The sequence below is a fragment of the Numida meleagris genome, chromosome Z (assembly GCF_002078875.1).
Source record: "Numida meleagris isolate 19003 breed g44 Domestic line chromosome Z, NumMel1.0, whole genome shotgun sequence".
NCBI lineage: Eukaryota > Metazoa > Chordata > Aves > Galliformes > Numididae > Numida > Numida meleagris.
Genome location: NC_034438.1, coordinates 13,857,950 through 13,929,107, shown reverse-complemented (window position 1 = coordinate 13,929,107; position 71,158 = coordinate 13,857,950). Strand labels below are relative to the sequence as shown.

The window sequence follows — 71,158 nt, the reverse complement described above, 5'->3', positions numbered from 1 at the left end:
CTAACTACCAGAGGCCTCCTAAGACAAATTCTAAAGGATCTCTGGAGCGCACTCAGCTTTGTACGGAAAGTGTTACACCATTTTAAAATGTGCCTTCCTTCAACAAGAACAGTTGCTGCCCTGTTTCTTCTTTGCACTAGAAACCTCTGCTTACAGAAATTTGTCTGGCTGTACAGTGGGCCTGATCAGCCTTTATTTTACAATTAATAAACATGGTGGGTTTTTTGTTTGTTGATTGATTGTTTGTTTCTTGGAAAGTATGAAAAAGCAGGACCACCCTTAAAGGATTACTGTCACTGTGGAGATCTCTCTTCTACAGCGTGTGAAAGCTTCCCAGAAACAGCGTCAGCAGTGTCTTGCTGTAGAGCTCTCAAAGCAGGAACCGAACATCTGTCCTTTATCCACAAGTGTGGTGGTTTAGTGGAGGAGGAGTACTACACGTTCATTTACTTCTAACCTGCATTTTAAACGACAGGTTGTGAAACAACAATAATGGGCATCTTTTCTGCCAGAAGTGATCACTTCAGTACTGTAGAACATTTTCTGTGTTCTTGATTCCTGGTATCATTTGTATCTTTTTGTGCTTTTTCCATCTTTGCTGCCAAGTGAAATGTATGTAGGAACAAAGCAGAGAATTACGCTCTCTCATTTCTAAATTACAGTTACACCATTTTTGGTAATCATATGTTCTCCAGCATTACCTAACACTGGTACTGTACCTTGAGATGCTTGATTCTCACCTGAAATGATTTATCATTCTTGCTATGCTTAAAGATCTGATGACATGTACATTTTAAGTGTTTTAAAAGTACATATTTTGCTTTTCTGTATTTCTGGCAGATTTTTTTTTACAATTATTTTCAGCTGCATTCCAGAATAGTTTCTCTAATCGTGCTCTTACACCATTTCTACTGCAGCAATACATGAGTGCCACATGGAGAAATGAGTTCAGGACAGTAGTGAGCTGTTGTCACTTGACTTATTTCTCTCTGCTCTCAACAGACAAGTCAGTCTCCTGCTTTTATCTCAGGCCATGGACAGCTTCTTAAGGTGAACTGACTTGTAGTTTGTGGACAGCCAGATTAGACCAGAAAAGAGAAGTTAAAGTATTTGTTTCAGCCCCTGTCACCTAGGAGATGCACCTCCCTATTACAAATGGATTTCCTGCATTTTCTTATAGTATTTTGCATTTCAGCTGCACTGATCCTAGCTCAACACTGATACCTGCCAAGTGTAGCAAAACCACGGCAAAAACAAACCAGCTCTAAAAATGTATCTTAATGAATTTGTGCTTGACTGCAACTGAGTACATATGAAGTACAAAAACTACGTGAATTACACAAAAAAATTCTTAACAAACTTGAGGTAGCAATTTCACATGCAATGTGCAATATGTATTACTAAAATGTTGTTCACTCATTTCTTGCACTAATCAAAACTATTTCCACATGTTGTTAAGTTGTACTTTTGAAGTTGAGTAAAGTGGTGGTGCTGATTTCTCAACTGAGTATCGCAAAAAGTAGGTACAAACAAATGCCAAGTTAAAAATATTTGAATGTTTCTTCTCCCCAGTGCCCTGGAAACAAGATGTCTCTTTATTCCCTAGTGGACTTCTCAGACAAAATGAACATGTTTCTTATCAGGCCATGTTCTAGTTTAAAATCTAATCTTTATTTACACATAACTGCTGATACAGTTTTTCTGCAGTAAAGTACGTTGTATTAATGACCATGTAGCTTCCATCAGTTACTGATAAGTGAATTCTTCATCACAGATGTCATGCTCCAAGGAAATTGTTGTTAAGTTTTAATTAAATCAAAATAATTTTATTTTTATCAGCTATCCCTAATGGGAATTGAGAGTGCAAAATTGAAAATGCTGATGGAAATAGAGTCCCAGAAAGAGACATGGAGGGAAAGGGGCTAAAATTCAGTCTGAAGGAAATCATAGTACCATGGAATCGTTTGAGTTGGAAGGGAGCCTTAACAGTCATCTAGTCCAACTGCAATGAACAGGGACATCTACAGCTACATCAGGGTGCTCAGAGCCCCATCTAGCCTGACCTTGAGTCTCTCCAGTGATGGGGTATCTACCACCTCCCTGGGCAACCTATGCCAGTGCCTCACCAACCTTATTGCAATAAACTTCTTCCTTATATCCAATTTAAATCTCCCCTCTTTTAGTTTGAAACCATTACCTCTTGTCCTGTCACAACAGACCCCACTACAGAGTCTGTCCCCTTCCTTCTTGGACCCCCGCTTTAGATACTGAAAGGCCACTATCAGGTCGCCTTGCAGCCATCTCTTCTCCAGGCTGAACAGCCCCAGCTCTCTCAGCCTGTCCTCATAGGAGAGGTGTTCCATCCCTTGGATCATTTTTGTGGCCCTCCTCTGGCTGCGCTCCAACAGGTCCATGTTTCTCCTGTACTGAGGACTCCACATCAGGACACAACACTCCAAAATGTTTGCATGCTGTTAATTTTGAATGTTTCCGTGCATGTGCTACATCTGCTGCAGTCAAAATGGAACTAGGTGATGAAGTACATTTGAAGAGTACATTTCATCTTAACTAGCTCAACTGATCTAAATTATGTCAATTACATGAATTTATTCACAGCAGAAGAAATCTGGTATTGTGAGTATATGTGATACTGTGACATAGCACAGGCTCTAATCAGCAGTAATTCAAGCTCACAGGTTGAGTTTTGTTTCCTGCTGCAGGCAGACCTTGTTCTGGAACAAAGGAAGTACTGTGAGAGTAGAGAACCATTTGCATTTATTACAGAAGAAAAAACAGGACTAAGATTTTCCTCAAAACACTGAATTTGTACCTTTGGCTCTTTCTTATAATTCCTCAAATTCTGTCTTATCTACACTAAGATGTAAATTGGAATGTTGCACTGTAGAAGTGTTTTATTTTGCTTATACCTTGTAACATAAAAGATAAATAGTGCTTGTATTTGTATGTGATACTACCACTCAGCAAAAAGTTTAACGCAATTGTAAGGATATCTTCAGAATATTGAGAACTAATTAAAAGAAATGACACTATATTCCTTTCAACAAAAGTTTTAAATCAATTTCAGTTTGTAAAAGCAGATATGTTTAACCAAAACCAATTGGCAGAAAACATCTGTAGCAGTAGGTCTCTGTGAGCAACCTGCATCTGTAAGGGTAATTGGGAAGTTGGACTATCTGCTATGCTGCTGTTTACACCACAGACACTGTTCCTTTGCCCAAAAAATGTTGTCAGTGTCCCTGGCGCGTTCCTCATGTTGCCAAGTGAGTTTGATCTTATTTCAGTTTTAGTCATTTTTCCCCTTAGGAATTGCAAAGCATTCAGTAAAGGTTCTTGAACAAGCGTGGGATGGTTTCCTGGATCTCCTCTCTGTTCCATCGCAGCAAATCTCACAGAGAGCCCAAGAGGCAGGTGGCTGTGAGTTCTGGTACAGGAGCCGTGGAAAAGAAACAAAACCAAGAGAGCAGACATAACAGTGCCGTAAGGAATGTACAACATCCACGATGGTCGGGGTCACTCTGTCCTTTATTGTAGCAGACTCTCATGCTGGCTATTCTCAGGCACTGTCAAGAGATGTATGCAGGCTGCGCAGCTGCTGCCACTGCACATGCAGTGCACAGAGAGAGCGGGCAGCGTTAGCAAAGGAGAACCCCCGCATTGGTACGTGCTGTGGGGTTCTGTGCTTCATCGCTTCCTGAGCTCTAAAATCGGCATCTGCTATACAGAAAATCCTGTACTTCAAAAAAAGGGGAAGATTCTTTACAAGGCACGATATCCCTGTGATTTCATCTCAGATAAGAAAACCAGTCTGACTGTGACTCAGTTTGCAGGAAAGGACACTCACTGCCTTATTTCAAGATTAACGTTGGCACACTTCTTTGGTTCCCTGTTGTCTGGGTTGGCAAAAAAATGCAGTGTCTCAGTAGTCATCAAGAATGTGGGCATTCCCCCTCCTTACAATGAACAAATAGCTGCAAAAAAAGGTTGAACAATGTTTTTTGTCTTTAGCAGCTGTTTACAAATGTCCTAGCAGTTGTGCACAACAGGCATTGTGTTGAAGGTGCCTCAAAAGCACCCACTGAGCATCTGATAAGAATCTGCCCAAAGTGATTGTGCAACAGACTGTAGGTGCATCTCCTGTGGAAGATAGGATAGCATATCAAAAAATATAGATAATAATAGACAAAAAAAATAGGATATCAAAGAAAAAAAGAATATATCAAGGACAGAGTCGCCTTGCTGTATTTTTCCTTCGTCTGTTCTACTTCTCTGGCTTGCTGAGGACTACCCTTTAGCAAGTGTTTGCATTGCCACATAGTGTACACACAGTGCTCCCGTGAAGGATGAAAGGTTTAAAGTGCACAGGTGAAGGTGAGTGAGGTGATGATAGCAGAGTGCCCTCTTAGTGACTTGGTGCTGCTGCACAATACAGTGGTACGGGGACACATCTCAGAAGGAGCAGCACAGATTGAGGTAGGGAGTGCTGTTTCTCTGGCACTAATGGTGTTTCCTCGTGCAAGGTCAGCACACCAGTTTCCCTGGCAGAGGTGACCTTATTGATGGAGATGAAAACTTGAGCTTTCAGTTCAGGTTCCAGCTGATCTGGCACACTGACGTAAATACATCTGGAAAGGCAACAAATATAGATTTTCCCTGTGCAATGAGGACAGCTTCCAGTAAAATTTTCCATGTTTGTAGGTGCATACAGGAGAAAATGCATTACCAACCTGTCTGTTTGCAGCCTGACAGCTGCTTCTTTTGAGCCCGTGGTTGACAAAAGGCTCACAGTGTTACTCAGGCCTCCTGCATGAGGTACAGTTTGGTCTCTGAATCCAAACAGCTGAACAGAAGTGTCCTGGGGCATTCATTAAGTGCATTTTAATGCTATCAGAAGTTGCATACCTTCTTAATTTATCACAGTAAAGCTGACAGTAGAACTTCTTGCCCGGTACCTACTCTCTTCTCTGAGTATTCCTGTTTCCAGGAGTCATCTGCATTTAGCTCAGCTGCCCTTATCTCCCAATACTTAACAAGCGTTAGTAATCTCAGTAGGTCCTGAGTTAAACTTTAAATAAATAAATAAATAAATATAAAATTGAAAAACACGTTAAAAGGTATATTATCATTTAAAAAAAAAAAATCAAACAGAGAAACTGGGCCAGGTAAGTGTGTTCAAAGATAAATTCTTCAAAGCTGAAGAAGCAGAGCTGGATGGGGAAACCTGGAGTGAAATGCAGTTTTCCAAGAAAAAATATGGGTCTAGAAAGGAGCTCATTTCAAATTCAGTGGTTCCAAGCAGGGAACCGCATGGTTAAATGGTCTATCAATCACTTCCTGCTAGCTGGCCCAAAATGATGAAACAGTCTGGGTCTCAGAACTACAAAAAGAGAGCTGTTATTGCAAACAGTTTTCCAGTGCCAGGAAACAGGTAATGCCAGGAACAAAGGTAATAAATTCACTTGCCAAAGTAAATCTCCTTCCTGCCCCACGTTAGTAAATACAAATGTGCAATAGCATTGTCCCATCCATGTACCCGATGGACAGGAACCCCTGGATAATGTGAGCACAGGCAATGTCTGTGGGTGTGAGTGATGTCCTTTGGGGAGCAGTTACCTGCACACCCATGGGGGACATGTCAGGGTGCCCATCCCCATCCGGCAACTTGCAGCAGCATGTCTGAGGGAGGACAGAGGGACCACAAACAAGGAATGTGTGGTGACTGCATTCCTTTTAGTGGAATTAAAAAAATAAAAACATTGAAAAAATCAAACCAAACCCAGCAAACAAAACTCTTCCTGGTATCAGTGATTACTGATACTGAACCACAGAACCAGGTGCTTTATCAACAACGTTCTTATTTTAGGCAGTGCAGGAAGATTTCAGTCACATGTGTGGGCTGCTGCATAACAGTTACAAATAACACAGCCCCTTCCCAAGTGGTCTCACCAACTACACAGTTGGTTCTACACGTGGTAGGTAATGGGTAACATTCATTTATAAAAATATAAATGAAAATAGAGGAATTCATTTATTTTATTTATTTATGGCCTTGTTTAAGAAACAGGCCTACAAACTAGACCTATTTTTCCTCCAAAAAATGTTGGTAATTCCCATGCCCCTTGGTCTTGTAAGACTCATGGAACTCATAGAACAGGCTGCCCAGGGAGGTGATGGGGTCACTGTCCCTGGAGGTGTTCAAGGCACTAAAGGACATGGTTAGTGGGCATGGTGGTGATGGACTTACAGTTGGACTACATGATCTTAGTGGCCTTTTCCAACCTTTATGATTCTATGATTCTATGATTTGATCTGATCTTACAGAATGAGAGTTGCCAAGAATTGCCCCGAACAACTGATTTCTTTTATTAAACTCTCTTTAAAAAAATGTCTTAAATAGTTTTCCTCAGATCACGGTGTTGTAGACGAGGATGTCAAGCTCACTACCCAGCTCATGCATCGTTTCACTGTTCAGAATTTTGGTCTGTCTGCCTTCCATCATGTTGATGAAGTATTTCATCTTTGTCCAAAGCTGTGCATGGTCTCCAGAGAGACCTAGACAGGCTGAGCAGTGGGCCCAGGTGACCCTCATGAGGTTCAATAAATCCAAGTGCAATGTCTTGCTCCAGAGTCATGGCAACTCCCGCTATCAGTACAAGCTGGGAGATGTAAGAATCACAGAATCACAGAGGTTGGAAGGCACCTCAAGAGATCATTGAGTCCAATGCCCCTGCTAAAGCAGATACCCTATAATAGTTCACACAGGTAGTTATCCAGCCAGGTCTTGAATATCTCCATAGAAGGAGACTCCACAACCTCTCTGGGCAACCTGTTCCAGTGCTCAGTCACCCTCACTGTAAAGAAGTTATTCATGTTAGTACAAAATTTCCTATGTTCAAGCTTTAGGCCATTACTCCTTGTCCTATCTCTGTGCACCACCGAGAAGAGCCTGACCTCATCTCATCTTTGCCTCCCACCTCCCTTTAGATATTTATAAACATTTATCAGATCAACAAAAATGATCCAAGGGATGGAACACCTCCCCTATAAGGACAGGCTGAGAGAGCTGGGGCTGTTCAGCCAGGAGAAGAGAAGGCTGTGTGAGAGTGGTCTTTCAGCATCTAAAGAAGGGCTATAAGAAGGAAGGGGACAGACTCTGTAGTGGGGTGTGCTGTGACAGGCAAGGGGAAATGGTTTCAAACTAAAAGAGGGGAGATCTAGATTGGACATAAGGAAGAAGCTTTTTTACAGTGAGGCTGATGAGGCACTGGAACAGGTTGCCAGAGATGGTGGATGCCCTGTCCCTGGAAACATTAAAGGTCAGGCTGGATGGGGCTTTGAGAACCCGATCTAGCTGCAGGTGTCCCTGTTCACTGCAGTTAGACTAGATGACCATAAGGCTCCCTTCAAACTCAAACAATTCTATGATTCTTGATGCTACGATTCTGTGATTCTATTCCCAGGGAAGCAGGTAGCTGATGCCACAACTCAAACCCCCATGCGTTCCTGTGTAACACGTAGTTGAGTTTCACACTGAAATTCTTTTGTGTCCTTCTAGAAAAAAGGAATGGAAAGTTGGAAAGGTGTGGGGAGGACATGTTTTGGGTGAGCTCTCTTCAGAGCCACAGGAGCTGGCTACCCTGAGCACGAGCTCACCGAGGCAGCACGACGGTCCTAGTGCCAGCTGTGTGCTGGAGGGGTAACACCCAACAGGTTGGTGTACAAGAGAAGATTTAATTTTCCAGTACAAACAGTGACTGCAAGAGATCACAGTTCAGGGTCAGCAATGACTTCATCAGCCACACCGACAGGCAGGGGGCTTGCTCAGGAAGGAGGGGGATCGTGCTCCTTGGCACGGGCAGGTGCCTGGCACTGACCCTACACCGGAGTGTCAGTGCAGCTCGCAGCCCTGCCGTCCTGCTGTGACAACCTTACCCTGTGGTCGTATTGAGCTTGTCCCTGCATAACTCTCTGGTGACTGTAAACATGTTCTTAGCCAAAGTGCAGGACCAGAGCATTTATACTTGTTTATATTTGCAGAAAAGAGCACCAGCCTCTTTTGTTTAAGCTTGATTTAGTCAGATTCCATTTCACATTTGTCACTAGTTGTTATCCCCCATACATGCAACTTTGGGCTTTAAAAGACAGAAAAATCCAAACAGGCATTCAGAAGGTGTATTCTGAGAGCCAGCCACAGTCTGTTTGGGCTCAGCAGATGTAAGTTAGAAAAAAAGCTTCGCACTGAGCCAACACGGTCTGTTCAGGCAGACACCAGCTCCACAGGCACGTGTTTCATTTTGTATTTGTGAGCAGTCTCCTCACAGATTGCTCTCTGCATTTCAGAACAGACCTACATCCTCATCTGAAAGCCAGCTAGGGCTGGGGATGAAAATGTACCAACAGAGCGAAGTCCGGTAGAGTGCCTAACTCAGTGCCAGTGCCCCAAGTGCCAGCCCGCAGCAGAGGCTGGGACACCTCAGCTCTGCACAGAAAGGAGGGCTGGGGCCAGGACAGCATCACCATCTTGGGGCATTCACCTGGAGCAGGAAACATGGCTGCTAAGTGAGGAAAGGAATTGTCCCAGTCTGCACTGCACTGGTCTGGCCTCACCTTGAGTACTGTGTGCAGGCTAGGGCAACACAGAACAAAAAAAGGTTCTGAAGTTAGAGAGAAGCCCACGAGATCTATGAGTAAGCCAAAAGCAAAGCTCTGAATTACATCTTACTGAACATAGCTGCAGTCCAAAGTTGTTTTAACATGATTTATCCCAGTTTCACAAACTGAGTTACTGGCTTTACTCTTTGTCAGTCATCAGCCCCTCTGCTGGAAGTTCAGGGGTAGACTGAAGGCTGCAGAGTCCTGGTTTTCCCGTGTTGCAGAGTTGGAGTTGGGCTCTATCGGTGGAGCAGGGCACGAGGTGCTGCTTCCTGTACCACACCATCACCGCAGGTGGCTGTGGGCACAAGGAGTGGGCTAGAAAGGCAGACTGCTTGAGTGATTGGAGAAAGGTGTAAGACATTATGCTCCATTCACCTAAAATGTGACCAAACCAAGAATTAGCTTTGTTTCTCAAGGCAGAAGAATGACTGCCCTCTGCCTCCAGGCTAGCACTTTCATTTCGGCTTTGAATTCAATCCATGCCAATATGCCAATAAACCCCTCCACTTTACTTTAGCAATTAATTGCAGCTAATACCACTGTCAACTATGTCATTGCAGTTCCAGGAAATGAATTTCTGGCAAACCTGGTATTTGTGTGCTGGATGGCTGCCTGTGTAAGTGGAGTCATAGCAAAATATTTGCTATTGTTTTCTTGCTTTATTCTTATTTTGAATTTCCCAATGTCATAAAATGGAGTTGTTTCCTCAGTTTACCTTTTGCCTTGTTTTACTAGGTTTAACATTTTAAATTATTGGTACACAAAGCGGAAAGCATGTTTGGGTCTCTATAATCAGTTTCCTTGCTTTACATTCCCAGTGAAGTAAGTAGACATTTACTTTATTTTGGACCTTTATTGTGAGCTCTGCAAGAACAAAAGTTGTAAAACATGAGCTAAAGTTGCATGATGTGACTGCAGAGGTAAGCTTCATTCAGGATCCTAAAGCTGGGCTTGTTCAGCCTGGAGAAGAGAAGGCTCTGGGGAGATCTCACTGCAGGTGACAGGACAAGGAGGAATGACTTTAAACTAAAAGAGGGGAGACTGAGATTAGATATCAGGGAAACTTTTTCACTGAGAGGGTGGTGAGGCACTGGCACAGGCTGCCCAAGAAGCTGTGGATGCCCCAGCCCTAGAGATATTCAAGGCCAGGCTGGATGGGACCCTGGGCAGCCTGAGCTGGTGGGTAGCAGCTCTGTCCAGAGCAGGGACTGGAACCAGATTATCTCTGGAATCCTTTCCAACCCAAGCAAATACATGATTCTAAGATTCTGTCAACCTGCACCAGGCTTTTAAAGCTACATCTGGAGATCCCATGCAGAGCATGTGTCAGAGTGAATACACTGGCTGTCCTCAAGGATATGTGGCCCACTTCTGCAGCACCAAGCAGCTGGAAAACAGGAGCTAATCAGTACTGACTGAGGCTGTTTCTTCAACATATTGCCTCGGTAACACCTGTCTCATTGTGTTTATTTAGCTTGTTCCTCTTTGTGCTACCTTGAAGTGCTTTAATGCTGTTAATAGTTTCATCATTACCTAAGCTCAGGTTTATGAATGAGCTGTAAGCCACTTTAGCTTTTGCAGTGGCAGCTGAGTTTTTTTAACAGATTTTTCACTGTAATTGAATGCTGACAATGAGTCAGCTTGTTGATTTCAACACAAATGACTTCCTTGAAATCATGCTCCAAGTGGCACATGTAATCTTCCCCTCTTAAAGTAGCTGGCTCTCATCTGAATGCATAGTGCTCTGCAGGCGCCTTGCTCTCTTGCCCCAGCAGATAACAGCATTAAGAAGGAACCAAGAGCGATGAAGTTAAACCATGATAGCCCATCAGTTTGATTGCACCATATTAATTTATTATTAGGCTGAATCGTAAAACTGGCGTTGGGAAGTTTCAAGTGCAGATTAAAGTCTCTGAGGTTGGCAGTTCCTTATACTCTGTGATCTGGGATTTCGGAAGCTAAGAACCACTGCAGTAAGCACTGCTGTGGTGAGACAGAGCAAAGGTGAGCCTGGCTGGGGGCCCAGGGCCTCCTGGGCTGGTTTTGCTGTTCAGCCCTAGGAGATCTCAGAAGAACTGCACGGCAGTGGTGCAGTGTAGCTGCAATGGTCACAGCACCCAGTTTAGAGGCTGCCCATAATCTGTGTGGGCCTTGGAAGACTGGAACCTGTGAACTGTGCCAAGTGGAGCAGAAAACCTTCCCTGAGTTTCCCACTGCCTGCATGATCCAGGAAAAGCCTTTCTTGGCATTGTTCACAGAAGCACTATGGATAGTATAGCCCCCAAGTACTGTTTTTATTTTCCCCATGGGAGGCCATGTGTTTGCTCAGACTGAGGCTCGGAAAATTACTGAAATGGGCTGCAGAGATAAGAGTCAGGAAAGAATGGAGGTTGTACACCAGGTGCAGTTCCCTTCTTGCTGTTTTTCCCCAAACCGCTCCAGATCCCCAGTGGGTCAGAAGGGCTGAGGCATGGACAGTGTGGCCCTGGGATCACACACCACTGAGGGCGCAGCTGTCCAACACAAGCCTGGCATAAGGCTCCTCCAGGTTGCACCTCTTTGAATCATAGAATGGCTTGGGTTGGAAGGGACCTTAAAGAACATCCATTTCCACCTCCCTGCCACAGGCAGGGTTGCCAACCACCAGCTCAGGCTGCCCACGTTCCCATCCAACCTGGCCTTGAACGCCTCCGGGGATGGGACATCCACAGCATCTCTGCGCAGCCTGTGCCAGTGCCTCATCGCTCTGAGTAAAACATTTACCCCAGACATCTGAAGTGAATCTCCCTTCTCTTTGTTTAAAACCATTCCCCCTTGTCCTACCACTATCAGACTGTGTAAAATGTTGAATTTCCTCATGTTTATAAGCTCCCTTTAAGTACTGGAAGGCCACAGTTAGGTCTCCCTGGAGCCTTCTCTTCTCCAAGCTAAACAAGCCCAACTCCCTCAACCTTTCTTCACAGGAGAAGTGCTCCTTTGTGGCCTTCTCTGGACTTGATCTAACACCTCCACATCTTTCTTGCTCGGTGTGCCCAAGGCCCGTACACAGTACTGCAGGTGGTGCCTCACAAGGGCAGAGCAGAGGGGCATGATCACCTCCCTCTCCCTGCTGCCACCCCTCTTGTGATGCAGCCCAAGATACAGCTGGCCCTCCAGCTGCAAGCACACAGTGCTGGTTCATGTCCAGCTGTTCATCCACAAGGACTCCCGAGTTTTCTGCAGAGTTGCCCTTGCGGGTTCTTCTCTCAGTCTGTACAGGTATCTGGGATTGCCCTGACCCAGGTGCAGCACCTTGCACTTGGCTGTGTTGAACCTCATTAGGTTCACGTGGGCCCACCTTTCGAACTTGTTTGTGCTGCAGTTAGTTGTCCATGGTGCTGCACACACAGCTGTTACACAGACACAGTATCTAACAGCAAAGTTACTCGCTTTCTTTGTGCTCATTTTTTTCCTCCAGCCTTAACCCTGCAAATGTTTGTTTCTGAGACACTTCCATCTTCTGCTGTTGAGGAGCAACACCAGCAAGGGGAGCGTGGAGGGCCCAAGTCAGGGCCTGGGGCTGCCAAAGAGACAGCAGGGACACAGCTCCATGCCCACAGGTGGCAGGGGCTTGTCAGCCCGCGTGCTGCACAGCAGGGCCAGCGTCGAGCTGCTGCAGGGTGGGGCTCTGGCAGCCACACTCCCTGGCAGACAGGAGCCACATTTCCTGAAACACCTGCACCTGCCTGCAGTGCGCCCGTGGCCCCCGGGAGGAATGGATGTGAGCTTTGTCACTGCCCTGGCTGTGCTGGCGGCTGCAGTAAGCCTGACATCCCAGAGTAAGTAACACCACACTTACCTACTTCTGTGATTTAATTTCCTAAAAGAGAAAAAGGGTATTCCCAAAGAGTGTCTGCCTGGAGCTGTGTCTGCTTCAGTCTTTGCAGCTCTGTCCGGGATCAGAGCTGTTAGCTTACAGGTCTGTGGCGTGAGAAGTTCTAAAAGTGAAACCCGGCTCTCCCACCCTGCAGAGAGTAGCCGGCATTAGTTTCAGTGAGATCAGGGTTTCACCTGAGTGTTTCCTTCATGTTTCCCTAAAGGTGTGGGAACTCTGTGACTCTGTACAATGGCTTAACAAGGAAAATCCATGTGGATGATTTGCCACAGGAAACACAATCAATCAGGAATGCTGCAGCTGAGAGCTTTAATTGCTGAAGGTGTAGTACCTTGGAGCAGTGATTTCCAAGGGAACACTTGTTTTACTGTTTGTTTAAAGGGATCTCTCCAGTTTGGCTGCAATCTTCTCCTCTCCAAACTTCTTGAGAGGGAATATGTTACAAAAAAGATTGATCCTTTCTGTCTAAAGTTTGACTGTCACAGATGACAAAGATTTCAAAATCCTTCTTATGATGAACTTCATGTAACCTACTTCTCATTTTGAGAAAAGGGCTTTCACAAGTTTTCTTTGCTTCCACTGCACGTCTCAAGGATTCATGAGATCTCATAATGCTTGCTTTTGTCTTCTTGTATTTCCATTGAAATACATTTCAAAACAGTTATGCAGTGTTGTGCTTGAATCCTTAGGTTTTGTTTGTAATTTTCCATGGTAAAATAAGCTATATTGCTAGAGAAGATAACTCACATTCTGGAGGACTTCAGTCTTTGCAGTGCACCTTTCTCAGTTCCTACTGTCTGCATTAGGAGCAGGAATTACTGAGTTCCCAATGCATGCACAAAATCTGCCTTAATTTTCTTATGCTTTAAAATGGCCACAGTACCTGCTGGCCTGAGCAGGCTGCGTGAGTTTTTTCCATTCAGTTTATGATCTGGCCACTCAGCCAGGTCTTGCACAATAGCAACAGAGTGCACATACACAGGTCAAAGGAAAGGTTTTCTTGGAGCACATTCCTTCACACTGGGCTATCTACCACAGGGGAAATTCCTTCATCCTCTAGTTTTCCATATGCAAACATGCTCCATGCTTAACAGCAACATACAAACAGCGGAACCCCCAATAAAAGTAGGCAGAGCTGCCGGTGTAAGGGCCCAGGCACGCCCTTCTCACATGGAGCTGGCAGATGGGTCAGGCTGCCAAGGCTGCTTGGTGTGCATCTATTTATTTCAGTGGCGTGCTGCAGATACACAGGCACACTTTGGGTGATCTGTATATAGAACTGGAATAGTTGTCTTTGTTGATGGCTGTGCACTGACAGCTGTTGAACTGAGGCCAGGAAAGCCATCTGGAGGCCAAATCACACCTGCCACAGGCAGGACTGTGGTCCTGCCAGGCAGTGCCAGAATGACTGGAGATCCTGATTGTTTTGTAGAATTGTGGCAGGAAATTTTTTTTAATGTAATTTTATTATTTTTTAAAGATTTTGCTTTCACCCCCCCCCCCAGTATTCTTCTCTCAACCCATTGCTGTCAGCGCCAGTGATTTACAATGCTGACATTCTCACACCTGCAGTGGAGCAGCAGCACTGCATGAGGGGCCGTGCAGCAGAGTGGGCAAGAGACTTATTTCAAAAGTGGTTGGTTTGGATCTTGGTTTGAGAAGACAGTTCCCTTTTTGAGAACCCCTGAGTATATTTCATCTTGAAAGTAGGAAGAGAGAAATTTGGTAATTCTGACATAATAAAAACATCTAAAACAAGTACTAAATGCTACAGAGTTGGAATAGCAACAAGACTGTCCATGTCTCCCCTAAGCAGTCAGCTGGAGCTGTCCCAGTCAAGGTATGGCTATATGAGCCAAGGGTTCTAGCATCCAGCCTCATTCACCTGCCAACCAGGATCAGAGCCTTCTTCATAGCAAAATAGGTACTGATTTGCTTTGGGTTAAGCTGAAAAGACCTTCTCTGAGGTACTGAACGCTTAAAACAGCCTTAAGTTTGTTTTAGATGAGAGGAACGTTTTCTGGTAGTTTCATGAGCAAACACACACTAAAAGATCTGCCTTATAGTGGCTAAAGCAAAGTGTAGGTGTGATAGCACTCTTCTTTTTGAGGACAGAGCCTATCTTTGTAACTCAGCAACACTTGCCAAAGACCAGGTTGAAGTCAACGGCCAAATGGAAGCCGCCATTGTATTCCATGTTCACCTGGATGCCCAGCTGTTTGGGGAATCCTCATGTCAGACCACTGGCCAGATGAGCCTGATGGCTTTGAAGATGGGTATTTGAGTATTGCCCAGATATATATTCCTGAGGCTGAGCTCCTTAAGCACCATCCTGTTATCTTGGTCTGGAGCATCTCCTCAAACTCCATTTTAATCTTATTAATCACCTAGTTCCTGACAAGGGCAATGCCCCTGAGCTCCCTGAAGAGAAAGTGGAAGATGGCATTGAGGAAGTGGCACAGCTCATTGCTGGAGGTGGGATCCAGAGGGGGCTTTGACTGTTGTGGTAGCATAATGCAGGGCTCCAGGCCAACCATGGGAGCTGAGGCAGCCAGCACTGATCGCAGGACCAGCTTTGGTGCCACCTAGCCACCTGCTGGCTTGCTGCCATGGAGGTAGTCCTCCAGGCTGTGGCTGGCCGTGATGTGGGTGTAAAAGAGGCTGCCATCAGCTCTGGCAACCCAGGCGTCTCCAGCATCTTCCTGCAGAAAAGCAGGAGCTGGAGCAGGAGTGTGAGGAAGCAGCTAGCCAGCATAGAGAGCAGGATGGCATATACCAGCAGCATCCTTGCTCTGAGCAGGAGCATCCTTGCTCTGAGTGCACCACCCTCACTGCCTGCCCTCATGGCATAACCTTGAAATGAGCCCCTGCTTGAGGAGACATCCTGTCATGCAGCCCAATGCAATGCAGGAGAGCTCAAGGAGCTCTTGGGCTGTTCCGTAGTTATAGGGTAAGATGACTGACTTACAGTCATACTTTGTTTTTAGGCACATGCTCAACTGGCACTCAGCTGTTGAACCAGGTGTCTTCTATCCCTTCTTTCAGCCCTCCAGTCTGAGGCAGATTTGTGGTTGTTAATCTGTCTTAGAGAGTGTTACCAGTACTGTTGCTCATTGTCTTCCTGTGCAAGGCCCTGTGTACAAGGCCAGGCTGAAGGAGGAGGTTGGGAGAAAGAAAGAAGGGGTAGGGGGAGCACACCATCACAAGAGTACTATCTCTGTGCCAGCGGTAAGGGGTCTGGAGGTGTTCAGGAAACATGTAGATGTGGCACTTAGGGACATGGTTTAGTGGGCATGGGTTGATGGTTGGACTAGATGATCTTAGAGGTCTTTTCCGATCTTAATGATTCTATGAATCTATGAAGTTATCTACGGAAATGTCTTTACAGACACTAGAGCATTTTCATATCTATCATGTTCTGACTAAGCAAGGCATTAATCCAGATAATCGGTGCAAGGTTTTTTTTGTTTTTTTTTGTGGATATACAATACCTACTTTGTAACCACAAAAGAATTCCATTAGGAAATACTAATGACTGCTGCTAATAATTCCAGGAATTGTGCAATCAGTGCAAAGCTACATCAATTCACAATGAGTCTGAGGCACATTAGCAGCAGATCTCATATTTCAGCATATATACAGAAAGTGCCCCAGGTTTATGTATTTCACTGTGCAAGACAAGCTATCTGTCTGACCACATGGTATGCTGGGAGAATCCATGCTGCTTAATACCTATATGCATCTTTGCTGCGCTCCTTTAGTCTGCATAAGTTCAAGAACTACCTTCCCTCTGTTTGGTTACAGAAGAGAATGTCTACACATGGGTTCTCACTCAGCAGCCCATGGGTCACTGCAGCTCACAATCAAGGGCTCTGCCAGCAGCACTGATGGGCTCATCCACGCTGCCAGCAGGATTCAAGACTCACCACCAAAGGCCTGGCCAAAATACTAACTGCTGGCATGAAACCTACTAGGAGGAGAGCTGCAGAAGGTCTAACGTGGCTAGGTTGGACATAGGAGCAAAGACCAGAAGCACTTTTCTTACTGTTCCACCTACATACCATCATTTCCCTATTGTACTTGGTTAAAATAAGCAAAAGTGAGACCGAGCAAATTTGTGACAAAGTACAGTGGTGGGGAATGTAGTGACTCCATCACTCTACTTCCACATGACTTCCTCTTCTTCTTTTTTTTCTTCTCCAGCTGATTCCCCTAAGCTAAAATATGAGATAAAGGCATGTCCTGCTGTTTTCTGCAGGACAAGTCTGTTTGAGACAATGACTGCTGTGTTTCTCCTTCCCAGTGTCTATACACCTTGAAATATTAATCAAACCCTATCTGCCTAAAAAAGCAACAGCCAGGGGCCAGCAGAATAAACATTCACCACCCCTACTGTATTCAGTAAGAGGGCTCTTCATCAGGTATCTTCTGCAAATGGGTAGGAAGGAAGGAAGGAAAGAAAATAATAGGAATATCAGCCCAAAGCTGGAGAAAGAGGCAAATGTTCTTGGTTGCTCTGGAAACTAAGCAGGCAACAATCACAGAATCATAGAATTGCTCAGTTTGGAAAAGACCTTCAAAATCATCAAGTCCAACCACAATAACTCCTTTTAAATTTTTTTGCCTGAACTCTAAATGACATAGCCTTCCTAAACTGTTTAGCATGTTGGCGCTCAAGTTTGAGAATGATGACTGAAAAAATGCAAAGAAAGATGGAAAAAGTTCCTATAGATTGAGGTAGAAGACACAACATGGAAAAACAAAGTTCCAGCAAAGAGACTTGATACTGATGAACAGAAATGTAAAGGCAGATAAAACGGAGGTCTTGTTCCATCAAAGCCACCATATTCTCTGTGGTTCATTCTCTAGCACTTGACAGCAATCACATCAGTTCAAACCCACTGAATATCACAGACTTTGGGAATCTCTTCCATTTTAGGAGAAACACTTTGCTAAAAGAGCAGGTGAAAGCAGTCATCTGTAGTTGCCAACTGCTTTTGATCCTTTCAGCCCTAAGAAAGTGACTATAGCGCTACCAAAATTTGATAGGCTTGAAAGAAAACAGACCACTGTGGGAAGCTGGAATTAAGCTCCTATGCTGCATTCCCTGAAAAGCAAGGACTATTTCAAAGTAATTCAGAATTTCAGACATTTTCTCTCTTATTTTCTTTTATTTTTAAAGGAAAAATCAGATTTTTTTTGTCCTATTCAAAGGTGCTAAACAACTTACTCAAAAGGCAAAGCTTTTGTTTCTCTCCACTTATTCTGAAATTGGAAAAGCTAAACACAGCATGTTAAATATATCCAGTATAATGAAAAAATGAGCAATAATGTATTCCATAAGCCACAGTGGCAAAGCACACATCCAAAAAGGACATCATACCTAGGCATCCTTGAGAGAGAAGTTGGGGTGAGCGAAGGTGTTTTCCAGTTACTTGTGCCTGCCCTCAGCTGGGGTGCTTAACTTGCTCCAGTGGACATTTCTGCAAGATCAAAGATTTAGATACCACCTGAAAATAGGAAACAAAATATTTAAAAAGTCATTTTTTTTTCCTGGTGAGTGTTCCTAAGGAATGAACAACAAAGCTGCTGAATAGCATCAGAGTGATCCCTGCATGGACCTGTCTCAAGATTCACTGCTAATCTTGGCCCTGCCATCCAACAACTCAGAAAGCTCCTTTAGCTGTCTGAAAAAGAAGGCTCGATGCCAGATAGCAGGTCTAAACAGTTCTGGTAAGCAGTTGTGGATTTCCTGTTGTGTTGCTGAGGCATAGAGACAAGTGAAATGGGCAGCACTGGAAAAATCTCTGAAGAGTTGGAAAGTGCAAACAAAAGGCCAGGCCAGGCCAGCTTCCAGGTGGAAAACTGCAGTTTGTTTCTTCTAACCACTGTGAAGACCAGGAATTACAACTTAATAAGCCTGATCTAATTGCTAAAACCCACACGTATTTCTGGTATTGGGTTGGGCTGAATTCATTAGCTTTGCTTATTATCGCCTCGTTCCTTCCCACTTATGGGTTGAGAGCACAGTTACAATAATAATGGACCAGGCCGTGGAGGCAGTGCAGCCAGCACTGCGGGAGAGCAGGTCCCTCCTCCTGGGGTGCAGGGGAATTCCCTGAGCTACTGTCCTGAGCATTCTTCCTGTTCAGCAGAAGCAAAACGTGCCCTTGTTCAAACTGACTCTCATTTTAAAAGGTATCGTGTCTCTGCCAGCACAAGATTGCAGGTGACGTTTCCATGTTGTTTGCTGGAAAAGCACTGATAATGTGTATTTATCTGCAATTCAGATATAGTTTATTTGCCATATTGTAACTGCACTTCATGCACAGAACAACAAATATATCAAATTTTACTTAAAAGTGATAGCTTATTTTTTAGTGAAAAAACAAGTTAGTGCAGATTGGAATTCCTCAAGGCAAACACCCATACAAACCCTAAGCACACACCTCCACAGAAAGTTACTAACGGGTTGTCAGCCTCTGTGAGAGGTGGACATAAGCACTCCCTCCTTCACTTTTTACTACAAAATTTCATTCTGCTTCCTGATGACGTATTCACCAGTTTCACATGCAGTCTGCTGTGTGCTTTCACATTTAAAGGCACAGTTTTTTTGCATAGTTGCATTAATTAGAGAGATTTAATGCTCCAGTTCAAAGATTAACTGAACATGGGGTAATTGAGTTCATTCTAAAATTGCTACTCTGGTTACATAAGTGATTGTTAAAGATTCAATTACAAACACCTTTCTGCAATTCCCAAGCATCTTGCAAAAGGGCAATGTCATGGACTGTGAGATATTCACAAGCCCATCTGAAGACATCAAGAGTTTTGCTTTAATTTTCCTCATGCAAGTTTATACAGATACAAAAATAAGAAAATTAATATAAATTTAAATTGATATAAAAATAATTTCTTAATTTTCAGTTATACAGTGTGCAAAGGACAGTGCAATACAGTCCAGATCTGTGGAACAAAGCAAGTGATACTTCTAAGTACGCAAAGTATATAAAGTGGATGTGGGCAAGAGATGATAGCCACGCAGCAGAGAGCTCAGGAGATGGCTGCCTCACCCTCAGACCTTCTGTAGTACTGGGTGATTCTGCAAGAGGTTGTCAGTGCTGGCCTTGCCAAGGAATTCAATTTACTAGACCCCAAAGAAACAGGAATAGGCCTCAGCAAGTGTTCAAGATACAATGACCCTTTCCTGAGCTTTTTTTCCTGTATAATCCTTCTGCAAGAACTAGTAACAACAAATGTTCATACCTCAATCGCCCAGAAAAAAATTAAATGTAGTGATAGGAACAATTGTTTACGACGGTGGATAGCAATAGGACAAGGGGGAATGGTTTTAAACTGAGAGAGGGGAAGTTTAGGTTAGATATTAGGAGGAATTTTTTCACTCAGAGGGTGGTGATGCACTGGAACAGGTTGCCCAAGGAGGCTGTGGATGCCCCATCCCTGGAGGCATTCAAGGCCAGGCTGGACGTGGCTCTGGGCAGCCTGGTCTAGTGGCTGGCGACCCTGCACTCAGCAATGGGGTTGAGACTAGATGATCTTTGAGGTCCTTTTCAACCCAGGCCATTCAATTCTATGTTCTGTGAAGTGAATTCCCATTTCCAAACACAAATTAATTGGCTTCACAGTCTGCTATTAAAGAGAGAAGTGAAAGGGACGTCAGGGAAATAATACAGATAACATACAAAATTTAATTAATCCTTCTGTACCATGTGATTATTTATAGTCCCCCTCCCTAGGCTGCTGAGAAGGCAACTGCTAGAGCTGGTGTCTTCCACTCTCCTTTGTGACCATGACGTCCCAGGGTTCTGTCATCCACCACATCCATCAGGGTACAGAGACCTCCTGCACGCTGTGGCAGATAGCATGGCTGGCCTTTAGTGATTCCTGCAACACTGCTAGCTGCTCTAGTTCAGTGTTGCACCTCTGCTATCATCTTCTGTTATTCCAGCTCTCATCTGGAGTTCTTGTAAGAACCGGTGCACACTATCTTCTTGCTTACAAGAAATGTTTTAAGCAGATTTTTAATCTCCTGTTTACAGGAACCACTCAAAATAGATTCTCCTACTTATTTTTTTCTTGTTCCATGACTCTTGCATTTCAAAGCTAAATGGTTACTTAAGGAACAGCATGATTTACAGGCCAGGAAAAATATTTCAAACTCCCCACTGCACCCACATTGATTCATTGACTGGGACAGAGAGGTCCTTGTTGTGCTCACCTTGAAGCACGGGTTTGATCACAAGACCATCACAAGCTAGATAAATCCCTCAAACCTTGAACTGATGGAGGGAATCCCTTTCAGAAGATATATTTTTGCACTAGTGCAGAAGAAAATTGAACACCAAAATGTTACTATCTGTCACCAAAAATTCTTGAGTTATGATCTGACTTCAATTTTTTTTTTTTTTTTTAACAGTGGTATTTAGCAAGCAGGAAAAAATCTGCAGATTACTCCCTATCAGAGACACATTCAGTCATGAACCCACAATCCCCTGGGGGGTGGGGGGAAATAAATGAAAAAACAGCAACAGCATTAATAATTTCTAAGACAAAAGATAATGGGGATGATTCAACCTTACAGGGCAGAACTTTTAAGTTACACTCCTGAAAACTTCATGTGTCATTTACGTCAGTGATCTTCCATTCCCAGAAGGTGGGGAGGAGGAGTTGCTCTTTCTGTGAGAGAGCAGCAGACAGAGCTCTGTCTGAGGATGGGTGATGAGCCATCAGAGAGCTTATGGTTAGGATTAGTGGGAGGCCAACAGGGGTGACACTGTAGTGAATGCCTGTTGTAGACCTCCCAGTAAGCAAGAAGTAGACAAGGCCTTCTTCAAACAACTGGAAAAAGCCTCAGCTTCACAGGCCCTTATCCAGATGGAGGACTTTAACCATCCCTGATTCCTGCTGGAAAGACGAGACAGAAGTGCTCAAGCAATCTATGAGACATCAATGTAATCTGAGTGCACTGATGACAATTTCCAAGGAACAAGCAAGGAAATGAACTCAGCTGTATCAGATATTTACAAAGAAGGAAGAACTCATCAAAGACAGAAAAACTGGAGGCAGACCATGAGATGGTAGGGTTCAGAATCCTAGAAGGAGAGGAGGAGACAAAAAGCAGGACCATAACCCTAGATTTCTGGAGAGATATCATCTTCTACAGAGATCTGCTTGAAAGAATCCCACAGAATATGATCTGAGAGAGAGAAATAGTTGAGGTCAGCTGGCTTCCACAGTCACCTCCTCCAAGCTAAAAGAAGGTCTGTCCCAATGAACCAAAAACCAAGCAGAGGCCTATAAGGGTGAGCATGGAGCTCCTAACTGAACTCAGTTGTAAAAAGGAAGTGTACAAGGGGAGGAAGCAGGGGCAGGTGACCAAGAGTAGAGTTGCAGTCTGATCATGCAAGAATAGGGTCCAAAAGCCAGTGCTGGCCTGGATCTGAATCTAACAAGGGTTATAAAGAGCAACAAGAAAGAATTCTACAAGTACTTAAATAGCAAAATAAAGAGAAAGGAAAACATGGACCTGCTACTGAATGAGGACAGGGCTATAGATGTTAAATGACATGGAAAAGACAAAGATACTTCTCCCCATTTTTTATGATTGAATCTGGCCTTCAGAAATCCAGGCCCCTGAGACCAGAGGGAAACTGGAGTATGGAAGACTTGTCTTTGGTGGAGCAGTATCAGGCTTGGGAGCCCACTTAAATGGATGTGAGGTCTTGGGGAATGACAGGTTGTATCACTGGTGAGTGCTGAGGGAGCTGGCTGATCACAGTGCAAGGCCACTGTCAGTTATCTTTGAACAGCTGTGGTGACTAGGAGAAGTTCTTGAACACCGAAAGAAAGGAAATGTCTTCCCTATCTTCAAGAAGGTCAAGAATGACAATCCAAGGAATTACAAGCTGGCCAACCTCACCTCAGTTCCTGGGAAGGTGATGGAAAAAAATCATCCAGGAAAGTATTTCTGAAAGGCGGATCTCATCAGCATCCACAAATGCCTGACAAGAGGGAAAGATGGCAAGGGAGCCAAGTTTTTCCCAGTAGGGGCTACTGACAAAACAAAAGGCAACAGTTACAACTTAAAACACATGAAATTCAATCTGAACAAAAGAAAACATTTTTTTACCATGAGGGTAGTCAAAGACTGGAACAGGTTTCCAGAGAAGCTATGAAGTCTCCACCTGTGGGGATACTCAAACCTCAACTGGGTTCAGTCCTGGGCAGTCTGCTCTAGTTGTTGCTGCTTGAGTAGGGACGTTGGGGAAGATGACCTCAAGAGCTCCCTTCCAACATCAACTATTCTGTGATTCTGTGAAGTCAAGCTATGAGTTGTCCTTCCATATTTATGCCATTTCTAACTTTGTTATTACTTCCTAGCTTTATTTCCTGAGGCCTTTAACTGTTGCACAAGAATTTCAGAAGAAATTCCTAAAGGAATTCTCCGAAGAGTGGAGAGATTTGAAATCCAGAAAGACGATGGCTTGTGTCATCTGCATGCTGTTATGTAAGAGCTGCTTTGTGTGCTTCACTGTGAAAGGAGTTCTATGAAATTAAAACCTATTAGGCATCATTAAAACCAGTAGAATCTTAGATGGATAGCAAAAATTTAATGAAAAATAAGATTGTGTGTGATTTAAGATTTGTCCTTCCTTGTGCTATTTGAACTCGAGACTGCTAAAATTAAATTTCCATTTCAACAGTATTATTACTATACCTGCAATAACTTTGAAACTTGCTTTATTTTTAGAACTGAAGAACTTATGAACTTTCATTCTCCATTTTATTTTACCAATTTTTGACTAAATTCATTACATCACGTTTATACATAAGCTATTTATAATTAATTAATTAATTATTTTTTTTGCTAGTACAATGTCACAGTGTTTGTGTAGAACTGAAAATTTGAAATAAATCCTGGACATATTTATTTCTAGACATTTGCTGGATAATCATCACAAAAGTAGTATTAAAGTGTTCTACTTATTTTTTGTCAATGGAAATGTACTGGCTTGCACTGTGGTTCTCTTCAGAACCACTGAAGTAGGAACATTTTTTTTTTACATTTTGGAAGATACTATAATAATGGAAACCTTAGATACAAGCATTTACCATATCTGACACCAGACAAAACCAAATTGATGTAATATATGATTAAGCATTTTAATGATGATTTCATATTTGAATGATAAATATGATAGGTTTTTGTTGTTGTTGTTTTGTTTTGTTTACATTTTTTCTCTGACAATTGATTTTTGCTCTGGCAGCCTCCATATAGAAGGCAGGAAGTTCTGTGTAAGCCCACGGATTAAAAGAGTTAAAAAATGGATGAAGAAGAATAAACACAAGATCCCCAGAAAAAAACATCATGGAAGGAAGCAGAGAAGAACCAAAATATTGAAGAAAAAGAGAATAAACAGTAACATGAAGCAAGCCCCATGATGAAGGTACCTGTGGCACACAGAACTGCGAAAAAAGGTACCAAACTGCATCAATGATGGATGATTATGCCATTAAAATGACCTTTCAAATATCTATGTGCAAGATAGACGCCATCACCTGTACACAAGAATAATGCTGGGCGGATTACAAACAAAATGCCATAGTGTTCCTGAAAATGTCTTCTAGCAAGTGCTCTGCTGTACCTCCTAGATCTATGGGTATACTTACATTCTCCCCTCTGCAACTCTGCTTTTGTTGCTACCTCCCTGTGATTTTTACTTAACGTGCCAATATTCCTTCTCAGTGCTCCATTTGTCTAAGTTCCTTTTTGTCCCTGCTGGCATTTTTTTTTTGTGTGTGTGTGCAATACCTTTGTGCTGTTGCCTATTTGTTTCTACCCTTTCAATTATTGATTTTTTTTGTATGTAGTTTTACAGATACCTTTCCAGACACTACTTCATGTTGGCCAAAAACACATATCCTTTGCCTACTCCAAACACTCACTGCTTTCAGCCATTATAATCACTGGAAACACCATCCAAAGCTATGGAGTAAAGATGATCTCTGTTTCTTCTGTTCATTTTTTTCCCTCTCCTTTGCTGCATTTGATAAATTACCTCCTCAGAGCCATTTCTAGTATTTGTTTTCTCATTTTATGCCTGCAAATATGGGAGAATGCTTGCTGGGTGACAGTAGATATAAGAAGTCGTTAATCAATTCTCTAAATACAATAAAGATGAACATCTGTAGCAAGGTCACTAGAGAATGGATAGCATACTCCCACAGACACATATCTGATGAAAGGATCTCCTTCCAAAACAGATAAGAGAAAACAAGAAGCATAATTACAATCTCTGATGAGCCGACAGTGTCCTAACAGAGATGATGCAACTCTTCTTCCAGTTTCTAGGGGATACTATGTACTGGCACAGCTCCACCCTGCTGCCAGGAGTAAGAATGTTCTGATCAAACATAGGAGCTCTTCATCCCCACTGCCTTGTGCTGCACAATGGGGTGGCCTGGCTGATACAAACTGAAATGGCACATGATTTAACCATTTCATTTACACCCTGATGCTGCACTAGATGCATGTCATATATATACAGCAAATGTGTATTAGAACCCAAACCTAATGGGCCCAGGTCAGCAGAGCGCCATGAATACTAAACTGTTGGAAATGTATTACACTATTTCGTCAATTTCTTTTCTTCCTTCTGTTCTAATGATTCCAAATTTTACATTCATTCTTCTCTCTTGAGTAGAGAAATCTCTCTTGAGATTTCCAGGAGGGATGATGATGATGTTTTAGCTCCTCATACTCTTCCCATCAACACAACCAGGGGTTTTAGTACATGTGGGATTTACCTAAGTATGGAGTAAAACATTGACTGTACCCTAATTTCCATGCCTGTTCTATCAGAGATATTCATTTTAAAACTCAGATCTGCAGCTTAAATGCTATTACACTATTTGCCTTTATCGAGGTAGTTTAAAAGACAGACTTTGATAATTTTCTTTATATCTTTCAGTTCTTCAGAGTGTTTGTTATCTCATGCTAGATTCTCTTGGATACTGTAGATCAACTTGAGAGATTACGAGAAAATAGAAGTCATCTCCAAACTGACAAGTGTATTTTGGTTTGGCTCCTGTGCCTTCTTTTTGAAATTGAATTAGGAATAACTCCTACTAATAATTCAATGTAAAAACTTCTTTCACAACATTGATATATAAAATATCAAGACAACACTTTAAAGACCCACTCTCTGGTACAGATTCATTTATCCCTGAACCCTGACATACAAATACAAAAAAGAAGAACCTTCCAGTTACCAAACCTTCATTTAGGTGATGTCACACTCTCTGTACCTGAGTGTTATTTTTGACCTTTGCTATTTTGTACTTGGCAACAAAATAAAATCGATATATATTTTTTTTTTCAGTAAAGTCATCTCAATGTTGTGTTTTGCAGAACATATCATTATGGCACATGACTTTGTCTTCCCAAAAATGCTGGTTTAAGCTATCTTTTCAATGAGTTTAGGTACCAAAAGATGTAGCCATTTGCTTCTTAAAACTGCAGTGAGTATTTTAATGACTTAGAAGCCTAGTTTCCATTGAATTCAACTCAAAATGGGCTTATGATTCATTTAATATTCTTGGAGATGCCAAGTTTTAAGAAACATCTTTAGTTATCTGGCTGTTTCATTTATTTTAATAGTTATTAAACTAACATAATAGGCTGTCTCTCTTAAGAAAATAAAGCTACCACAGGTATGCTTGCCTAAGAATTACCAGAAGTAACAGAAGTAAAGAAGCTGTTGGGTCTATTGACACAAATCCAGAACCCTAAATTTGATACAGTAACTTAAAACCAGGAGGAGAATCATCAGAGAGAACACATGCTTCCTTCCTTAGGAGATCCCACTTCTGAATAAGTGACGAATGGTAAGAGACTCAGCTTCAAACTCCAGTCAAAATAGACTCAAATGATGAATGGGAGGAAAAGGAACCCTCTCCCTACCAACATCCTCGCATGTTGCTGCTACATGGTTCTTCTGCGTTATTCTAGGTTTCTTCGGTAATAGCATCTTTAGTAAATGGACCCTTCCTTTGTTAGGTTTCCTGTTCTGTGGCTACCATGATGAGGTGCAGCATTCATTCTGCAGTGTTACTCCGAACATACCAAAAGCAGTCCCTATTACAGTCTCTATTGAAAATATCACTGTTTCTTCAGTCATAAAAGGAGAATGACCTGCATTCTCACAAGCGGGGGTGCAAATGATGGCAATCACATGTCTCAAGCATAAACTGGTTACAAGACTATAATTAATTACCTAAGAGATCTAGCACAACATGCACCAACAACTTTAATATTCTTACTGCAATCTCTTTGAGAAATCCATATAAAATGATTGTAGTCAATTCCATTGCAACAGCAGATCCTTTCTTGTAAAGAGATAACAGCAATGTTTTATAAGAATTCCCATACATACACCCAATGACAAGATGATCAGATTTTAAGCCCTTAAAGCTGAAGAAAAAGAATTATGCTATTGACAACAATTTTAGAAGAAATTGTACTGATTAATTAGGAGTAGTAGTAAATCTTAGACTATTAAATGCTACTAAAGGCTACTAAATTAGTAATCAAACCGGTCTGCAAAGAGGAGGTCATCTGAACTTGATGTAAATTTAAATTTGCGCTTGAATCCAGAAACATCCTTAGGAGACAAATACATTGCTTTTACCAGTATAGATTAGACATGGATCCCGAATTTAACCTAAAATAGTTATTTTTAGAAGTAGGACTGTATTACATTTTTAGATTCTGTTTTAAAATTCTGAAAATCTAGCAACTGGTTGTTAAATTTTACCTTTTCCTTTATCATTTGCAGGGTGTAATCGTGAAATGTGCTTTTCTACAGGCACAGTAGGAGAACATGGTTACAATTCTGTTGGCTTCAGGTGGTTGTTTTTTTTTTTTTTTTTTGCAAGTACATTATTTTAGATCAATAGCAATGATGTCGTGCATATCTATGTCATACTATCTTCTACAATGTGGAAAGTAAATACAAAAGATGATGGAAAATCATTCAAAATCCTGCACCATAGAAAAGAATTGTTGACAACACACAAAAACAATTTCAAAAAAACCCAAACTATTCAGCTTTTACCATTTTGAAAGCATATATAACATTTATCAAATAAAAAATAGTTTTAAAAAGCCCCACGCAACAACAAGCTTACAGGCAAACACAGTTAAGCTGTCAGGAAGCAGCAGGGACAGGCTGCCCTGAAAGGGCAGAAGAGCCAGGAGCTGAGTGTGACAACGAGGCAAGCTGGACAGTGGCCTTGCTGGCAAGGGCATGCTCTGACAGCACCCAAGCAGAAGAGCAGGGCAGAGCCAGTGGCAGCAGGCCGGTCAGCCAGGGGTCCAGATTTCCAGATGAGTCTGCTGTGGTGAGGCAGGTTTAAGGGCCAGCTGGGAAGTCAAGCCAAGGGGTCAGGAGCAGTAGGGGATGTAGCAGCTCTGGAGTAAGGGGAAAGGTGACTGAGGAGGCTTCTCACAGCTCCGTGCCACACACCTCTTCTCTTAGCAGTCCCATCTGGGTTACAAGGGCATACTGTATTGGAGCTGGCCTTGCACAGACAGCTAACCTAAGGTGATGGGGAAGGGTTTGCAGAGCCCCTAGGTGGGCTTGCAGTCTGTCAATCCTGCCAATTCAACAGTATGGCTTGCTCCATCTCTTCCTGAATGGCTCCAAAGTACCATAATGTGAGGAAACATTCTGCCACTGAAGGTACATGACAGGCTGGCATTAGCAACCCATTTCAAACAAGAAAACACTGAACTTTCTAACAAGAAGTCTGTTTGGTCTGCAGGCATGTAAGGTACTGTTTGTTTATATGATGCAATTATGTCATGGCCTATCAAGTTTGCATTTTGTCACCATGTTCTTTCAGATTTGCAGATGGCACTGGCTTGTACATCAACTGACGTAAGTTTGTCAGAAGACTGCAGAGTAACAAGCGCAAACAAAACTCTCCATTTCTCAGTAGTATTTCTCAATTCTTGCACTATGAAGATTTGTGAGAAAGCTCTGATTCTACACAATGATTACAGAACAGTTACACGATCAAAACTGATCAAACAAACAAGATAGGTGCGAAGGCTCTCCATGAGATCTTTCCCCATCCTTTTGCACTATTTTCACCTGCCCCTGTGATGGTGAATATCACCGGCTGTGGTGATGCCCTGTGTGTGAGGTGAGCCTTATGCTCGACTGCAGCAATCACCAGCTGCCAAGGGAGTGAACTCCTTCAGCTTAAGTGGTGTTTTACAACCAGGGCATCCAGGTTTTAAAATTTGTATGCGATTTTTATCGGCCATTTCCCGTTTGCAACATGCGCAGTCGCAGCGCCGGCAGGGAGGAGGCCTGCGGGGACACTCCGGAACCTGTGCAGTGAGAGAGGCAGATGTAAACCACGGCGAGGACCAGCAGCCCCGCAGGCCGGCCCCGCGCATCAGCCAGCTGTGAGCCGCCACCTCAGGGCCCGGAGGAGGCTCGGCACTCTCCACGCTCACCGGGTCGGGGTGCGGGGGGCAGGCCCCAGACCCAGCTCCGCGGCCTTCCTGCGACTCCGACCTCACGCGGCCAGGCCCAGGTGACACACTTGACAAACACGACACGACGCGACAGGAGCGGGCGAGCTGCTCTCGCCGGGCCTGGCGGGCCTCGCCCCGTTGCCAGGCAACAGGCTCCTCGCCTCGTCGGGGACCGGCAGCCGTCCTACTCTCACCCGCGGTCGGCAGCGTGCTCCCATTGGCTGCCCGCGCGCTGCGCTCGGCTCCCATTGAGCGCCCGCTGCCTCTGCCGCGTTCTCATTGGCGCGCTGCCCTCTGGCCACGCCGCGTCACTTTCTCACACCATTCCCCCCGCCTTCTCCCACAGCCGCGGGCCGGCTGGAGGGCGGGACCTATGCGACGGCACTCGTGATTGGTCGGAGGAGCTGCCTCTCAGGGCGCGGGCGGGAGCCCGGGCGGCGGGGCGGTTTAAAGGCGCCGCGTGCCGGCTGCCCGTGTCTGCTTCTCCTCCGTTGTGTGTGTGCGCGTGAAAGCGCCCCGCGATAGCAGAGCCGGAGCCATCGCCCTGTGCAGGTGAGAGCCGCTGAGCAGCGGGGCCGGACGGGGGTCAGTGTAGCTGGGGCAGGCTCTGTACGCCGGTTGCAGCGCGAGTGGGGCAGAGCCCGCGGCGGAGGGGATGAAGGGGAGGAGGGGTTGCCAGGTGCGGGGCTGGTAGGGAGCAGGCTTGCGTTTTGGTTTTCTAACTTTCAGCCGAGTGTTCCTACCTTTTAAAAAGCTGGTAGGAAATGGTAACGCCAAATTACAGAAAAAATATTACTAATAAAGACAATGAAAACCACGAACTGCAATGGGAAAATGTATTTCTACATCTGGGTACACCAGCAGAAAGTTGTAGCTTTTCATGCTACTCACGCCCTATGTAATCTTAATGGGATGCAAAACCAGCCTTGTTATTCCTCTATATTAAAGCATCTTAGATTCCTTTTTTTTTTTTTTTTTTTTTAGTGGTTCTTTGAGGTACTTCTCAACTTCCAGTAAACATTGGTGGCTCAGCTTTTGTGTAAGGTTTGTCTGTGAGGACAAAAAGCTGTTTGTCATAGATCAAGTACACCATCTTTCCCAAAAGCACTGACTTGCTGAAGATGTCGTGTGTCCCACTTTCTTGCATGGTCAGAGTGAGCATACAAAGCAAGGCTTTTACATTGTGGTACATCCTGATAGCCGGCTGTTGCTGCGTTGGGTGTGTTTGGTGAGCTGCTGTAAGGACACAACAGGATCAGCCTCTGCTTAGTTCTCCAGCAAAAAGCCTTTGGATGAGAGAACTGCAGAAAGCATATGGGATTAAATGCTGCTTCTCGTCTCTAATGTCTGCAGAGGGCAAGTATAGGGACAGTGTTTTCTTCAGCCCTCACCAGTGATGTAAACTGGTATATTGAATTTCTGAGGTGCATCTGCCTGGTTCACAGCCTCTGTTGTACATATATAGTCCATTACATGCTGTTATCGCCTTCTCTGTCAACATAATTTCAGTGAAGATCTCCCTGGGAACCGAGGGCAGGATGGGACTGGCAGAGAGCTGCTGGGGAGCTCAGGCTGGGTGTTGGGATCCATCTCTGTGCCACGAGGTGGACAGACCCTGGCACAGGCTGCCTGGGCAGGTGGTGATGCCCGGTGCCCATCAGTGCTCAAGAGGCATTGGGGCAGTGCCCTCAGTGGCATGCAGTGACCTGTGGTGAGCCCTGAGGTGGTCAGGCAGCTGGACACAACGGTCTGAGTAGTAACTCCCTTCCAGCTGAACTGTTCTGTTCCATTCTGAAAGGGAGCGCTGAAGCCAGGAGGAGCCTGTGTGCTCTGGGGACACGGCTCAGCCCGACCTCACCCAGGCAGCACAGATCTCGTGTCTGCGGTGTCTCCTTGTTCGCAGCTCCTCACCACTGCCTGCGCCGCGGTGGGTACTGGGAGCAGGCACTGGAGACAGTAGTCCCTGCGAACCGCAGCCATTCAGCTCTCTAGCTGCGTCCTAGCCCAATAAATCCAGCATTCCAGCAGCTCTGTACGCAGCGAGCGGTCCCGGGCTGGCACTGAGCATCCCCGGCCCCGCGCACGGGGTGGGTCTGCGCCGCCCCTACAGCTCCGGCCGCAGCACGCGGTGTGTGCCCGCCCTGCTCCTTCCGAGCAGAACAGGCACTGTTCTGAGAACTCCCGAGGCGCCGGCTGAAAGCCGTGGGCAGCCCCGCCCTTACGCCGGCTCCCAGGTGTCGTCGCCGCGCCCGCGCGGCGCGCTTCCGGCCCATCGCAGGGAGCGCGCAGCCGGAGCTCCGCGCATGCGCACATCTCCCGCTGACAGGAGCCGCGCATGCGCCCGTCCTGGCAGCCGGCCATGGGCTTCCGCAGCGTGTAGGTACCGGGGCCGTGCGGCTCCGCGGTGCGCGCTCGGCGGGGGAAAGCGGGGCGCGGCGCCGCGCTGCAGGTCACGGCCCGGCCACGGGAGGAGCGGAGCGGAGCGGGCGGGCGGGCGCGGCTCCCTCCGCCTGGCGGTGGCCCCTGCCCGCGGCTGGGTCCCGGTAACCTTGAGGCCGCGGCGTCTGCACTGCGCCCGGACGGACGCACTCAGGGCTGCGATCGGGTCCGGGCGGCGCGTCCCCCCGCGGCGCTGGCTGCGGGCGGGAGCGCGTGTTCCGTGCTTTCTCTGCGCTGGCCGTAGTGCCCGTCATGTGCGGTCGTTTCTGGGTGGAGAGGCCCTGTTCCGTTACAGGGCTCAGCTGGAAGGAGCGGGGTGAGGTCAGTGGGACATTTGCTGCGCTCATCTGTTGCGCTGTGGGGACGTGGCGGGTCCCGGTGCCGGGTACCGGCTCGCGGCGCGGCCCCTCGCCCCTGGGGCAGAGCGCTGCGCGGTGTCACCGCTGCTCGGGCCCGGCGCCAGCGGCTGCGGCGCTCCGCAGTGCCGAGCGGCGCTGGGGAAAATAAAAGCAAAACCCCGCGGCCTGGCTGCGAGGAGCCGTACGTGAACAGCGTGGATCGCTCGGCGTGAAAATAAAACAAGTTTGGAACCGTTCTGGCCGGCTCCAAGGCTCACCTGTCCTGCATGTGCTCGTTCTCGATCAGCAACACTTAAAAAATAATTATAAAAAAAATGTCCAAAAGCTTTTTCGTGTAAAATTGTGAGTTGTGTACAGGAATAGAATAGCATGCATGAAGACTAACATTTCTCAAAAGCTTCCGTCATGTATTTTGCTGCCATGAAATGACACTGGCAAAGTATATCCAGCTCTAGTGCTGGAATTATATTGTCAGTTAAAAAAAACTTCTTGATGTAAAATGTAATAAAATTTGTAATGGTGTTTATGATACGCTAAGACCAAAAATCTCTGAGGTTTGCATTTGGCAAGTGAACCTGCAAAGTACCTAAAACTTTTATCTTTTCTCTAAACCTGCAGAAGGTTGAAGTGTATGAAGTAGGTTGCTAGCAATGGATGTGGGTAAATGAACTGTTTGTCTGTGTTTCTTCTTTCCTTACAGATCTGCCACAATGCCTGGGTCTCTTCCAGTGAACGCTGAATCCTGCTGGCCCAAAGATGTGGGTATTGTTGCACTGGAAATCTATTTTCCCTCTCAGTATGTCGACCAGACAGAGCTGGAGAAGTATGACGGTGTGGATGCAGGCAAATACACCATTGGGTTAGGCCAGTCAAAGATGGGCTTCTGCTCTGACCGGGAGGATATCAATTCCCTCTGCTTGACTGTAGTTCAGAAGCTTATGGAGAGGAACAGCCTTTCCTATGAGTGCATTGGGAGACTGGAAGTTGGAACGGAGACAATAATTGATAAATCAAAATCTGTGAAAACTGTCCTGATGCAGCTTTTTGAAGAATCTGGTAATACGGATGTAGAAGGAATTGACACGACCAATGCATGCTATGGAGGCACTGCTGCTCTTTTTAATGCCATTAATTGGATTGAGTCCAGTTCTTGGGATGGTAAGTTCAGGGTATTCTCTTTAAAAGTTGCATCATTCTCTACCATTGAGTACTCTGCCTGTAACTTCAGCATCTGTACTTAACCATATAAAACCCAGAGGGCAAACTATTGTAATTCTTCTGGAGTCTTAAATGTTCTGGATTTTTGCCACTAACTAATTGCATACAAGAGATAACAACATGGATAATCACCAGATAACCATCTTTTCCTCTAAGTTTTCCTTCACTTTTCCTGCCAGTAAAGTGAAAGGGGGGAAGGGATTGAAGAGACCCTTAAACCTGGAGTCACATCCTCTATAACCAAAGGCTAAAAATCACTGATGGATGTTAAAATCTAGATTCTTGGCTAATTATTATTGTTATTTCTGTGTTATTACAGGACGCTATGCACTTGTTGTTGCTGGAGACATTGCTGTGTATGCCACTGGAAATGCCAGGCCAACAGGTGGAGCTGGTGCTGTTGCAATGCTAGTTGGTCCAAATGCTCCTTTAATTTTTGAGAGAGGTTAGTCCTGTGAGAAAGTAAATACTTTTCCACCAGATACTGGATTCATTCTAAAGCCTGTCCTGTTTTTTTTTCTGGGTTGTTTGAGGGATGGATTAACCCACCTCTAATGGCAGAAATTGCACTTTGTCTCTTCTTGGTTTTGCTCACTTGGGCAAGCCCCAGTGTAAGAAGCAGGAAGAACCAATTAAAGATGTTTCTATCTGTTTTTTTTTTTTTTACTTGGGGATTCTCCAGTTAAAAATGACAAAGAATGGGCTAAGTCTGTGTAACAAAGCACTCTGTTTTCAAGAAGTGATTTGTTACCTGTTTGTCATGCTCAGTCGTGCTGTGCTTGAGTACCAGGCAACTGAATCCTTTTTCTGAAGCATTACCTAAGGGATAATGAAGGGCCTGAAGTGCTAAGAAAACATATTTGTTTGGGGCCAAATATTACTTGCTTTCCATATTGTTAAGGTATATGTTTCAAATACACACTCAAAGAAGGTTAATCAAGTAACTTTTGGCTTTGTCAAATTCTCTCCATCAGGATTGCGTGGAACCCACATGCAGCACGCTTATGACTTCTATAAACCAGATATGGTCTCTGAATATCCTGTAGTTGATGGCAAACTGTCCATACAGTGCTACCTCAGTGCATTGGACCGCTGTTATAGTGTTTATCGCAATAAGATCCATGCCCAATGGCAAAAAGGTATGTCACCTCTTAAGATGTTATTGCAACATAGGTAATGTTTTCAAGTCTTAGCAATCTGTCTGACTAGTATAGTGTCCCCTGTTTGTGTGCTCTGAGGTGGTTCAAATGCATGCCTTCCATCGTTAACCAATTATTATTTCTGTTCTGAAATGCCTGAGGACTTGGTAGTCAAAGAGTAGTCTCTGCAGGCTTTTGTGGTTGTAATATAAAAAAAAAAAACTTGCTTAAGAGCATGTCATTCTACCCAACCCTCTTAAAATACTGATTTTAATATTTAAATATTAAATAATGATATTTATTGTTTTTATTCAAGTACCTATAGTAGTTGCTTCACCCATGCTAAGAAGCATAGGTTTGAGGATTGGATAGATCAAGTAGAGTGCTTTTTGTTTTTTCAAAATACTTGATAGAAATACTGAGTTTCTGTAAGGCTTGCAGCTTTATCTTTTAAAAGGGCAAATGTTAGTTGGTGCACAAGATCAGTAAGAATTAGATTTTTAGGTAGAAGTTTTGGCAGCTTTTTAGATAAGCCTGCCAGCAAGAGTTAGTCTTTTGCCTTTTATATGTTGACATATTGTGATGACTGGATCGTGCCATCCAACTATATTATTTTAATAGTTGAATACAAAAGTAAGTTGTAACACAAATTTTGTGCCACTTACAGAGGGGACAGACAGACGTTTCACCTTGAATGACTTTGGATTCATGATCTTTCATTCTCCCTACTGCAAACTGGTACAGAAGTCTGTGGCGAGACTATTGCTGAATGACTTTCTCAGTGACCAGAATGCAGAAACAGCAAATGGTGTTTTCAGTGGTCTGGAAGCTTTCAGGTGAGAATGGCTGCCATCTTCCTTATTCAGATGGTCTTAATTTGCTGAACATTGTAGATGTTTTTCCTTTCTGATGTTTGTTTTAATGATGGTTTCTGACTTTTTTTTTTCAAATAGGGATGTAAAGCTTGAAGATACGTATTTTGACAGGGATGTGGAAAAAGCTTTTATGAAAGCTAGTGCAGAGCTCTTCAATCAGAAAACCAAAGCTTCTTTACTTGTGTCCAATCAGAATGGAAACATGTACACACCTTCAGTCTATGGTTGCCTTGCTTCTCTTCTAGCCCAGTAAGCATAAAATTGGGAAACTAAAGTCATAGCTTTTTGTGTGCAAGAATTTTTGTTTTGGAAAACCCTTTGTAAAAGTACCACGTAGCAGACTTTTTCCTATTAGACTGCCTTAATTATCAAGACTGTTACAAAATTATTCTGGAAACACAATTAGTTCAGGTGACAAGCACAGTCAAAATTTCTGTGTCAGAAGCTGATATAAAACACTGCTTGCTGCTTTTCAAAGCAGGATCTCATTTTCTAATGTGTGCATTTTCCTAGCCTCTCTTCCTGCGTTGCTCCAAACAGCCCAGTACCATGTCAGTGTTTTTGGTTTTTTTTGAATCACTGAAACTTAGTTTACATGTAACATTATTTTCTAAACCACTAATCTTGTATCCTCTTTTCTTTTTTGTTACTTTGCATTCCAAGATGTGATAGCTCCTTTTAGGGTGTATGTCACTTATGAATGAAAATTGGCTGCCTTCTAGATGATCATATTCTGGGCATTTCTTTGCTCTTTTTGTTTAGGTAGCTTTGAAAATCAGCTTGTTGAAATCCTCTTTTAAGAAGTCATCATTCATTTATGTAACACCCTGAATTTGGTATTGTTGTGGATACAGTCTGCTGACTACTTTTTCTAAGCTGACTGTACTTTCTGGTTATTTTAAAACCGGCACCTTGGACTTACTCTCACTTTAACCAACTGTTGTTTGATTTGCAGGTACTCTCCAGAGCACCTTGCAGGACAAAGAATTAGCGTTTTCTCATATGGCTCTGGTTTTGCTGCTACACTGTATTCCATCAGAGTTACGCAGGATGCCACTCCTGGTGAGTGAAAGGAGGAGATGCAGATTAACGCATTTGCACAGCTCACCTCTGACTACTTTGTTGTATTACCCACCAGCCTAAGTAAACATTAGAACAGTGCTTAATGACAGTAATGTAGAATATTCCCCAGAGCAGGATGACCTTTAAAGTGTCTCCTTAGGCAAATAGATAGCATCGGAAAATGTTACAAGTGTTTTGCTCAAGTCATTGGGAATATTTGTAGCTTACTGGAAGTTCAGCTTCTATAATGCAAAATATCTTGAATGGTCATTCAGTGCTAATGTGCTAGTGTGCAGCACATAGCACTGGTGCTACCCTACAGTATAGGTTTATGTTGTAGGTTCTGCACTGGACAAAATAACTGCCAGCCTTTCTGATCTTAAAGCAAGACTTGATTCAAGAAAATGTATTGCACCTGATGTCTTTGCTGAAAACATGAAGATTAGACAGGAGACACATCACTTGGGTAAGACCTTCATAAATATAAATTGCTACTAATCCTACAGCAAAATATTTCAAAATTTGCATGGCTTTAATTAGGTGTTTTGGGTGTTGAATGAAGCAGATGTCCAACTTTTTCTGTAAAGCTATTTTCAGTAGTTTGTATTTATTGGCTTGATGTGACAGCAATGAAAATGTAGACTTGGTTTTCCTGCCTTTTTACTTCCAACTGTTGCACCTGATGGTCTCTGTTGTATAAAGTGCTCTACAGGAACCAGCTGACAGTATGTCCTTGGCTTTTTTTTGTTTGCTTACAGCCAACTATATTCCACAGTGCTCAGTAGAAGATCTCTTTGAGGGAACATGGTATCTTGTGCATGTGGATGAAAAACACAGAAGAACGTATGCCCGACGCCCAGTTATGGGTGATGGACCCCTGGAGGCAGGAGTTGAAGTTGTCCACCCAGGCATTGTTCATGAGGTGAACACTGAGCACTCTTTTAAAGTTTGATATCGATGGTTGAACGGTTTATATGTTTGTCCCAGCATGTGCACACATGTTAAAAGAGGAAGGGGTTTAAAAAGTTCTTTCAAATGCTTTGTTAAAATATGTAACATAGAAACCAGAAGTGTTAAAAAAAAAAAAAATTGAACATGGGATTTTAAAAAGTACATTTCATCCTAACATGAATGAAACTGCACAAGAATGAAACAAGAAGAAACAGACTCTTCTTACGCATTCATTTGCATGAGCCATGACCGATTTGAATGACTTAAGACCAAGCCATCCAGCATAGCATGAATGTTTTTTTGGAAGTTGGACTAGCCATGAAGTATGATTGTATGTGAACTGTATTTAATGCTTTTTTTCCCTTCTTCTTAGCACATCCCAAGCCCTGCTAAGAAAGTGCCAAGAATCCCTGCAACAACAGAATCTGAAGGCGTTACTGTTGCCATTTCCAATGGGGAGCATTAAGATACCTCTGTGAGGTGGGAAATGGAGAAAGATGTGAGGGTAGGATGAAAGAGAGAAAAGATTACAGTAGTACTGAAGTTTCATTATACAGTAGTACTTAATTGGAGCATGAAAAAAACTGTTTAAACTCCTTGAAAGGATTTGTCTTAATACTGTGTGCTGATATTTATAGTATTTTCAGAACACTAAAATCATTAATATACTGGGGATAGAGCGACTTGCTAGGGGCTTTGTGGATTCCTTAACACGTCTGAATTTTTTAATTGCTGAGTAGTAGTTGTAGTCTATTACAAGGTCTTTGTACATAGAAAAAATGAATCTTCTGCTTGCTTTTCCCATGTCAAATGACTTGAAACCTACACTGTTAACTTTTACTTGTACTCAGTGTGGCAAAAGTCTGAGCTTTTAATGTTAGGGTTCTCAGTGCCTTGACAGCAAGTAGTCAGTCTTCTGAAAACTGCACTTCTCTTTCCCTTTTTCACCTTCCCTTTCTCCTCCCAATCTACCTCTCCTCAGACCGTTGCTTTGGAAAAGGTATAAAACCAAATAACATTACTGGAATAAAATTACTCCTCCCCCATCAAAATGACTGGTTCAACAACTACTAGGCTGATGGTTTCACCCTCAAGAAACTCTGTAACTGACTATGTTAGTTACTTTGTAATTCCACCTACTATCCATCTTGTGTGTTTTATGCCTGCATTATAAATGACAGCAGCCTGCAGGGAAAGAGGAATTACAAGGGAGACAGGCAGTTGTTCTTCATAAGAAAGGGTATATTTCTTCAACTGATTGATTTGGCACTTTGTCAGGATTATCAAACTGTAACAGAAATATTTAAGGAAGCAGATTTTTAAAATAAAGCTTCTAGATATTATTAGACTGCTTTAATTGGTAAACTAAAAGAAGATTATTTTGGATGACCTGAACCTGGAACTCTGGCCTCTTGCTATTCTTTATATAATACGTTTCTAAGAGACAATTTCTGTCTTTGAATTCGGCATTGTACTTTGAGGTTCTTCTCACTATTGGTGATGTCGTAGAAGTGGGGTCTTTTCTTTCTTTTTATCTCCCAACGTGCACGCTAAAAGCTATCTGTCTTGCAAGTGGTAGATACGCATTACTTATGGGGATTATATTCTGGTAGCTTTTTAAAGCCCAGATTAGAAATAAACTATGACATGAGCCTTGTAAGCTTGTAATATATATTTAACTGAGCTAATGTACAGAATGAAGTTTTGTTGAACTTTATTTCTTTGCTAATTCTACAGAGCTACATTATCTCATGAAGTAGCAAAAAATGATTCATCTGTTTAAATCACAATCTTTTTTTGTGTAACAGTGTTTGTATTATCTGTCACTCACTAGGATTTGGTAACTTGCTGTATTTGTACAGTCAAGCCTTGGTAAAATAGATGTTTATAATTTGATGGATACTAATCTGTTTGTTCTGCTGAAAGTGATGGAGCAATGATGCATGAAAATAGTGTTTGCAAGTATTTTGGTTTAGGTTGCCCTCATGAAACTTGTCCTGGCACCAGAAAATAAAAATGCCATGGAACAAAAGTCCATTGCTGGCAGTGGACAAGCAAAGAATTCAGCTGCTACTGGCACAAAAAGTTAACCACAGGGACCTCACTGTGAGGCAGATCCTTTGTTAAAATAAAGTTTGAGATATTTGAAACGTGTTGGAGTAATGCTGACTTGTTGGGTTTTCAGAATGCATTTTTTCTTTAGCAGGCAAGAAAGAGGAAACTGGCCTTATGAAAACTTGAAGTTCTGGGGTCACACAATCTTTGTGGACCTCCTGGATCTTTCTCTTTAATATTCCATTACAGAAAAATGGAAAGAGAGTTGCTGAGGCTCATGGAAAATCATTATTTCAAGGCTATGTTTCAAGATAACTTAAATGTTTTCAGGTGGCATTTGTTCCTAGTGGAGAAATTCATTCACAGCCTATGAAATAAAATTAATCTCATTACCGTATTTTGAAAGGTAGTATTGTTTTATCTCCTTGTCACAAAAACTGTGAAAGGGGATTGGTTCTTGCTTTGTGCTTAGCTGAGTCTGGTTGAACCTGGTTTCCCACAGGTGGTCTTTCAGAGTTGCCCTGTTGCTCATTTACATTACTCACTCTTTTTAAGGTCAACAAAACATCTAATCAGTCCCCGTAATAGATAAGTCATCCTGCTTTTAAATTTGAGAGCACTAGCTATACCTCTCTAAACCTGTCATTAATTTACTTGCCTTAAATGAAATCATTTAGACTCTACTTTAGTGTAGGCATTTCAGTTGTGCCTGTTCAGAGGAAAGCTGCTGCACTTTTCCACCATTGCGTTTGGGCTGGTTGATTAAAGTGTAAAATACTTGATGAAAGATTAAGGTAGAGTGGGACATGGCAACATCTTGGTGACACTCAAAAAATGGAATTGCCAAGGTATCCAGCTTTTAACTTGCAGTGGTCAAGAATATCAAAGTCAGTTTTGTACCAGCCTTCTTGCCAAAGTAGTGTGACAGAAGGCTAGTACAGCCTGTAACCAGATTTTGCTGTTGACAGCGCTCAATTTCCTTAGAGATATCTAGTGCTAAAGCAAGAATTTCAGAGCTTAGGAGTATGCTTATATCTGTCTCTTTATTGGAGTGCAACTGGATTCCAAGCATTTATAGACTGTGAGAATCATACAAATAGTGGAAGGTGTCAGAAGATTAATGGTTGGTAACCCAGCCAGTTAGGCACTAAAAATTATAACCACACATGCAGGGTTAAAGTAGCATATCTGACTTTGCCTTTGAATTTTGACAAATCAAGAACTGTGGTCAACAGCAGCACTGCTCTGTCTTTAATTAAAATGTAATTAGAGTTGATTTTCTTTTTTTTAATTTAGTGTGTTAAATTTGCTTCAGATGTTTTTAAGAATTTGCAGTCTGTTTTTTGCTTAAATTCAGTTTTCTGCAAAAACTGTCCTGTTTGCAGCGATATAGTTGTGTCAAGCTAAGGTAAAACTTGTGAAGAAGTTAACTGTTCCATGGCTGTACTGAGAGATCTCCAAAGTGTCTTATGTGCAATACCATTTGATCTTTATTAAAAGATCACTTCCACTGATAATTTCTAACTGTTTTACTTGAGTTCTTGCAGTAGTTACACCGTGTTTCTGGAGCAAGGGACAAACAAGTGCATTAGAGCTCTGCATTTGAGCACTTCAGACGTGAGCTGAAAAATACAAAGGAGATGAGGCATATTTGGTTTATTTTAAAATTAAAGAAAATGTAACACAAAAACCTGTGAAAAGTGAATAAAACCCCTCGTTAAGTGTGCTGTGTATAAAGCTTGTAGTGTGGTTTACAAAATAGAACACAGCTTGGATGTGTGCTTTATACCATCATAAGAGTTGATTCCTTTCTTTTTATCTTGTTCTTTGGGGTCTGGATGGGACATTATAGGGACACACTCAAGTGCCCTTTTCTTCTGTACTTTGTGTAAAACAATTCTGTAGACACCTGTTATTGAGCTGCGTGCATCTCTTCCCTGGTTATTTTGAATGTGTTCTTCTGTGATTCCCAGATCTTTCAGAGCATTTTTCACTTCAATTTCTTCCTCTTTGAGTGTATTGATTTCTGATAAATACTTAGGATCCAGTTTGAATGGCTGTAAAGGTTTTGGGTACTGTATCCCCTGCATCCACTCACTGGTCATAATAAGTTTGACAGAGTATCGTTCTGTTGGTACTGGCTGAAGGACTCCTTTTATCAGTTTCTGGCAAGCTTCTGAGAGGCAGGGAGGCAAGCTGTATGTCCCTTCAAGAATGCACTTTTTCAGTTTGGCCACTGTATCTGCCCGAAATGGCATGATCCCCGTTATCATAAAGTATAACAGTATTCCTAGTGCCCAGATGTCTACATAAATGCCAACATAGTTTTCATCTCGGAAGAGTTCAGGGGCAGCATAAGGAGGAGACCCACAGAAAGTATTTAAAGTTTCATCTCTTTTACTGATTGTGCTGAATCCAAAGTCTCCCACCTTAATGCAGGTGTTACTGGTGTAGAAAACATTTTCTGCTTTCAAGTCCCGATGAATGATATTATTCTCATGCTATAGAAGAAGAAGAACATCGGGTGTTAGCAAGTGCTTAAGTGACTACTACTTATCATTGATTAATTATTATATGGGAAGGGGAATTATCTACCTCAGACAAAGAAATAACCTTTGGTTTCATAGCAATGCTTACAAGTCCTTCTTAATTCTCTGCTGGTAAGAAAATGACTGAGTAGGTGCAGAAATATGCTGTGTTTTTTTTTTTCTTTAAAGGATAGCAATATCTTCTCAACAAGCAATCACTATTTATATTAAGCATATTTATATTAAGCAGATGTGGTAGCATTATGGCTAATCCTACATGACTATACCTTCATATGCTACGTATATTGTACTTTTTTAGGATTCAGAGTACTTGCTTTTGAAATGACTACATTTCTGTACTGATGTAACAAAACTATTGTAAGTAAAGCCATTTTTTGCATATGTTCTGAGCATGCAGACTTATGAACTGAAAGCTTCAAGTTCACTGGTATCATAAAGTGAATGTGATACCAGATAGGAGAACTGTAGCAACTGTCCTGGTTTGTGATCCAATATTCTAATATTGAATGTTGGCAGGAGAAAAGGATTGCAAACCTGTGCCTAGTGATATTTTTGCATTCTTGTAGGACGTTCGGTATTGTCTTCCAGTTTTAGAAATCTGAAGTAAATAGGGTGCAACACGTACTTTTTTTAACCTCAGAAATGGAAGTGATGTGCTTTGCTGAGTAGACATATAACTATATTGATTAGGTTAGGGTTTAGTTTCATCTTTGAAATAACTAGAAAGAATGAAAATGTTTGAGCACTCTCTGCCGTTATCTCTTTAAGTAAGAGGGTGCACATGGAGACACTAGAGAAATCCTTCTGCGTCCTATGATTTTTAAACTGTCATCAATAACAAGCAGGGATCTTTGATCCTCATGTGGGCTGACAACAGTGAGATGGGATATAAGAGGCCCGATTTTAATAGATTAGCAAAAATAAAGTATTTTTGCAGAAGATTGTGTGCATGTGTCAAGAGGTTGGTGAGCTTGGAGGTCTGGGTTTAATGCTAAGAAATGAACGCAATCTTTAAGATCCTGTAGATCCTGAATAGTTGTTCTGTGGAAAAGATGTTGAAGCTAATTCATTTAAAGACATCTGATTGTTCTGTCAAAATACATTAATACATTTTTTTATAGATGTTGTTTGCAATGCATTTCTAGATGTCTGACTCAGAAATACTCTTGCTTGCAGCTTCCTGCCTTTCAGAGCCTGAGCCCATCACATGGCAGGAGAGTACGAGCCACTGGAGGGCACTCTGAGCCAACTTTAACAAATTCCAGTTTTTAGTCAAATGCAGGGCAGACTTCTCATAGTTTTTGTAACGTTCTAAGCAGCTGTAAGCGTCTAAGCAAGAATGTTAGCGTCTAAGCAAGGTTCAGAGGAGGAGGTACTGGAAGTAGTTAATTACTCTTTTCTGCCTTTATAGAATGCTTTGGTACTACGAATTGCATCCTGCTAAGTCTAGTTGCAGTAATGAAGACTAGACCAGAGGAAGTAACTTGCTAAGTGTTGACATCACCTACACAAGGAACAGGAATTAACTGTCTTAAGTACCACATTCGTTAGTAAGTAAGCTGGATGTCTGCAACACATAATAGACCTCTTCCCTGGAACGCATTTCTCTGGCAGAAGAGCGAGTGACGCCACGTTTTGAAATAACTGAGGGATGAAATGAAGCTTTGCTACCTGATCCCTACAGCAACTTAAAGTGGTCAGGAGGAACACTGTTAATGGATGGTTCCACCCACCACATGCTCTCAATTCAGTCTCCTCCCCAAACACATCAACAGAGAGGCAGTAAGTTGAGACGGACATGAAAGCTCTCTTAGGTATCTTTAAGACAACATTTCTCAAGCTGTTTCACTCTTCAGAGATGTGGGCCTGAAATCCTGATAGCAGTAAACAAGAAAAACAAGATAGATCCTCAGAATCATCTAGAGCAGTGAGGAGCAACATGCCCATGGAAGAGCAACTTACCATGTGCTTCACAGCAGAAACAATCTGGGAGAAGATTATTTTGCACTCTGTTTCTATTAGCTTTCCTTCTGTAGTGATTTTAGTGAAGAGTTCCCCACCTCCTGCATACTCCATTACCAGATGCAGTTTTGAGAGTGTCTCTACCACTTCATACAGCCTGATGATATTTGGGTGGTGAAGTTTTTCCATGCTGGATATCTCACGAGATAGCAAACGTTGAGTCTTCTGGTCTAGTTTTGTCTTGTCCAAAATCTTAATAGCTACTTTCTCTGAAAAGAAAATGCTTTTTCATGTCAATTCAGTAAGTGCAAATGGTAATACTATTTATGTACAATACTTGGTTGTATAACAGCAATGATGAATACAAGATAAGATAGAGAGGCCTACTAATCTCTGTCATCTTTCACTCACACCCATGTTCCTTACTGTCTCCAACATCCTACTCACTGCTGATACAGCTAAGGGCTGGTAGAGCATTACAAGTGCTAATCAAATCACGTAAGGTCTTCCTAGGCTGTTGAGCATGTCAGTAGGTATCTGATGGCAACAATTATCTATGTTAGGAGTCTAACTTGGGCATTGTAGCTTTCAAAACAGAAATCTGACCCCAGTCTCAGTGAAAGCTAGTGTTCCTGCTCTCTGCTGTTGAGAAGGAAGTGGGCAAATGAGAGTCTCATGTAGCATTACAAAATCCAGCGGCAGTGCTCCATTCTGAGGATACAAGCTGTTCTGTGAAGCCCCTAAGCCTGGGCTGCAGACCTTTCTCCCTTTTCAACCTGCTGCTCGCTGAGCTGTTAAGAATTCTATGACTGTGTGCTGAGGTTTGTTAAAGGAAGTCTGTGCTTTTGTTACTGGCTCAGCACTGTTCAGGTGAATTAGTTACATGCAACAGCCCAGTGCTTACAGACCAACGGAGGTGTTGAACTTAGGTAATTTGTTCCAGAGCAGGTGGACTAACTTGGAGGTAGCGTAAGGACTTTGGAAATAACCCTGCAAGCTTATAGCAGATGTGTTTACCTTTATGTGACTTACAGAAATGTTGCCTAATGGCTTATCCCGTATCCCCACAAATTCTCAGTTACCAAAATCAGTGTTGCAGAGGTTTGTCTTTCTCAGGATAGCTGTGCCAGTTTTTCCAACGTGTTCATGCATGAGTGGTTCTTGGTACTGCACAGAATACAGGAAAAGTACAATTTTATGTCTGCACCACAGTGGGTTGTGAATTCACACCACAGATTTTATATCAAGGAAGGAAATAAAACAGCGACATAGAATAAGTTGCAGGGATCCTGTAAAACAGCTAATCTGTCTTATACTGCCCTGGTAATGCAAAGCAGTGGTTAAGTTCTGCTTGGTTCTGTAGCATATTTACAGTAAGCCAAGATCCTTGAAATGCTAATAGACATATTCAGCTTCACCATATCAACAGGGTAGCTCAAAAACGTCAGTGAGAACTGCTCTTATGGCTCTATATGAAAACTGGTAGGTCGTGGCTTTTGTCTTGAATACAGCTGGTATTGGAGGGATTAGTCTGGTTAAAATAGGCTTACAGTGCCTTTGTATAACTTACTAAGACAGCAAAATTAAACTGGAACATGGTAGTTAAAAAAAACTATTTATTCTTGACAAAAAACACTATTTCCATAGATGTCTTAGCAATTCATCATTCTTATCATCTTATTTCTAAGAAAAATTTCAGTTTCTAGCGTACGAGGTTAAATTATTAAAAAAAAAAAAAAAGCTGTTCCTTTAAAAGAAGCGTGACAAGGCCATTATGTTTTTACATTTGGTAGAAAAACATTCAAGGTGCTTTCATTTATACTATTATGAAGATATTTACCTCAAATTTTGTGTTTCATTATGCTTAAAGCGTTATTGATACATATGCATTTATGCCTGTATGGATTGTGAGAACTCCATGTTTGGTATATCTACATTTCTTAGTAACATAAATGCATAAATTGATTCCCCTATCACAGTGCAGCAGGCACTCTAGGGATGTGAGATTCTGAGAGGTGCTGACTTATCCCTTGCATGCTCCTGTTTTGAGACAAAGTCTGAACTGAGGAGAGGGCAGTCTTTCCCACCTTGCGTCTATAACCTGTTTTGTGCTGCCTGCTGAGGCTGTTAGGAATGACTGCATTAACTGCACAGTACTGACACCTGGCATGGTCAATCGGAAGGGAATGAGCTGTTTAATGGGAACAGCACACCACAGATCCTGGCAGAGCTCTGACTGCTGACCTAGGAGTGAAAGACTGTAAAACCCTTGTCACACTGGTAGTATATTGACCCCCTGAACCAAGAATAAAGACCGTTAGCTCACAGTAGGTCTGCATAGCTAGATGTTTAGATGCTCCAGGGAAAACAATTCTCGCAATCTTAGCTGTGTAATTGCATGGTTACATCTTGATTTGTAAAAGTTGGGAGCATTTGGACTTTAAACAAGCAAAAAAAACCTTATAGGAGAAATCCCTTCCCTTTTATTTTTCTGGAATTTGCATAGAGTCACAGAATGGCTTAGGCTGGAAGGGACATTAAAATTCATCTGTTTCCATCCCTCTACCATGTCATCTGTTTTCTCCGTAAGTTTTTAAAAGGAAAGTAAACGAACAAACAAAAAGGGTTTAGAATTGAAGGGCCTGATCTTATTCACACAGCACCGTGTATCAGGACCAAGCTCATTAAAATCTGCATTTCTGGAGCTGTATATGCATGCAGTACATAGAAAACCATCTGACCTGAAGTCTAAGAAAAGGCCTTTGTTTTCTTTCTAAACTGTATCAGAAAAAAAGAAAAGAGAAAGAGGGTTTAGAAACCAGGCTATTTCCCTTGTATGGCAGCAGTTCTAAACAAGTCATTTTCATCAGGAAATTTATTCACCAAAATACTGAAATTAATTATTAAAAAGATTTTGACTGACCATATGTTGAGGTTTGAAAGAGCTATCTGAAGTCTTAGTGAATAAGGTTGAGAAATTATTTCAGGAAGAAGTAGCATATGCTGTGTTGGAAAAAGGGAATAAAACTAAAAGCAAGCTGAAATAGCTTAAAAAAATGTGCAAAACAGGTATCTGGATGTTCCTGCCCTTACAATTGCTGCTTAACCGTAGACTGATTTTTCAATGGCTTTACATTTTGAGTGTTCTTAATTGCATACATGCAGCTCTGCTCTCATGCTATTTTTGCACCATGGAAAATATGTAAAATAAGGGTTACACAGTGCTTAGGAACCAAACAGTCCTTAGCAAGTACCTGGAGAAAATCTGTGCTAAAATGCAAGTTACTAAATAGGCAATGCATCTGAATAACCCAAGACACGTCATATCACCAAAGATTTTCCTGCAACTGCTGAACAACAAAGGCACTCTCTGTGAGAGAAGCAGGGTTCTTCATCCACTATGATGCTGCAAGTTTGTATTTTTTTCCCTTATCAGCCTCTTGCAAACCTTTTTTGGGTGTTCTGCTGCAACAGATCACATAGGGTACAGAACAGCAGACACCTGTAATCGTTACAGAAACTGATCCTGGTGAAGAACAAAATTGTTTCCCTTTTCAAGATAGGGTGAGATGTCAGCAGAAAGACAATGCTTAGAACCTACAACAGTAACTGAAGAGATTAATGTGTACAAGATATACACGTACCTTCCCCTGCCCCAAGGGAGGCCTTTCTATTTACATCTCTGCCAAAAAAGTCTTTTACTCGTTAGCATTGTGCAGACACATCAGTTCATTAACAACACAACAGCATACATTTGTTAGAAGAAAGACACGCTTTGGAAGGGAGTGCGTATTTCTGTGTGCTTATGTAGAGGGGAGTGCACTTGCACTTGTTCCTCTCCTCCCATCCCAACTGCATATTTTATGGTGCCAGACAAAGTCACAAGCAGAAACAAGTAAGAAGATGTTTTCCCCTCAGCCTTCCTTCTTCATGTCAGTTGCAAACTTAGCATCAAAAAATTACCCTGTGAACATTTTAACCCCAAAGACAACAAAATAACAATAATTTTAGAGATTTCTGGTGAAAAAGAAGATTTTCAAGGAAAAAAAAAGTCTTTGATTTTGGTATTTAATTTGCTCAAATTTACTGTACTTGCCGAAGTCCAAAAGTTTTCAATCAATCAGCCCTATGCAAATGCTAAAAGCAACCTGTCTCCTAAGGAACTTCAACAGCTAAAAGCTTCATGCAGCTCAAATTTATCTTCCCCTTAGCATTCCTTCTGTTCGCAGTACAGCAGCAGCATTTCTGTCAATGGTAAACACAGGACAGTTTTCTCTGACAGGAAAAATATCACTCAGAAGATAAAAAAACAACTTGCTGTGGGCCAAGGAGAAGAGGGGTGCCTTCCTGAAACATGGAAGCAGAAAACGAGAAACCCAGACAAACCAACCCCATAGGCTTAGGCAGACTTCAACAAACCACCACCAACAACAAGAACAGAGAGTACTACCAATTTTTCACTTCCCAATGCAACAACTGCATTGTAACTGGGCTCAACATGAGCTTTCAGACCTCTGCAGTCTGGGCTGAAGGAGGTGGTCAGCAAAAATAGCAGCAGGTAGTACGGAATGAAAGCTTTGAAGAATATCTAGTCTTCTCACCTTTAAGATAGTGAAAGGAACGAGAATCAGTTGAAGTATAAAGGAAAGACAATGAGAAAAACTGAAGATAGCAATGTACAAAGACATGGAAAACTAGCCATCCCCAAGGGAAATGAAGAATAGTTTCTGTTATTGTCAAAGGCAGCAGAAGAAACAGGGTAGATGAAAGCAAGTTCATAGTTACACCTGTAGCCAAAGTGTTTGCTGCACTTACCTAGCTTTTCTAGCTCTCTGTGCAAGCAGTATATGCAGTGTGTTTCTGTACTTAGAAAAAGAAAAATAACTGGTAGTTCAGCACAACCCTCTGCCCAGGTTTGGCTGTACCAAAGCGTGTTTTCCTGCACTTGCTCAGCCCACACCTGTACTTCCTGTCCCAGCTTTTTACCTTAGTGAACCACCTGCAGGACACAACATCAAATTTCTCACCAAAGTTACTAAAATCAGCCATTAAACAAAGAAAGTCATGCTCCCTCTGGCTGTGGCAGGTCCATGCCTCGCTAGGCTGCCCTGGGAGTTTAGCAGCTGTGAGCCTGCAGCCCCTGATCCGGGCAGGGGAGGCAGCAGGTGGACTGTTCACAACATTCTTTCAAAGTGTGGGGTGTCATAAGCTGCAGCGTGAGTTGTGCTGCCCAAATAAAGTGTTTCTGGATGCTTGTCAGGGTTGAAGGCTACTCCAAACCCAAGCATTTATCTGTGTACCTGCTGACAGATGCATGCAACAAAAAAGGCACGTACAATGGGTACATGTGTTGAAGGCACGGGCAGCATTTTTCTTCCCAAAGAGATCTGTTTGTGTATACACAGAACTAGGGCGATCAGAAACCAGGTGACCCACACAGCGGTGCCTACCTTTCGTTAGAGAATGAATTCCAAGTTTCACTTGCGAGAAATTCCCACTTCCTATTTCTCCCCTGACTCGATAGAAGCCAATTCTCTTTCCCAGGGTTAATTCTTTCACCACTTTTTCATTGTGGGACATATCCTGCATTAGTTTCTCAAATGGGGTCAGCTTCTGCTGCCTGCCCTCTTCATCTCCTCCACAGCACTCCTCACGCCCATAGTCTTCTCCGCTGTCCTCACGATTCCACCTGGCATAGCGGTGCTTTCCGAGACCTCCTCCATTCACAAATCCTGTTGTCATAGTCTGCAGGTAATCACTTCCCCATTGAACAAAATGTCCCAACAAGGAGTTTAATGAAACGAAGTACTTCTCTGTTAATATACAATCCTACACGTAATGGACACACACTGTGCAAACAGCAACAAAGCAGCTTACTGAAGAAGTCCAAATGCTAGTTTGGAATTCACCTCAAAAGTTGTATTTACACATTGCAGTTCTGTCCAAATTTGGAGATGGAATTTGATTGTATTTTTGTCCATTTCCCGCTGACAGATTTAGTGTGTCAGGATGCTCATCTGCAAGGTAACAGAAGCTTTGCAGTTAAAACAGTAAGCTTTATGCAGAAAAACAGTGAGTTGCTCACATTCTATGTAGTACATTTGACACAAATGCAAAATATTTGACACAAATTTTCAGGCTTTAGCTTGCTGCTTTGAAAACTAACGATAGAAAAAAATTGAAACAAGTAGCTGATTAACTGCTCTGCATAAATCCAGATGCTTCCAGTTCATTTTGAGTAGCTGACCTTAAGAACGTGGCTGCAGATCCTGGTACCAGTCCAAAAGCTGAACACAGGGTTTTTTTCTGATTCATTCCTCAGCCTGGCAGCTTGTCACCGTGCCTTGGAAGTGACCACCTCGAAGCCTTGCTGTAAGTGGTCTGTTGCCCCTCTGTTTCCTTCCCACTGCTGCTTTAACAATGCAACTGATCCTGGAAGATGACAGGAAAAACATAATCTGTGCACCAGCCAAAAGAAACACAGCTCCTCCGTATCACTGAAGTCACATGGCAGGACAATACAGGATTAAGTAACTGCAATGTCACTTTAACCCGCCTTTATTTAGATGAGCTTTCTTTAACGCCTTGAGCCTTCTCAAATTTTTGCCAGACGCATGGTGTTCCTAAGCAGACAGATGAAGAGACTCATTAAAACCTTTATGTAACGGCCAAGCACTTCACTGAGAGACAGCATACCGGGCATCATTTTACCAGTTTAACTCAGTTTGCTTGGCAGTACGTGGAAAGAAGTCCTTACTCTGAATTCATCACTGATCACTTACCATTGAAACAGTATATCGTGGGACAGCGGCCTCTAAAGCCTAGCAACCCCTCTAAGGGGAAGAGGAGAGGCCGAGCGCACCACAGCTGCTCCTGGCGCTCAGAGCACGCGCTGCGGGTTCAGCGTCGCGGCTGCTCTCCTCGCCGGGCTGCCCCGGCGCCTGCACTGCTGCCACTGCAGCCAGGCGGCGAGCGCTGGATCTGTGATGTGCCTTTGAACTCCCCTTACTCTCCTCCAGAGATTTTACTCCTGTGTGAGCTCCGCATATCACACAGCCGCAAGGGAAAAGGGCATTTTCATGGCTGATAGAAAATAGGACAAGATAATCAAATCGATCTCGGATCTGGAATACTTTCAAATCACCAGAAACAATGCATGAAAAGGAGTGGGAAACAAACAACTTGTAAGTGCTGCCCAGACTTTAAGACAGAGTGTCCAAATATGTTTTATTGTATTCCACAGATCTAAGTAGATTCGGCCCCCTGACAAACACTGTGTGTTTGCAACCATCCCTGGCCAAAGCCTGAAACTGTTAGGGGAGGAAAGACTGAGTGGAAACAGAGCAAAGCCTGCAGGATCTGCCTGTCAGCCCAGCCCCGTGAGCACCGCGTGCCACCTCTGTCTCTATTATTTGATACCAGGGAAGAAATACTTAGGATGTGGAGTATCCTCAGCAAAAATACAAGCTGAACAAACGAGGAAAACCCACCTAAACCCAAACTCCCAATTTGTATTTGCTCTCCTTCTCCATATGTGGAAAGGACAATGTCTTCTTGCAGGATCGTCCAGATTCTGACCCATAGTTGTTTTCTAGTTTAACCGATTTCATTTCATGATTTTAAGAATATTTTAGGTAATTTAAAAATTGTTAGATGAACATCAACCATGTTGCACAGTTTTAATGGTGGACAACACTCTGTCAGAGGAAGGCTTTGGAAATCTCTAGTCTAGTGAGTACCACAGTGACTGGAATACTAAGAACAGCTGAAAAAGGGCACTCAGGGTAGCTGGGTGTAACAAATGTCAGCCTGCTCAGCATTAAAGCCACACAACTAAAGACCACTTTTGTGCAAAAATAATCAGGACCTTTGCAATTAAGTGGCTGAAGTCTCAAGAAGGATTTCTTTCAAACAGGCCTATACAGTCCCCTCCTGAATACATTTGGTAAGGGCAAACAGAAGGCAGTAAGCACAGGCTGCGAGGAGGTTCGGTACCGCAGTGACAGAAACACCACATGGGAATGCCAGGGCCTTGCAAATGTGCTGCTGGGTCAAAGGCAAAACTGCATTAGGGCATTAGCACATAGCTCTTCCCGAATCTGCTGCTGCCAAATGCCTCTGGGACCCAACTTCTCCTTTTAGAGCATTAGATCTTAAACCATTAATCTGCCAGCCAGGCTTCCCGCGACTTGTCAGCCTGGCAATCTGCTGGCCTGTGGCCAACTGGCTAGGTTTCCCCCATCTTTTAAGATGAGCTATTTCAGTATTCCTGGAGTTAGCAGAAAATGTACCATCTATTTCTGGCCTAGGTTCCTTCCTGTAACCTAAATCAGTAAAATCCACCCTGATGTCATCTAAAAGGGCATGCTCTGTAAAAGAAAACAGTAATTCCAAGAGGGAAGGAAGAAAGTACAAAATCAGGAGTCATTCAAATACAATGGAGGACGGTATCCATACACACCTATTTGTCTCCAGTATGGCTGATTATTGATCTAAAAGAACTCAGGAGAATGTATCAGCTAAATTATTACTTCACAGAACAAAATAATCAGCCAAAATAACTAACTAGATAAACACTATGAGAAGCAATATAAGACAGAGTGAACAGACATAAGACATTTAAGATATGTCCCAGCCCAGCACTGCTCTTGTTTGACCTTGTTGTTCACATATTTCCAGGTACTGATGTTCTAGTCCTATTCTAGGAAGCTCTAAATGCCTTCAGGCTCCCACTGAAGGCACAGTTTAAACCCTGCATCACAGATGTGAGGAAATTTATAACAAAAGGTAAAAGGAGGAAATAAACAACAGAAATGCAATGACTGGATATACAGACTTTGGTTCCTGAAGTCCCTGCTTGGCAGATAAAAAAAAGTGGCCTGGTCTCAAGGACCTGTGATGAAACATGGAAAAGTAACAGCAGCCAGAACAGGTCTACCAGCACAGTTCTCTGCAGCTTGTTCTCCTTTTCTAAGCCTGTCTTCTCTAAGGAGAAGCAACAAAAATTTGGTTTGCAGACGTAAAGTACTGCAGTTCCTGTTTCAGTGAATGTGAAAGAAGTTGCATAGCATAGCCTCCTGCTGCTCAAGCCCTCAGAGCAACAGTCTGTTCATTATATACAGATGCCACTGCATATTGCAATAAATTCACCAGGGCTCCATTTTCAGCTCCACTTCACTGTGCTCTGAGGAGAGCAAGATTTGGGAGGTACTTCCCTAGGGCAGGGGGTTAGCTCGCTTTCCTTGACTTCCCCTGAAGAACAGCTTGTCTCTATCCTCGTACACGTAATGCAAGCCAACTCTGGAACTGAGCGGAATTTAAAGTAGCAGGGCTTTTTTTAAGTCAACGGTAAGAAAATATTGATCGTTCTCCTTTACTATAGCTTTGAAAGTTCAATTATGTCAAGAAAATACCAGCAATCGAATACATTCCTATATTTTGAAGACCTACCTTTCATAACAGAGTGGAGAGCCCAGTAGGATAGTCAAGAGCTGTATCACAGACCCAACACCACGTACCAAGTCTCCTGTGCAGCCACACAGCGTGTTCATTTACACAAGGAGTGCCATGGCCCAGCTCTGTGCTTTTGCTCAAGTAATGCTGGGTCAGTGCAAGACCATTGTGGCCAAAGGAAATCGATGTTCAAGGTTTGTCCTAAGCACATTTTTTTAATTATTATTTGAATAAGCAGCACTCTCAGTGTTACTTCTGTCAGTGCCGGAGACCAGAGCTTCAGAACGCGCGACACAGAACAGTTAGAGACTGAACTCCGATTTGTATCTTCCCAGCTTGGGTGGGAAGAAATAAATACTGACAGTGCTCAGCACTGACTGTGGAGAGCCTCCAGAAACAACCAATGTTTTCTGCATGGGCTCACATGCCATCAGTTTCAGTACATCCCAGAATTGCTACTGCTCCTGAGCACACCACTCAGTTCACCACTTGTTCAACCAAAACCAGACTGGAGCAGCTTATTTTTCAACCTTACGAATGCCCCTACCTAAGGCTCTGCTGTTTTTCTAACATGGCAGATTAGCATGCACAGCAGCCCTGGGTAAGGCAATATGAAACAATGCTGGTCACACTTATAAAGATATGAAAGCACATACACATGTGTTGCAATGGGCTGAAATAAGAGCTATTTATGGTGAAATGTGAGATAGGCCCTTTGCAGCAGAGTGTGCAGCTCTGTTCACTTTTTCACTTTATGTGATATATATGTCAGAGTATTTTAATAGGATGACTGAAGTGTGAATTGTAGTGAGCTCCTTCCATTACCTCATTTAACATGTTCTAGGCTGTGAGAAGTCACAAAGGTACCAAGGACCAAGTGACTACTTTGAAGCAGACCCTCCTGAGGTGTGGAACATCCCGCAGCGAGCAGCTGCCTTCAGTCCGGCAGCTCCCAGGGCTGGCACACAGCACCCTGCAGGCATAGCGCTGCCAGAGCCACCACTGCAAGCAGCACCACACATCAGTCAGAATGGCTCAGAGCAACCTGCTACCCTCTGTGCACATCTCAGACACAACACAGACACAAGGCTACCTTCAGGACAGCAAAGGGAAAGTTAACAACTGATTAAAGACTGTGGATTTTTATTTTTACTACTGCATATTGATCAGTGAAACAGAACACTAAGACCTTCAGTGGCTTCCCTGCAAAATGCAGCAGTGTCCACAGAACCAAGACAGCATGCAGGAAGAGATTACAGAAGGTGGCACTGCACTGACTGCTGCGCCACAACAAAGTCCTCTTCAACACAATACCAAACCAAGTTAGAAATCCTGCTGCCAAAAGGAAAAGGGAAAAATTGAAAAAGTACTCCTAGGAACATGTCAACTCCACCGTGCTTCTTTCTCCCAAATCGTTACTAAGAGGAGAAGACAGCGCACTTTGCATCCCATTTAGGAAATAAACAAGCCTGAGCCCCGCATACCTAAAGCAGGCTGCTGCGGGCTGGGCGATGCTGAGTGCCAGCTCTTGTGCTACAGATGTGAGAGCAAGGGCATTACTTGGTGTTTCTGCAAAAAGCCAGAGTGGCGAAACCTAACTCAGTCAACACTGCTGTGCTCTCATCTGGCACTACTGTACCAGCTACAAACACTGCAAAACACTTTTGTCTAAATGGACAAAAAGGAGAAAAAGCAACAATAAAGGCACAGAAAAAGTACACCCAGGCAATAATTCTTTGGACATAGCGTGTCACTGGCAGAACAAGATTTGAAAACACTTTACAATTTCATCAGTTTCTTCAGTTACCATTTCCAAACAGGACTCAGACCAACACTGCCACACATCCAGGACATGGGTGGCTGCCTCAGCACGACCTCACGCAGAGCCGAAGGCCCTTGGGGGATTCAGACCACTCAGCATCAGGAAGGCACTGCGCAGTGGGGCCTGAGCCTAAAACAGGCTCTCTCTGGCTCTCGTTACTAATGAGCACTGGTATGAAAAGGTCACGGTGTGCCAGCCCCGCTTGGAGGGGCTCTCAGCCCCATGGAGGGTAACACAGCGCTTGTGGGAACGTATCTGTCAAGGACGGGCAGCGCTGCAATGAGCAAAGAATTGCTGAGGAAGGAACCTTGGCTTTGTTTCTGACTGAAGTAAGGAAAAGTTGTGGTGATGAGCGGGCATATCTTTCCAATTCCTGTGAGGTTTGATTTTATGAAATAAGACGTTTCAGAACAACATAAACATTTGTTGTCATACAGCAGTAAGTCTATTCCACACACACGCCCAGTCCTGCAGGTAGAGACCTGCCCGCAGGCCCTGCGTGCTCCACAGCCTCTCTCCCTCGGAGGAACCTCCCCTCTTCCCCCCATGCCCTCTCACCCTGTAGGCACGCTGTGCTGATCGGGTGCCCGATCAGAAAGACTGAAAACTTCATCCTTTGGGTCCTCCCCACACTCATGGGATGAACCCTGAAAGAAAAACAGATCTTAGCAGAACCTGAGCTCTCTCTCGAGGAGCTTACCGACCAGCCTGCTTCCACACCCACCCCAGAAGATCTCATCACCATGACCCCTGCCACCACTGGCTGTCCAGGAGTGCCGCAGGGTGGCTGGCTGTGAGCCGCTGAGCCGCTGCCATCAAGTGGGCACTGCAGGACCACACTGATCCACGGCAGGATCTGCGCTGCCTCTGCATCATAGCGGCAGCAGGGCTCCACCTCAGGATGCTGCAGTGCCGGGGTGGTGCAGACTCACCTTTCCACCTTCCATGCGTTACCATCATGGGCCAGAATGAGCTCTCACAGATGGGCAGTGAGGCAGGGAGCCCTGAGGCCGGGGTGTCCCCTGCTCCCAGCCACTGACTGCACCAAGCCCACAGCCCGCGGGTGCCTGTGCCTCGCTGAAGAGAAAGCACATGCACAGCAATCAGCGTAGTATGAACTGCACTAAGCTAATTCATTAAGACTTGTGAAGTAGAAAATAAAACATGGGGAATAATCTCTTTTATCCCTTTGTAGCATTGCATGATAAAAGCTAGAGACAGAATTAATTAATCTTTGAGTTGTGAATAAACTTGCTTTAAAAGCAAAGACAGAAAGGAATGCATGTATAGAACTCATTGATTTCCCAGGTCTTTGAAGCACATGGAAGGAATTAATTTGAAATCTGACTGCACTTTGAAATAAAATTTAACTTGGTCACTCTCTTTTACTTCCTTCCCTGATGTACAATGCAAATTGGTCGATTGTTCGTGGAAATGTTCTTCCAAGACAAAAACAGCTTCAATTAAACATGTTCTCTGTGGCAACTGATGCAACAAAAGTCTTTATCAAGCTTATAAATTGCAGGACAAAATTTGCCTCTAATTCAATTACGTCATTAAAAATGAATTTGACTCACAGGCTTTCAGTGAAAAAAAATTCTTAGCAAAAAGAAAGGCAGAGCAACACAAGACAATTATTTGAGTGCCATTCAGATTACTGTGGAAATCAGCCTTTATTTATTTCAATAAAATGATGGTATATTCAAGCAGACAGACATTGCTAAGCAGACAGCCTGCCATAGAGTTGTACTGCAGATAGTTGCAGGAAGGAGAAACATAGAATGTGCTCCCATATGGAGGAAAACAGATAACGCTCTATTTTTTGTTACCTACCATAGTTTTCTTACATGATGTCTTGCGCACATATCAGATGGCCCTTACAAATACAGAAAACTCTGGCTGCCTCTTCTAAAGTAATCAAGCTTACTTGCTTCAATATATACTCACTTCTCAAAAGTACTGAGCAGAAGATTAAGCATTCAGAAGATACATTATAAATGCCTCTGTGCAGAAGATGATAGGTTCCACAGACCTATTTGCACAGATACAAATTCTGTGCTGACATTTCCACTTTACAGAGTAATATCTGAGATGGTCAGGAGATGTGTCTAAGTTGGCATTAGCAAGCCATTGCACTACTGAGCCTGACTGCAGGAAGGTGTAGACGTACACATGCAGTACTCACACAGAACCAACAGATGTCGAGGAGAAGCAGGTCCCTGCCATAAAGATTGTCTGTTGTTTTATCAGTACTGAGGAACCTGAGAGTATCTTCGCAACTACTCCGTCACTGACTGTTTTAAATGTCTCAAAGTGACAGCAGGACTGAGAACTTTTAGAACATCTGGACATAAAAAAAATCTAATGTGGATGATACATATTTGTACGTTTTATATAATTGATGATTAGATTTAAAATTATTAGAATTTTGTTACCCCAGAGCTCCAGCTAACTCCTGTAAACTGCTTAATGCACAACTGTAACCAGCCCTGGTGAGGCTGCACCTCGAGTGCTGTGTTCAGTTTTGGGCCCCTCACTGGAAGAAAGACATTAAGACCCTGGAGCGTGTTCAGAGGAGGGCGACGAAGCTGGTGAAGGGTCTGGAGCACAGGCCTTATGAGGAGCAGCTGAGGGAGCTGGGATTGTTCAGTCTGGAGAAGAGGAGGCTCAGGGGAGACCTTATTGCTCTCTACAACAACCTGAAGGCAGGTTATGGTGAGGTGGGGGTTGGCCTCTTCTCCCATGCAACTAGCAATAGGACTGGAGGGAATGGCCTCAAGCTGAGCCAGAGGAGATCTGGGTTGGACATTAGGAAAAATTGATTCTCCAAGAGAGTGGTCAGGCGCTGGAATGGGCTGCCCACGGAGGTGGTGGAGTCGCCATCCCTGGAGGTGTTTAAGAAACATTTGGATGTCGTACTAAGGGACATGGTTTAATGGGGAAATATTGGTGGTAGGTGGACAGTGGGACTGGATGATCTTGGAGTTCTTTCCCAACCTTGGTGATTCTATGATTCTATGATTCTGAGCACTGGAGACTCAGCAAGAAGCTTAGCAGGATGTGGTTTGATCTTGTTTCACATCCTCCAGGTCTTAGCTACTAACCTCAGAGCATAAAAAAACCATTACTCTTCAGAGATCTTCTCGTACTGAAATGAAAACAGAATTGAAATCAGGGCGGGTGTTTTTAAACTGGGATCTAGAAAACCATTCTGAATCCAGTCAGCAACACTCAAGAGCAGCCACCTCCAAGTGAACTGCTCTTTCAGCTCCAGCTGTCATGATGCACATTAAGGATCCTAGATAAGGGATGTTAACCAAACAGGATCACAGAATCACAGAAAGGTTTGGGTTGGAAAGGATCTCAAAGATCATCTAGTTCCAATCCCCTTGGATGGAGCACAACTCTAGATTTTATTCTTTTGCAGCCTTGGTTTCCATGTTGCAACTAAATGCCTAAACATGCATTCTTGCAAACACTAAAATAAGCTCTTTTCTTTTGGTTCTGCTTTTAAGCTTGTCTGGTTTTTGAGCTCTGAAAATCTATACTGTCTCTTGAAGCAACATTACAAAAACCAGCAGTGTGTGCAGAGGAGTGTGTACCCACACCTTAAGGCACCTGCCCTGTCCTGCCACGGGGAGCGGGAGAGAAGCCTGGGCCTGAGGGCAGGCACAGGCCCGCACCTGCGGCCGGGAAGAGGCGGAAGAGGATCTCCTCAGATGTCCCAGCAATCCACAGCTTCCCACTGAACTCCTGTCAGAACCACGTGAAAAAGTTTCTACATCTCAAATCCCTAAGACTATGCTACATTTCGCACTTCATTTAACAGCCAAAGCTTTCCTGACTTGAATTAAATAACGTTAACGTTAATAAACTTGGCTATATTTAATTTAATTAAGTAATCTCATTAACTGCATATCTATGTTGTGACACAGATTGTTATTGTTGTTGTCAAAATGAAAATTTACATAAACTTGGTTCTGTAGGAAAGAGTAGCACAAGTCTTAGTAGCCAGTAGCATTAGGAAACTAATTCTTTCTATTTAGTTTTTCGAATGAACTCCACCAGCACACAGACTGTTGTTCCAAAGACATCTGGAACTGCTAAATATATATCACATGGCATTTGAACTGACATACAAAAGATCATAACATTTACCGCACAGAGGACTATAAAACACCTCCAAAAGTTAGGACAGATGATACTTATTAACACTTTAACAAAGTAGCATATTCTACATTCAAGTCTGGGAACCAGATTTTCATAAACTTGTAAAAATGAAAATGAGGAATAATGACAGCTCTATGGTACAGCAGAGATACAAGTTACATTCCACAGTTTCAGGCAGCACAGGTCTGTAGATGAAAAAAAAAAAAAAAAAGCAAAGATATGCAAAAGCAGAGCAAAACATAAACCAAATTTAGAACAGCTTTAAAACAAAATTTTTCCCCACAAACATCTGTTCCCCCAGTGCAGACACCTACCTGACATTTATATTTTCAAAACAACCATTCACATCACATGATCCAAAATCCGAGGTTTGGCAAAAGCATATAGGTAAGATACTACAATTCCTCACCCTCCCTCACTTTCCTCCCTGAAGAAATCTGCTGGAAAACTCTGGAGAAGAACATATAAATGAATGCAAGAATAGAGGCACAGTAATGTAATTGCAGAAGAATGTACTCCTATTTGACTGAGGTTCTGCAAGGGCAATGTGCTTTAAAATAGCTAATGCAATGCTTTTACCATTTCATTCACTGTCTTGGATTTGCTTAATGTGCTTCCCCTCTGTCAAAACAAGAAAAGGCAGCTGCCTGAGTGCAGCAGAACCCAATGAAAGGGGACAAAAGCCCTCTGGTTTTGTTTTGCATTGTAAAGGGAGAAAAACAACAGGAAAACAAACAGTGGAACCAGCTACTAATAAGTGTTTTTAAAAAAGGAAAAGGAATAAAATATAAAAAGTCAAAATATTACAAGTGTCTGCTGCTTCAACAGTGATGACTGCTTGAGCAGAACAGATTTTTTTTCATTTATCATTATAATTAAATTAGGAAATAAATGAAATCTATCAGATGGGATTTTTGTCAAGACACTTAGAAATGAAAATTTTGTTTACATGATATGTATACACGCATGGAATTATATATTCACAGGAATACATGCTGAGAAAAAAATTGAATTTAAAATCTTAATTATACTTTGTACTAATAGAGAGCTGTATTTGCAGCCACCGGGACTGCGAGCTGGTTTCCAGGTCCAAGGGTATAACCGGACCAAACATTAAGAGTCCAAAACCCTTCAGGAAGCAGAAACACCTGGATGTGGATCACACAGCAGCTGTTGACTGTTGAAGGGGTGTACTGGGAGCACTTCTCCAGCAGGCTGCTTGATGTAGACAAAACACCAAGCTAATCTGCCTGATAGCATATGACATGTCAACAGTCAACTCTGCCTTCAGCCAGAACTGTGATTTTTTTTTTTTGCTTGCTAGTGTAAACATCAACAAAATATTCTGGCTGCTGTAAAGTTTGGGCTTGGACTGAGCCCTCATCAACAATATTTACTTTTCTGTCTCTTCAAGGCAGCAGCATTTCTCAGTGCCACAATGCTAGCTCAGAGAGAAGAGAAAAGGAAACACACACCTCCTGCATCGTCTCATAAAATTAGCCCTTAAGCCTGGCTAATCACACTACTTAATCTGGTGACAACACACAGAGCTCAACAGAATGGCAAACAGATTATTCTCACAACCTCTCAGTCACAGGCCAGGCATGAGCGAACATTTTTCATCGCTATTTACTGGTTCCAGAAAGAACTGTGTTCATTTTTGTCACTAATTTTTCCAACCTGGCAGTACCATTAAGGTAAAAGGCAAAGACATGGCCATTTATCATAGTGATTACGGCAGTACTGAACACCAGAACTAGAGAACCACTGTGCTGAAAATCTGCTCCAGCCTCAGAGCCAGCACCAAGCCCGTATCTTGTGCCCCTGTACTCTCCACAGAGAACTCCAGAATTTTGCTTGGACATCCTACAGAATTAGATGTACGCATATTTTCCAAGCACTATTAAATTAATAGTAACTAACCCTGGAGGTGTTCAAGAAATGTGTAGACATGATACTTAGGGACATGGTTTAGTGGGCAATATTGGTGGTAGTGGACAGTTGGACTGGATGAACTTGGAGGTCTTTTCCAACCTTAATGATTCTATGATTCTCTAATTGCAAGTTCTGTAAAGAACTTCCAATTAAAAGAGACTCAAAACATTTATACCAGGACTTCTAACGTGGTCAAATGAAACTGAGTTCTTTTCCTTTGGCGTATATGAGTATTCAAGTTCCAGAAAAGTCTTCTTTCAATTATTATTTTAGAGTGCCTTAGATTTTTTTCTTCTCATTTGTGGAATACCAGTTGAAGGAAAACATGAAAATAATGTAAACAGAAGCATGTTTTCATTCTTCCTCAAACAGTTTCACCAGCTCACCTAGTGTTTGCATACCAAGATTCAGATTAAATATGGATTTATTTTGAGCATGTTCATATCCATTCTGTACTGAAACACATTTGCCAGTCCCTGAATTAGCACAACAGTAATATTTTGCACAAAGGAAAACTATGACAGCAGAGAGAAAATTTACCACCAAATATAAACAGAATGAAGAGTTCATATCAGATTTAAAATTCAGAAGGCTTTGGCAGACATCATGTGTTCAAAGCACTGAAATCCCATATATAGACTATGTTATATTCACTGCTGAGAGGACAGCAGAGAGCAAAGCTAAAAATGATCTCCCAGTGCAAAAGCGGACAGCTTAGGGAGTCTTCATATTGGACTTGTGAAGGATAACATTTCTGCAGAACTAATGTTACAGCTAATCATTGTGTCAGTATTTACCCACTGAAGCTCAGTAGAAAATGACTCTGATATGAGCAAGGAATTGGTTGCCATTATCACACCGCAGCAGCCAGAAACCAGGCTGTTCTGCAGCACCGTTCTGTGTAGATGGGTGCTGACAGACTGCCAGTCACACAGCCAGACAGACCGCCACCAAGCACAGGTGCATTCACAGAGTGCTTTCTTCAGAACTAGTCCTGACTTTCTCAGCATTTCTCCTTACATTTGCAGATAACTGCACTTGTCTCTAATTGTGTCCTGAATGGTAACAGTAAAAAGACAGAAGAAAGCTTCTTATTCTGCATGGATAAACACACGAGAAAAATGCACATTCCCCACAGCAGCAATGGGCACCAGTGAAACAAAGCTACACAAGCCAGCCATGAGTGTGGTGTGTCAGGGCTTCTGGCTCAGTCTTCCCTGTTCCACAGCCTTGAATTCAGTGTTTCCATCTGACACCGTTCTGACCCAAATTGTCCCACACCTTGCAACATACCTGTCACGCAGACTCCGGCAGCCTCCACGAGCACAAGAGTCCCCAGGTTCGGGAAAGCAGCAGGACAGCCGGGGTCTGCTGGCATTCCTCTTCCCACGCGGGCTCTGACCACAGCTGCTGACACCTGGCTTTGCACTCCTGACACGCGTCAGTGCTGGCTGCTCACTGGCCTGAAGAGGACGAAGGATGGAGCGGAGGTCAGGGACAGCTGCTCCACTTCACACGCGACTCTGCAAAGCCAACAGTCATGGAGCTTTCCAGTTGAACACTGCTGCCACTGTGGGCAGCACAGCATGTCCTTATTCATTTCAGGTATTCAAACAGCCAAGCAAATACCTTTATTGACAAAGTTCTCAGCTTAGATCCAGCGAGAGGGAAAGGAGCCAACAAGAAAACAAAACAAGGACACTGCCAAGATGGGCTTTTCTCTGAAGGGACCAGTTTCTGAAACAACACATCTGTCAGGGCAGCTCTGTTCTCAGGGCAGGTTAGTGATGTGTTTGCTCTACTTTCAGCTTTCATTGATAGCAATGTTTTTCAAGAGGCAACATCCCCAGACAGACGATTCTTTGCAGATGTCCCACATTGCCCCAGATGTCTGTTACACAGAGCTGATAAAAATAATTCAATTTCTTTAAAGACATTATCCCACATCTGGACAAAACCTACTTCCATTCTTCTTAAAATAAAACAAAACTGACAGAAACCTGATCAGATCTTCTCTGAAGTAGCTTTGTTACTGGAGTACCCACTCAGACTGATGGCACGTGCGTGAAACCCTCAAGAAGGATCTCATGCTTAGGAATTTTGTGGCACAGGAGAATACTGTAACCACACTGACACACCTTGAAAATCTTAAGACTAATTGAAGCAAGTAAGTTTTTTTGGTGTGGGATGGGGCATGTTGACATCCACTGATTGCAGTACAATCCCTGTAGCATTTATTTGATGGGACGGATGTGCCAGACTATCACTGTCTCACCTAAAGAAAAGTCAAAAACATGTTTCACAGCAGCAGGCTCAGGAGGATGGCTCTGCACAAGATACCCAGTGAGACAATGTGATGTTTGTTATGAATGACACCTCAGTTCCCATGTGTTTCTTTGACCACAGAGATTATTAAAGTTCTGGTAACTCCACTCTATTCTGACATATATTCAATATGTATCACTGAATGACTGCACTTTCATGTGAAGTGTAAGAAGATGTTCTGGGTAACTCCTGACTTTAGAGATTTCCTTTTTTCTGCCAAACACATCCTCAGGAGGTCATCAAATCCTGGATCACCGGAGAGCAAGAGCACTAAAGAGGATGATACAACCTGCACCTGGGAATCAGACCAACCCCAGCTCGTGCTGCTGCTCCAGCACTCTGTTTCGGATTGGAACCTGCACCTCTTCTTTCCACTAAGCAAGACATTAGCTGTTTCCAGTGGCACTGAGTAGCCAAAAGGTGACTGGGATAGAACAGAACAGAGAGGATGGGGAACAAGAAAGAATAAGCAAGACGGTTTTGAAATAAAATAATGCTTTTGAAAAAATGTCATTACTGATGCAAGAAGTTGATTACAACTGAACTGTTGTCAGGAGAAACCTCCTCCTCCAAAAGGAGCTGATCGATTACACTTCAAATTAAGGTAAAAATCAGTCATTTGTATACTGCAGAAGAGTAGACCCTTTACATTAACACTACTTCTGAAATGCTTTCCTTTGATTTTTTACATTTTATTTTTAAATACAATCCTGGTAAAATCTGAGCATTTTTCAAGATGTCACGAATGTCCCTAGCCTAAGGAGAGCTATTCTTGCGTCCTCTTTGGCCTTTAGGTGACACCTGCTTAAATACTATTTCAGTGATAAATATGATTGCAAAGTCCTTAAGCCCAAGAGTGCAGCTGTGCTCTCCCCTCACCACAGCAGCACAGATAAAGGGAGCCCATGGGGAACTTGGTTCCTCTCAAGCAGGAGAACACAGTAAATACAGCCACAAATGTTTGCAGTGGTTGTGTTTAATGTGGTAGTGTAGCTGTGCAATGCACCTGCACGTAAACAAGATACCAACTATGAGTCAAACAGAAAGTTGTTGATAAGTTCCCTACAGCTGTACCATCCATCTGGTTGGAGACCAGTGACGAGTGGTGCTCCTCAGGGGCTGGTATTGGCACTGGCACTATTTAACATTGTTTAACATCATTCAGCGACACAGACAGTGGGGTTGAGTGCACCTCGGCAAGTTTGAAGATGACATCAGGCTCAGTGGTGCAGTTGATAAGACAGAAAGAAGGGATGCCATCCAGAGGGACCTAGACAGATTTGAGAAGTGGGCCCATGTGAACCTAATGAGGTTCAACAAGGCCAAGTGCAAGGTGTTGCACCAGGGTCAGAGCAGTCCCAGATATGAATATAGGGTGGGCAGAAAATGGATTGAGAGCAGCCCTGTGAAGAAGGACTTCGGGGCTCCGGGGGACAAAAAGCTGGACATGAGCCAGCAGTGTGTGCTTGCAGCTCAGAAGGCCAACTGCATCTGGGCTGTATCAGAAGACAGGTGGCAGCAGGGGGAGGGAGGTGATTGTCCCCCTCTATTCTGCACTCATGAGGCCTCACCTGCAGTACTGCGTTGAGGTCTGGGGCCTCCAGCACAAGAAAGATGTGAAACTGTTGGAGTGGGTCCAGAGGAGGGCCACAAAAATGATCAGAGGGCTGGAGCACCTCTCCAATGGACAAACGCTGAGGGAGTTGGGCTTGTTCAGCCTGGGGAACAGGGGGCTCAGGGGAGACCTCACTGCAACCTTCCAGTTAATGGGGCAGCAGGAAATACGGAGAGGAACTCTTTTTCAGGGAGTGTAGTGATAGGACAAGAACCAGGGCAATAATGTCCTGCCAAACTCAGGAAAAAACAACATTATTTTAATGGTGCTGTACAGAAAACAGCATTACACGTGGACCTATTTGATGGAGAGGGTTGCCATTTCACACAAATGCAGTGTCTGTACCAAGCCACTGTGCGCAGATGAGTTGTGCCTGGTTACCTGGCTTCATGGTAGCTTACACAAACACTGACAAGAGTCCACATATGCATCCCAGTGGACTACAGCAAAAACTCTGGAACTAATAATGCAGTAATTTCAGAATAACAGATGAGGCTAATGTAACTAGGAGTTACTCTGAACACTTCGATGCCAGATCACTTTCCAAACACATCCTATTTGCTTTGCAGGGAATACTCAAGTTTTCTCATTTCCTTCAGAGTAAATACTTCTTTATTTTGCAACACAGAAATCATGATAGCATCAACACTCGTGCTGGTTGGTTTATCTTAATGAGGGACTAAAGACTTTTGATCCAATCTCTAAATCATAAACGACATCATGACTTAGACAGAGAACAAATATTCATTATAATCATCTGACAATCTCAGGCTTGGGACAGTGAGTCAACTCAGATACTTCTGTTGCAGCAACAAATTGCTCCCTGGCTTAAAGCTGCATCTTTCCTAGAAGACTGCATGTGCATCACTTTGACTCTGGCTGTTTTGATAGAATGGAATAAAGACCATTGGAACCAGCTGTTATCTAGCAGCTCAGTATTGATGATCTAATTTGGAAACTGGATTAAACTTGATGGATTAGTGTGCTGCTGTACAGCTGCACGGATTTATGGTTATCATGACAACCAGCAGAAAATGTATCCTACTAATCCTCCCTGAGCAGATCTGTCTCCATGAGCATTAGCAAGATTTATCACCAGGACCGATATACTCACAGTTATTTTATTGCAGAGATCCACACTGGTGTAATCTGTAACTCTCTACAGCTTAGAATACTAACTCAGAACCAGGAAGAGATATTAGGCCAGGTCATGAACAAATCCTGGAAGCAGTGAAACATCCCTGGATGTTATCTGAAATTTTTTAGAAAAGTTAGTATTTTTCTATTCATTTCCAAGGATATGGAATGTGCAAATAAGTGTTTATGTTGTAGATGTAATAAACTCACTGCTAACCTGTGCTTCCTACATTATGTAGAGTCCTCTCGTATTTTAAGCCTATCAAGAGACACACTGAGTCTATTTCAAAGTTATCTTCTCAGTAACTTTTTTTCCCTGCTATGGAGAGAAAGGTCTTTGTTTTCATGCTGCAGGAAAGAAAGCAAGGAGCTAGACAGCACTTCCACTTCCACTGCTGCCTGCTTGCAGAATCGTGCTATGCAACAGGGGATAGAAAATTCTAAGTACGGGGATAGAGAAAGGAAAATAAAAGCCATTTACCTTTTTTAAGGAGCAGTCAGGGGCTGTGCTGATTAACATTTGCCAAGGGTCCTAGAGGAACGGGGCTCTACCTGCAGATGTCATGCTTTCCCAAACATGCAGAAGAGCCCAAGAGTGCAGCTCCAGCCCACCTCACAGCACAACTGGGGAGAGCAGCCAGCGCTCCCAGCTCCAGGTGCTCTGGAATAACACTGGAGGCCAGCACTGCCCATGTGAGGGCTGTGTTTCCTTCTAGCCATGGGGAGATAAGCCATCGCTTGTCAGCATGGTTCAAATTCATCTGCTCTTTTTTGTTATCTTTTCCACCCCAGTGTAACTTCACCTAAAAAAAAAAAAAAAGTAAAAAAGAAAAGAAAAAAAGAAACCCAACAGAAATCCTTGCCAAAGAGCACATTTTGAACGTATATCTTGCAATGACTTGTTATTCACACTTCCCTTAGGCAAAGCACTACAGCAGGTGCGATGCATCTGCTCAGGTCAGCGCTCTGTGTCTCATGGAGGGGGAACTTGCACTGCCCCACTCAAAAGAGTCTCTGATTCCCCCAGTGATGAAGGACAGAAAATCCAACAAAGAAGTTTCTTCAGGGCCCAAAGTAAAATCTTTTGCTTAGTTGCTTGCAAAACAGACTTGATACATCAAAAAGTATTACAATAAATTATGTATACTTGCAGTAATGCGGGACCTGTTTGGAGATCCGCTGTGTGATTTTACATTGTCACTGAGTATTTTCATAGGACAAAGCAAAGGACTTCATAACCGGAGAACATTTACTGAAATACCTCAGAAGCTGCAATTTTTAAAGCAGTAATCTCAAAAGATCCTCAACAAGAAACTGTAAGAAGGGCAAAAATCAGCATGTGCAGGATTATTTGTGGCACACAGGATACCACAGATAGAAAAGAGAAATCAGTTGAATCAAAAACACTTGAGGATGGATGATAACATTTAATGACCAGGAAAAACAAACAGCACAAAACTATTCTCTCTCACTGACAGCAACAGGATTACTCTCCCTGTGGAACTGCTTTATGTCTGAGAAAACATTATGCAGTGCAAGGAAAAAATGTTTTGAAAAAGCGGCAAAATATTAAAAAAAAACAACCTTTCTCTTTGGCGATGTTATTAGCAGAGACGTAGTAGGAATAAAGATACATGGACCCACTTTGATAGGATGATACTCACTTTTATTCTATTTTCTTTTTTATACACACATCCCCTTTTCTCCCTGAAAAAGCGCACGTTTATGTCAGGTATTTCCTCCTTAGCTGTGGAGGGGCCATCGAAGCACACAGCCATCACGTCAGCAAACCTATTTCTCAGGAGCCAGTTTCAGCACCAGCCCACATCCCTAATGGAGGCAGTCTCGAAACTACAAGGGCTGCTCTGAAAGTAATGTCCCCTGTCGGCCCACGCCATCAGAGGCGGATGTCAGTGGTACGACGGTAGGGGCTGAGCCTTCCCACCAATATCCCCTTACATTTTGTTGCCGTGTGACAGAGTGCAGAGGGGCACTGACAAAATGGCATCTGACATGGAAGTGCGTATGGAGCAAAGGTGCATCACTGTGGAAAGAATGGCTGCCAGTGATGTTCACTGACACTTGCAGAATGTTTATGGAGACCAACCTGTGGACGGGAGCACAGTGAGGCTGCGGGTGGTGCATTTCAGTGACAGTGGGTCACCTCCGCTGCTGCAGATGGTTATGAGCGTGGCACGCAGCTCTTGTTCATGGCTGGTGAAATTGCATAGCCAATGGTGGTGACTGCTTAAAAAACAGTACTTTGTAGCTGAGAATTTGCTCTGTCAAATAGCACTGTTGTGCTCTTTGTTTCTACTGGAATTTCCATGGAAATAAACAGGAGGTACAGCTTTCAGAGCAACCTGCCTACATGAATTCCTAGCGACATGCACTGCCGGTGCCTGCCAGCCACCGCTTTGCCAATGTACGAGCAGACCGCACAATGGAATCAGCAGCACCCCCACCCAGAACACGCTGCCGCACATCCCATCATCTTCCAGGGAATCTGTCACGCGCTCGTCAACACAACGCGGGATTTCTTGGACTGAGAGCACTGCGGCTGCAGGCGCGACAGCACGGGGCTGTCGGCCGCGGGGCACGCACGCGTCCTTCCCAGCACGGCTGTGTCACAGCGGCGGGGCAGCGGAGCGCGGGGCTCCCCCTTGCAGCCCGGCACGTTTCCGCGCACCCCAGCAGCGAGCCCGGGGCCCCGCCCGGCTCCGCGACCGCACACCGACCTCAGGCGGCGCAGCGCGGCTCGTCCGGCGGCTCCGCTACCCGCCCGGTGCGGACAGCACGCGGCTCTTCCCACGGGACCCGGGAATCGGCGCGGGAGCGGTGCGCCCTCAGAGGGCTGTCCCCGCGCCGGGGACGCTGTGTGGCGGTCCTGAGCGCCCGCCGCCCCGAGAGCCGACTGCGGGCGCTCTCTCTCTGTCTGCGCCGACCGAGAGCCCGCCATTTGCTCCCGTCAGGCAGCCCGCCATTTGCCCGCCTCCCGCCCGCCCGAGGATGGTCCTCCCGCTCCCCCCTGCCCGCCCGAGGGTTCCCCGGCAGCGCCGGGAGGCGAAGGCAGCCGCAGGAGGTCGGGGGGAGGATGCCTCCTGCCTCGAGCACTGCTCCCGCAGAACCCGAGAGCAGCAGCCGTCAGCTGCCCGGAGCTTCAGCTCTCAGTGGTACAAATCGCTTCCTCAGAAAAGGCTGTCAGCCTTTGAAAGGACTGGAAAACACAGGCTCAAGCAGAAACGTTTTATAGATGTCAAGGCTCCCGCTGAGGAAACAGAACAGAATACAAAACCTGACAGGCAAAACGTAGCAGAGAGCTGCACAACCACCTCGCGGCGCGGGCAAAGCCCTCCTTAGGATGTGCGCGCAGACAGACTCCATGTCGGTGTGAGCTGCTGGGTCAGAGAGAACGCTCCATCTCCTGCTGCAACTGGCGACCATCTGACAAAAAACAACTGCTACAAAAAATGTAGCTCAGCTCCAAAAACTACAGAATATTGGTACTTTACCAACAGGTTACTTTCATCTTAAAAGCATTTGCAACATACACTGTAGTTTAAGTACAAACTTGTTAGAAACAACAGCAAAAAATCCAATTGCCTGTTGTGCTTTCATAACAGTCTCTCTGGGGAAATTCTTCAGTCCTTAAACAATCAAATTAAACATTTTTTATAAATGCAATATCAAGGATTTGACATAATAACAAATAACAGAATCTCAGTAGCAGTTCCATATCCTGCACAATTAGCTGGCTGGAAGTTCTGCCCAGGCAGACAAACCAGAGCAGAGGCTGCAAAGTCCTACTCCAGTGACTGTTCTGCACAGGAATGACATCAGACTTTACTCCCATGAGCCTGCCGATTAAATTTTCTTCTGCTCGGGAAAACTGCTTTCCAAAACAGCAGCTAATCCTTTCTTATGGCGTCTGAATAATTCAGCAGCTCTCAAACTATCCATCCATTATTTTCCTCTCACTGTCCTACTTTCAGAAATAGTTTTGGCTTTTAGTTGATACTGCAAATAAAACCAGAATTCTACTCCTAACGCCAGTCTGTTTTCACGTTCACATTGTAAAATCCAGCCACACCTCATGTGTTTCTGTTCACTCCCTCTTTTCCAGACCCTATCGCTTTATTCTGATCAGTGTTATTTTGCATAAATTCAGCTGTTCACAAGCCAAGACAAAAATACAAGTTACGTTAATCAAATTGTTGGGAATTTTAATTGAGATCCCTGTTTGTTTTGCAACAGTTTCTCAATCGATAAGATAAAACACAACAATCATTCTGAATGACACTAAATAAAAGCACAAATTTCAGGAAATAATCCTGCCTTCGGAGAAGACAGAATTGAAAAGCTTGATTTTAACTAAGAGCTAGACAATTACTAAGTGCATTAGAGAACTTCCTTTGAAAGCCCTTCACTTAAGGGTTTGCAAAGAAAGTTCTTCAGAAGCATAGAACTCTAATCTCAAGGCAGTATTTGAGAATTAGGAGTCCTTAACACAGCTGAACACAGAACTAGACAAATACTTTCTAAACAAACTTAACTTTTTAAATTAAATTAATAGCCCATTACTATAATGAGATTGATTGTTTACACTGAGATCTGACACCGTAATCGCCAGTCACTCCACTGTTCCTGCTTTATTGGATGAGGATAAATAGTGCAACATTTCACGGTTGGTATTGTTTTATTGTGTAATATTGAGCAAAATGCTTATACTCCTCCTTTTCAATCCCCAGTTTAGCACTCATACCTATGGCTTTTTATTTTTCTTTTTATTTTTAGCACAATGTCTTTGTGTCAAGTGTCAGAACTTCATTTCAAGAAAACCAAGCAACCAAGAATCCGATACCATATAGACAAGTCTTCTCTGTATTTGTTTAAACATGTTCACTTTCAAAAATGAGTATTTATAAAAGAAAAGTCTTCTGGTAGGTTTCCTCCAGCTCATGTTTATAGCAGACTC

The 71,158-nt window shown here is 43.3% G+C and overlaps 3 protein-coding genes across 10 annotated transcripts in view; 1 reads left to right on the top strand and 2 right to left on the bottom strand.

Annotated features, from left to right (window-relative positions):
• Positions 29,530–39,612, top strand: HMGCS1 (3-hydroxy-3-methylglutaryl-CoA synthase 1). Of its 3 annotated transcripts, none has more exons than XM_021380913.1 (10): positions 29,530–29,669; positions 32,616–33,073; positions 33,453–33,578; positions 34,108–34,272; positions 34,940–35,108; positions 35,226–35,396; positions 36,103–36,209; positions 36,550–36,675; positions 36,968–37,131; positions 37,534–39,612. In XM_021380913.1, exons 2-10 carry the CDS (start codon positions 32,626–32,628, stop codon positions 37,624–37,626), a joined length of 1,569 nt encoding a protein of 522 aa, XP_021236588.1. In that variant the 5' UTR covers positions 29,530–29,669; positions 32,616–32,625; the 3' UTR covers positions 37,627–39,612. The 3 variants fall into 3 exon arrangements, with proteins under 3 accessions (XP_021236588.1, XP_021236587.1, XP_021236589.1); XM_021380912.1 differs by lacking the exon at positions 29,530–29,669 and adding an exon at positions 31,380–31,493; XM_021380914.1 differs by lacking the exon at positions 29,530–29,669 and adding an exon at positions 31,677–31,877.
• NIM1K (NIM1 serine/threonine protein kinase) lies at positions 40,818–62,735 on the bottom strand. 3 transcript variants are annotated; one of them, XM_021380920.1, is made up of 5 exons: positions 62,400–62,735; positions 49,974–50,158; positions 49,177–49,743; positions 43,727–43,995; positions 40,818–41,716 (listed from the first exon to the last, which is right to left on the bottom strand). In XM_021380920.1, the coding sequence occupies exons 3-5, from the start codon at positions 49,466–49,468 to the stop codon at positions 40,967–40,969; spliced, it is 1,311 nt and encodes a 436-aa protein (XP_021236595.1). In that variant the 5' UTR covers positions 49,469–49,743; positions 49,974–50,158; positions 62,400–62,735; the 3' UTR covers positions 40,818–40,966. The 3 variants fall into 3 exon arrangements, with proteins under 3 accessions (XP_021236595.1, XP_021236593.1, XP_021236596.1); XM_021380918.1 differs by lacking the exon at positions 62,400–62,735 and having other exon boundaries at positions 49,974–57,592; XM_021380921.1 differs by lacking the exons at positions 49,974–50,158; positions 62,400–62,735 and adding an exon at positions 44,809–44,893 and having other exon boundaries at positions 49,177–49,311.
• The window catches only part of ZNF131 (zinc finger protein 131), a 19,249-nt gene continuing 17,506 nt past the window's right edge, over positions 69,416–71,158 (bottom strand). For all 4 annotated transcript variants that reach the window (XM_021381056.1, XM_021381058.1, XM_021381057.1 and 1 more), the window contains one exon: positions 69,416–71,158. This exon is cut by the window's right edge and continues 1,464 nt beyond it. The gene's annotated coding sequence lies outside the window, so the exon portion shown is untranslated.

Coding starts and splice junctions, on each gene's coding strand:
- HMGCS1 (XM_021380912.1), top strand. CDS start 31,453: ATGCGCCCGTCCTGGCAGCCGGCCATGGGCTTCCGCAGCGT. Junction 35,397..36,102: donor CTTGCTTCTCTTCTAGCCCA/GTAAGCATAAAA, acceptor TTTGATTTGCAG/GTACTCTCCAGAGCACCTTG. Junction 36,210..36,549: donor TACGCAGGATGCCACTCCTG/GTGAGTGAAAGG, acceptor TTTATGTTGTAG/GTTCTGCACTGGACAAAATA.
- NIM1K (XM_021380920.1), bottom strand. CDS start 49,468: ATGACAACAGGATTTGTGAATGGAGGAGGTCTCGGAAAGCACCGCTAT. Junction 43,996..49,176: donor AATTCATTCTCTAACGAAAG/GTAGGCACCGCT, acceptor TTTTCTTTTCAG/AGAAAGTAGCTATTAAGATT. Junction 41,717..43,726: donor TTTCTGCTGTGAAGCACATG/GTAAGTTGCTCT, acceptor CTTCTTCTATAG/CATGAGAATAATATCATTCA.